Source organism: Bactrocera latifrons, unplaced genomic scaffold (genome assembly GCF_001853355.1).
Source record: "Bactrocera latifrons isolate USDA-ARS-PBARC rearing strain unplaced genomic scaffold, ASM185335v1 scaffold_8, whole genome shotgun sequence".
Lineage (NCBI taxonomy): Eukaryota > Metazoa > Arthropoda > Insecta > Diptera > Tephritidae > Bactrocera > Bactrocera latifrons.
In genome coordinates, this window is record NW_017537489.1 from 1,154,884 (window position 1) to 1,217,317 (window position 62,434).

Genomic DNA, 62,434 nt, shown 5'->3' on the forward strand with positions numbered 1-62,434 from the left:
AAAAAAAAAAATGCTATTGCTATTGGCAACAACCCATGCCTAGTGTCTTGAAATATCTCGTCAAATGAAAAAGTTTCCATGCAAGCACTTTCTTCCAATCGTTCAGTTATTATGGAACCTATAAGTTATTGCCGTCCGATATCTTTGTATGCTCTCTAGCAATAGGACACAGTTGCTTAGTAAGACATTGCACTCTATCAAGCCCTTTAAATCATTAGGTAAAAAATAAATGTCAAAAGCGAGCAGCCGGTGTCAAATAGAGATATCTACTCCACTTATTAAGAACCCAGGATTTCTTATAAAAAATTAATTTTCATTAAGATATTTTTTACCTTTCAAAGGAAGAACGAATTAAAATAAAAAGAAGTCGCATGGAGTCAAATGTGGGGAATATGGTGGGTGAGACAACAGCTTTTAGTCTAAACCATGTGGCCGTAGCGACGGCGTTGCTGTGAGCTGATGCCTTTTCATGTCGGAAAAGCAATTTTTATTGTACCATAGGAGAACGTTTTCACTGCAAATCGTTGTCAGCAAATTAGTTTGACATAATATAATACTGTCGCCATTTCACCTCCCTGTAAAAGGTCGATGCAGATCATACATTGTTATAGCTCAAAGCGCCTTCCGGCCGTTAGGACAGTATGATCTTCTCTGGAAAAGTTTCGCCGGTTATGTAGCGTCACAAACTCTTTCTCATACCCAATATTTCAGGCAGTATCTCCACATCGTGTGTGTTCCTTCGGTATTGTTTTAATACGAGATCATAACATTTATCACGATATCCTTTATGGCAGCAGTTTCAAGAATCAAACACTCCGATCTTATTGTTTTTTTTTTTCAAAATCCGCGAACACAATCTCTCAAGACATAACTACAATCCCGACTCGGTTGAAATTTACAGGGTACAGGGTTGCAAGTCTTTCTTGGGATGGTGGCACCATCATAGGGTGGGACTAATATTTATCGGACCCTCGTAAAATTTGGACAGATAGTAGAATGAGCTGTGTTTGATATTCGAAAAGAGTCATATAGATCCCTACCAAGTCCACGTATTGTGAATATAAGTATATCATACACAGTTATATCCCATTTCAGCAAATTACTTTCCTGCCAGAATTAAATACACACAATTATTTTCTTCACTTCTTTTAATACCCTTTGCAATTAGGCGGATCGATTGTTTTCACTGAAGTGAGTGCACATGCTGACACGCACACTCACAAGCCCCAACTTCCTTAAGTTTCTGTTAAAAACTAATTTCAAAGCAGCTACTATGATTTCTTAGATAAATATTTATGCAGCGCATCCAGTCTCACTCCAGACGGTCAGACAAAATTAGCTTGGTTCGGTCACTTGCTCGCTTGCCACTTCGTCGTGCCAGCCAGCACACGTACTTCAGTGTTTACACATCTTTCAAGTCGAACCGCTTAAAAGACTCATGCAAATAGCCACTGCTGGAGGTGTTCTGAGGGCTCTGACACTTGTTCAAATATTTGACAGCGTCGCCTCTGTTGAAGTGTACGCGTGACAGACAAAGGAACGCACTGTGTGGATCGTGCAGATCGAACGAATGCCGTTGACACGGTAGCGATCACACTGCTTTTGTTTTCTTTCCTTATTGTTATAATATTTTTAATTTTTTTTTTTTAGAATGTATTGCCGTCGATCCGCATTACTTATGTTTACTCAATTCAATAGATGGGTGGGCTCTGACCGACTGTTTGCACTTGTTTCCTCTATTTACATTTATTTTTAAAGGATTTGCTCTTCGTAAGTACTGCAAGGATTTGACGTTCGTTAATTGTTGTAGGTGATTCATCAGTTTATATAGATGATAGCTGATAAGTTAAGCAGCTGAGACATTGTATGTTGGGACCATTAGGACATTGGCGACAGTGACAACGAAATTTAACAGCAGAATTAATCATGCTGAAAATTTGTCTGACACCAAATTAATGAGTATTTACTCGCATTTTTTCTTCGAATGAAGTATCCTTTTAGATATTGATATGAAGCTAAGCCATCTTTAGGAAAATAATTTATCAAGTGTCAATGAGAATAAGAATTGGAAAATTGAGATTCTTGGGTTTAATTTTAAAAATAATTTATTCTGAAAAGATGTCAAAACACCTTGTAAACCACAACAATAATTTGAAACTGTGTCTGCTAAGTGGGATACTTTTGACCCAAATTGAATCGCAAGAGGTCTAGTGTATTCCTCGCCCTCAGTGAGGTGAGCCTTTCCCTACTTGTAAGGCGTCTGACTAGTCAGCTTAGCCGATCGTTTTCCAAGAGAAGAGGTTAAGAATCTTAGCGGATACAAATTGTCGAAGCTGTTTGGAAAAAGTCGAGGTATCATACGTATCCCATATCAACATTTTTTTCTTGATTGTCCAGCCTTTGCGAAATCGATGTTTAAACACTTGCGAAATCACTTTTTCAGAAATCCCGGTGAGCTGGTGCGAATAGAAAAATGACGCCAAAGAGGGTTTGAATTGGCTTCAAAATGCTTTGTTGTCTTATAAGATCTGATTACAGGAGTTCTATTTTCTATCTTTACAATTGTATGATCTTGAGGATCAGGTATTGAAATAACATAATCTAGTCTAAACTAGTTCGCTTCCGTATTCGTAAAGTCTTTGAACAAAAATTGGTGAACAAGTCTTTTATTATTTTTTCCCTTCAAAGTTCTAATTGATTGGCGACTGGCCATGCCCTGCAGCCCAGGTTTTGATTAGGTAACTGTTCACTAGAAAGGCGGTGTGAGCCGGAACGTTGTCGTGGTGCGATTTCCAATCGGCTGCGGTGTCTTGTCGCACCCGATTGAACCTTCGTTTGAGTCTCTTGAGGACTTCCACGTAAAACTCGACGTTGACGTCCAGAAGGCACAAATTCATGGTGGACGATGCCTTTGATATCAAAAAAACAATGAGCATCATTTTTACTTTGGATTTGTTCAGTCTTCCTATTGCATAAGGACTACATGTGGCTTAATGAAAAAGGTGATCCAGAGACGGAACGAGGAGTTGCCTTACTTTAGATAATAATAAAATTAAATGCAGTCCAACTCTTGCTAACGCAGATATATCAAATCGGTAGAGTTTTAAAGGTTTTTCGTGGAACCGCTTATTGATGCATGGGAAGCGAGAGAACTTAGAAAAACGAAGAGAGTAATTTTTGAGAGTAAATACCCCAAAACTTCATTAAACAAAACAAAAATTAACCTTACACCCTATATTCTTACATTTAATATATTCAAACGTCAGTGTCCTTCTTCAGAAAAAACAACAACATGCCATCAAATTGTAAACATCGCTTGAGCTACCATTCCAAAAGAACAAGCGACCGTCATTCCACATTAAACAACAAAGAAGAGCACAGAAAAGTCAACACCAAGAAAATCAAAGTGGTGTGGACCCTTAACGGCTATGGTTTATGAAATCTTTGCACTGATTGAAGCGATACTCCTACTGACCGACCAACCAAACACAATAATACACACACACACATAGGTATAGATATATTGACGTCCGAGCATCTTGTGACCACCAGAGAAGCTATTCAATACCGCTGGTTGTTGCTGTTGCTGCTACAGCAGTCAGTTTGTCAAACAAACAACAAGAACGTACAAACAAAGGCGAAAACGACAAAATCAACAAAATCAACATCACGAACACCGATTCCTGGAAATCTGAAGTCAAACGCAACCGCACGTGTTTGTATCAGTGTATGTGTACGTGAGTTTGACTTGCAGGAGCCTGCACAAAGAGACGAGAAGCGAATGAAATTGACTGCGATTGGAGCCTCGGCACGCAAATAAGCCGTCAACTATTCAAAACGCAAATAAAACATTTAACAGTAGTCCAGCGGCTAACGTGGTAGGCTTCTTAGTAGTTGTTAGGGTTGCCGAGAAATGCCTTTTGGTCGAATTCGTTACAAAGATAAGAGGCGTCGCTTATCAAGACCAAAATAGAAGAAATATAATATATAAGGATTTCACAGGACTTAGGACCTTTTTGTAAGGTTTCCCGAAGTCCAAAGTTGACTTTAATGTAGGTGAACTGGGTTGAGGTTTTCCGCCGTGACTGAATTTCGAATTTTTTGTAAACAGCTATCTAACCAAGGCCGGCATTCCAATGGTTCCGCAGCCGCCCTACAGCCCAGATGTAGCCCCCCGTACTTTCTTTGTTTCCTTGCCTGAAAAGGCCGATGAAAGGCGATTCAAGCAGCATGCACCTCGGCTCTCAAGTATATTCCAGATAAGGTTTTCTGTGATGCCTTCAATGCTTGGAAATTGCGCTGGCAGCGCTGCATCGACGCAGAAGGCTTATTTTGAAAGTTTTTAAAGAATTGTAACGATTGGTTCAAAATTTTCTTTTTAAATCGACTCAGTCCTATTACTTTTCGGACAAACCCTATAAAATTTAGGTTTCGTGATGAAAGAAGAGAGGCCAAAAATATCTTCTCTTCTTAACAAATAAAGAATCAGAGAATAACATTACATTGGAAGGCCGTACTCCGCTGTCTCTTTTGAGCGCTAGCTTGGACCTATGAACATTCCGTGAGCTTAGCAAGTATTGGTCCTCTGAACTACTTGCTCTTAAGTTCAAATTGTCGTAATGGTAGGTGTTTTGACTATACACCGTCCAATAGTCTCACGTGTGGGGTGGATGCATACATAGTGTTTGAAGCAAATTATCAAAACTGTACGGAAAAAGACGCGGTGGAATCATCTAAACACTGACTGAGATTGGAACGTCTCGGCGGACGCAGAATCGGCGAATGTTGTAAAGTGGTTGGCATTAATATTGGCCGCCATAACATATTTCTGCTAACTTCTAAACTCTTCTTCGATCTTGTATAATACATAGTGATACATATCTAGAATATCTGGGAAGCTCAAACTATCAGAGTTCTCAGCTGTCCAAATGGCATCCTACCTTAACTTTGGTGCTAGGATCATCCATATAATCTAACCTAACCTACTACAGGTTAATACCCCTGTGAAATTATCTTATCACGAAGTATCGATTTTGGTCCATGTTGGCAACTCATATTAAGTCCATACATACAAACATATCTAAATTAGTACAGCACGACACGACTGTGTGATCACGGTAATACACATGGCTTAATATCGGCTACAGCCACTGTTACTAAACACAAAAAATTCATTCAATGAAAGTACGAGTGGTTTGAAAAGTAGACTATGTTTGAAAAACGCATACGGGACGCAAATGCAAATTGTTGGTCGCATGTTTGTTTGATGAATAACAACAGTCACGCATGACATGTGCCGGCTCTGCGCGTAACCCAACGATAACGAATAGAAGTTGGCGCAATACGAGTTGAAACACCAAACCACATATATATCCACATATATGCCCAGTATGCATCAAAAGCGGGAACAAGCGTTTGGGGCACGCGCAGACATTTCCGTCGATCAACATCTCCAGTCGCCAGACGAACCAACAGACAAAGCACGCAAGCGCAGTGGTACGCCATCAGCAACATCAGTAAAAGTGTTCATATGCATGGTCCACCGTTTGTCGCTATGTTATACTTGCTACACACAACTGCTTACTTATTTATGTGCATGCATCAGTTCTCATTCATTGGCCCGCGCTAACTCCATTATTCGCACCTAAACGCGAACGCAGGTATTATTTGCCATTGGAAACTCGAAACCGACTCGCTCGAATGGAATGAAGCTGCCTTTATTTCTTTTGTTAAAAAAGTCACTATGTTGACGATGAAGTCGACCATTATGAAAAATTGCAATAGCAAAAAATGATGCTATATAAGCTCAGAACCCATTGGATTGGAAATGAAATTCCCGGCACAGACTCCCGCCTTTGTCTGCTTGACCAACCCCTTGTGGTCACGTAATTGCTCGATTAGCATTATACCGGTGATTTGCATAGCAAAACAGCTGTACGCATAGATGCATATGTAAATCAATGGTGATCAGTTGTTGTTCCTGCCTAAAATCATAGCTTACCCATTTGAAGGATGCTGGCGCTCTTTATCTGTACTGACAATGAATTTGTTGAATTTTTTGTGCAAAATTTGCGGGTTTTTGTCGTTAATTTTTTATGTTTTCATCATGATTAACTAATTGCCAATTAACCACCTGTGGTGCCTTTGTTGCATAACAAATCCATTAAACCGGTTAAGGCTTGTGGACTTGTGGCAGACACAGTTCCATGCCTCATTTATTTATCAACCGGATTTGTTGCAAATAACTGTGTCGCCTAATCGGATTCGGTGACCAGGTAACCATTCAATTATATAATGCAATTGATTGAAATTAAAGAGTTAGTAATTTTGCATGAGAAGAAGTTAATAGCTAATATGGCATATGTATGCCATTGCTAGGATTTTCAAATGAAAAACACAATTTCAACACTGGTGGCAACTTTTGGTGCCCATTTTCACCCTTCTGTGGCTCCAAATAGTGCATAACCTCCTTTGAATTAGAAATATTTGTGGGCATACTAAAGTATCAAGAGCACAATTTAGCACCAAAAAATGAACGAAAACCGTTTTTTTCGAAAAATGTGGGATGTATTACAAACTGGCCATAAACCTGTCCGAGTCATTTGCGCCACACTTTTGTTTTTTAATTGTATTCTTTCGTTATTTTCCGTTTTTATTTTATTATTTTTTTTTTTTGACCACATTCGATGACGTCTAACTTTCCATTTGCTAGTTTTTGCAAACAATATTTGGCAATTGGCCATTGCCGAGTGTCTGCCCATAATTGGCGCGTTGGGTGTTTGTTTATTCGTTCGTTCGCTCATCTGCATCACTTTTTGTTGGGCATTTTCTACTTTTTGCCGCTTTTAGTTGTGTATTTTTTCGTTTTCTAATTTATTTTTGTACTTTTGTTCTGCATTTTTTTAGTTTTGATTTTTTTGTTGTTCATATTTGTTTTTTTCCGCCGATTTACTTCAGTCACATAAGCATGACGAATCCATTTACGCGCATTGCCACAACGCCAACAACAGCAACAATCAGCGTATGCCGTCATAGCAGCCATAAAACAGTGGCCCCAACAGCAGTAGCGGCGCGGCTAATTCCGCCGAGTGAGTCTGTTCCGCTAAATTGTTCGCGTGGCCTATAAATAAGCACGAAGTAATGTATGTATGTATGTAGGTTCGAGAGGGTGTGTGAGAGGATGTGCTGAAATAAGTATGAATTTAACTAAAAATAAAAAAGGAAAAATTTTATAAAAATTCGAAAAGTGGAATTAAAACAGCAGTTAAAAACCACAACATTACAAGTATTGACAATTTCATGCGACTAATGAACATGGCAGACACGTGAAGCGATACAATGAAATGCCATATTCACTCTTCGATTTCCTTGTACACTTATGCCCTTCAAGACAGTAAGAAATAAGGTGTTTCTCACACAGTGTCGATCATTCGTTGAACCAATTCAAACTCGTCATCTTGAAACTTGTAAATTTCGAAACTTTTGTAGAACGCAACCATCTTCTTCTTTACTGAGACACCGCTTATGCGATTATAGCCAAGTTAATAACAGCGCGCCAGTCGTTTCTTCTTTTCGCTACGTGGCGCCAATTGCATATTCCAAGCGAAGCCAGGTCCTTCTCCACTTGGTCCTTCCTCTGCTTAACCGGCGGGTACTGTGTCGATTACTTTCAGAGCAGGAGTTTTTCTTCCATCCGTAGCCACTGTCTTATAATTCGCTGAACTATGTCAATGTCATCGTATATCTCGTACAGCTCATTATTCCATCGAATGCGATATTCGCCGTTGCCAGAGCACAGCCATCAGGTTCGTCAAAATCGGGAGAGACCTCTTCAAGCCGTTCGATATTAGACAAAGTTTTCGTCCGGGTGATTTCTTCTCGTAATGCTGGAAAATCGATACGAACTGCTAATCTAGACAGTCGCACTGCCAGCTCTAAAAGTAAAATGAGGTACGAAGATGATATTGGAATCGTAGACGTTAATAACAGAGCCGTTAACGCAACCATTTTCAGGATAGGAAAAGAAACGAAAAAAGTTTTTTTTTTATAGGAGGGCGAAGCATCTAAAGCTGGAGAGCGGAACTTTAATCCAACTCAAGACTCTCTGGCGGAACCACCAGATAACGTATTACTTCGTGGGACTGACAAGACATTTTACGTCTCCTCTATAGTACGGACGTTTGGTATTATGATGAACAAGGGCAAGACCAAAATTCCTCGCAGCTTTAAATTTGAAAAAGTATATCTCGGAACCAGCTTAAATTCCACCTGGTGATCAAGCGCAGAATAACTCTTGCCGGAGCATCGTTAGTTAGAGGATACCTCTCTCGATGAACAAAAATTACGCTCTATAAGTCTCTCATCATTTCTGTCCTATTATATGGCGCGGATGCTTGTCGAGATGAGAATACATCAGGAACAACTACAGAACTGTTTTCCGCAAAGCCTTTGGAGATGTCAGCGTCAACAATGGATATTGAAGAAGAGAAAGCACCTGGAGCGTTCTACAGAGATGTTCTCCGCAAGTTGGGATATACTAGTGTGGCCTCGCAAAGGATATAGGTAACCGGGGAAGTTTTCATCGCATACAATTTGACTTCCCTATTTTCTTTACAAACTTTGTAATACGCATCCTCATGTAGGGTATAAGCATAGACGACGGCAGCAAATTATTATGTGAAGCGATTTGCTCTCATGTTTTTTGTGTCAACGAAATGACGCGACTCAATTTGATGTGATATAATTCGATTCAACTCGTTTCGCGGAAACATGTTGTTTGTTTCGCACTGACGACATTAAATAATTGTCGAGGCGGTCTCGCAAAGCGGCGGCTTTTTGTTGAAAACGAAGAAATTAACGAAAGTATTTGTGCGTGATGCATATAAGCGCGACGGAGCGCTAAAATGGTTAAGGCGGCTTAAGGACGCGCATGAATACAATGCATTCGCTCTTTTATTTTTTATTTTTTTTTCAATTTCACTTAAGCATTGTGCTCAACAAAAACACAGACAGACAGAGAGCCTCAAGTGCAATTATATATTTTATTTTTGTGGAAGCCACTACAATGCCATGCCCAGCCGACAGTCGCACACAGCACAGCACATAAGTCACCGGGATGCGCGTGCGCACAACACTTGGACACAACCTGCTGCCGTCATCGAAGCGACACAGATACAGGTTCTTCTCCACCATTACCCCACTTTTGGGCTCACGCGCTGCCATCCATTGACGACACAGAGAAGCTTATCGTGCGTGCAGTATGTCAGGCGGGCAATTGATGCGGCAATTCGTGGAAAAACAGAAAATATGGTGAATCGCTGAATCGCTGAATCGCCAGCAGCTGTTACAGCAACAAGAGCAAGAGCGTGAACGAATCAGCTTCGGATTAAGATTAATATCGGCAGCCTCATGGCTGTTTTCGCTTTCTTATTACTTGGCCATTTACACGCATTAGCCGTGCGACGTGAGTACGCATGCGCGCCGGCTGGTGGCTGGTGTCTGCTGGCTGGTGAGTGCAGCCGACTCGCACCCGTGGCTCCAGCAACGGGCGCGCAAACAAGTTTGCCAATTTTGTTTTGCGATGCGAGTGTGATTCGTGCGCCGACAGTAAGAGCGGTTTGGGGAGTTTAGGTGCGGCGTTTACAACTGCCTTGGCAGCCCTGACGTTGGTTTACTTGTATAATTGCAACTAAGTGTATTGAGTTTTTCTTGCTAGACGCTTGATTTCGCTTGCTGCACACATATGTGTTTCGTTAAGTGGCTGAACACCTGCTCGACTGGTGGTTGTAGTTATTGTTGTGACACGAAATCGTGACTTATCGTCAGCGCATTCAAAGGATTTTTCTTAATTTTTAATTCCGGTGCGCGCTATTTGGAGGTCATCTGATGTTAGCTCCGGACAATCGGCCAGAATGTGCCCTCCAACTGTGCATCCTCCAAACGTTTCTCCATAAATTCTTACTGCCACTTTGGCATCCGTTGGCGATTTGCCATCGCAGCAACCTACAGTTGCACGCCTCAACAACTTAGTTCGCAGTGTTGCATGTGGTCTCTCTTGTTTTATTTTATTTGTTAATTTTCAAGTCCTCTTCACTATGTTATACGCGTAATACATACACAGTCGCCCATAATCGGTAGAGTTATATTTAATCTCTGCATCTTAAAAAAGTTATCTCCGCTTGTTGTTGATGGCAGCCGATTCGCGCCCTAATGATGCTTAATTTGTGACGAGCCCCACTGCGTTCCGAATTGCGGTTCCGCCCCAATTTGTTGCTTCTTTTCCTCTCTACACATCGACAGGCGATTATCGTCATAAATTCGCTGTCATTTTTAACACCTTCCTTCCCGCATGCAGCTTTGTAATCTTCACTACAATTCAATCTTATTAACAGCTCGGTTGAATTGGAACCTCACGCTTGCTGCTTAGCGGTAGTGTCTTCTTCTTTTTCTGTGTCCACACGTGTGTCTGTCACGTAACATTGTTCGTAAAAAAACCAATTACTCACTTTCGTATTTTCATTAAATCTTTTTTACATACATCTCCCCTTTCGCAATAATATGGATTATTTCACGTATTTTTAGCGGTTTAAGGTACATAAGTTATACTAAGTGTGTTCGATTTACATTTTTTCTGATTGGTTTGTTTCAGTCTTACTCTCTGAAAGCGTTTACATTTGAGACAATTAACAAAGGTTTCCAGTTAAGTTTTATAAAAAATATTATTATATCTCTCTCTTAGTATATCAGACTATGCGACTTATCCCGAAATAGTGTCCGATTCACTACTCCACATGCCAGATCATCGAGTAGCATACAAATGGATGAGAATTCTGAGATAAATTTGCGAAATTTTATAAACATTTATGTATAGAATTGCCTTTTTAGATTTATTGTCCGAATCCAAAATAAAAAACAAAAAAGTCCGAAAGCCTTTGTACAGTTTCGAACGACTAATACATGTTTTGTGGTAAAGTCCCCTCAAAATAGGCTGAACCAAAGTTCCACATTCTCAATTTTACAATATAAACAAAAATTATTAATAACTTTTCCTACCCAAAGTGGTCTATCGTGGTCTATCTTCGTCGATTATTATACTCTCAGCAGGTATTAATTATGCTGCCGAGTTTGTAACACCCAAAGAGAAACATCGGAGAATCACTGTGACGAGCTTAATCGATTTAAGTTTCTGCTTCTTTAACTCTATAGTAGTAACTAAAGGCGCCATTATTTCTGAACTACTTTTCGCCAAAGATTGGAGTAAGCACGTGTTCTGTGAACTTCACAGCTAACCCTCAGAGTTTTGCCATTTGTTTCCTGATCTTCAAACACAATACTCGTACCACTAACCCACACCAATTCGAGAAAACGCACGCATTCTCTTCCAAAATCCATTGACGTCATTGTGAAGTATTTTATTTGTCTTCTTTTGCCTATCGCACATTAAATTTTGCACGAACATGGATATTTTTAGTTGGCTATTTTCGTACCAATTGTTAGCTGTTGTTATTGTACGCGTACTGAGCTTTCCATATTTGTTTGGACGATGCGCCAATGCCCAATTGAAGAATTCCACAGCTGTGATATCACATACACATAAATACCCACACCTCAGAACCACCCGAGTGTGTAGTATCGTATACATGGTAGAAAGCGCTTTAGCTCGCCCAATCATGGTGCCGGCATGAATGAAGAGGACGGCTACGGCTCCCAGGAAGCGACGTATTTTTACTTGCTCACATGTGTGAACTTGTTATTTTCAAATACACTTGTTTGTTAGGTCACAAGAGCAAAAGCATTCCGCATCACCAACACCAACACCGGATCGCACGTCATCGGCGCGCAATTGAAGCCAAGTGGGGATTTGGTCATGATCCGCAAATATTGCATACAACGCCTCCGCACATAAACATTCAATGCTCGTCTTCTTTTTTTGTTGAATTTCTTTCATTTTTCATTCGCTTGCTGATGCCCGAATTCCTTCTGGTGGTATTGGTGGTGGATAAATGATTTTGTTTACTTCTTAGCTCAATGTAGAGCATTAAGGAATTTGAATTACAAATACTTAGATATACGCACTACTCAACTACTGTTAGGGAGGGACATTGATGCTAGATTGGAAATATACATGTAGCAGCCGTAAGTGAAATACAAATACAGTTTGTGCAAGAACTGAAGCTATTCGAGATTCCCAAGTGATATCTCTCCACTTGTTGGCTCTTCAAAAGTTCCAAGAAGATCCAACGTTTTCGAGTCAAATTTCGTTCAACCTGAGTCTCATTTCTGGCTCAATGGAAATGAAAATAAGCAAAATTGCCTCAGTTGGGATGAATAGCAACCTGAAGAGATTCAAAAGCTGCATTTTCATCCAGAAAAAAAAAAACGATTTGTGAAGTTTGAGGCCGGTGGATTCATCGGTCTGTACTTCTTCAAAAATGATGCCAGTGAGAACACAACCGTCAAAGGCGAGCATTATCACGTCATGACAATCAACTATTTTATACCTGAAATTGATGCTCCTGATCTGGGCGACATTTGGTTTCAACAAAACTTCCCGCACATCACACCAATCAATGGATTTATTGAGAGAACACTTCGGTGAGCAGATAATTTCAAGTTTTGGGTCAGTCGATTGGCCGCCAAGATCGTTTGATATCACATCTTTCGACTTTTTTCTTCGGGGATATATAAAATCTAAAATCTATGGGGACAATTCCGCTTCGATTCAGGCCTTGAAGCAAATCATCAAGTCATCATAAATTGGACTAAACGGATGGAGCATCTGACACGTAGCCGCGGTAAACACTATATTATTTTGTTCAATGCAATATTTGATTTAGTTGTATAGCAAGAAAAGACTTCTCCCAAAGATTAGAGATGCACTAATGTTATGCGCACACATTGTAATAAATTGCACACATACATATGTATATTTATAAATATTATATAATACATACATATATACCAGTATAATTAAGATGCGCCACCGCGAATTTGGCGATGACGCCTTGGCTTTTAATTTTATGGATTTTCAATATATCGTTTGTTTAGCTTTTCTTATTTTGCATAAACTTCTGTATGGAACTACGTGTTGTTGTTCCGCCTCCCACTGTCTGTATCTCCAAAATTGTTGTTGAGTGCCATTGATATGAGGTAACGTGAGGTGCGGTTGTTACGTATATCGAACATTTCGCATAAATAAATTTATTTACGAAAGATGCGATGTATTTTCGCCAAGTATAGTGTTTCGTGTGAAAATTTCCATTAGGGTGAGCTTTCGTTCTTATGTGATCTCAGGCTTCTATCAATGGGAAGGAGTTAACAATATAGAGTTTATGAATATTAAAAAAACAAGTTTTTTACTAATTCTTAATGAAAAGTTCGGTCTGGTGAGTACTTAGTTACAGTTACCAACAGATGGCGCCTTGTCGTAAGAAAAATTTACCATTGTGTAGCGTGTTCTTGCGTGAGATTACAATCAAAGTTTGGTCCGATGATTCGATTCTTATTTTGAAAGAAAATCGAATACCATGTCATCACCATGTCGATTTTTTTCTGAGTCTTCATCGTGGGTGTAAATCGTGACAAACGTAAGCAATTGAAGATTGTGTAGAAATTCACGCAAGTGAGGAAAGTTCTCTGAGTGCCATTCACGACTTCCGGTCTTTGACCAAGTAGCCAAAAAACATCCGCTTGAAGGCGAGCTAAGGTGAGATGGTTCGTTTGCTGGGTTTGGGATCGGCTACGTTAAAAACACTCCCAGTGAAAAGAAGAAAACATCTACTATGCCAATTTATTGGGCAATTTCCATGCCGAATCGCAATAAAATCTGCCCAATTTGGCGAATGAATGAATGAAGAGCCGCTCTTTAATGGCCACGCACCGGACACATTTCCGCCATTGTCACTGTCAAATTGTATAATTCGGAAACGAGCTGCTACGGCTTCCACGATGTTCTTCAGATTTTTCGATTTCTTTTGTATCCAAAACGTAAAAAAAAAATTAATAGCTCGAAAGAAAGTTGGGCTAGTTGAGGTTGTCACTCTTAAGCAACCCTACATTGCCAACCTCCACAGGGAAATTAATTTCTGATTAAGACTTTGCTCAGAAGTAACTCGCAGTTTATTTAGAATTGTTTAAGGTTACGTACATATGTATATTGCTTTCGGATCGTGAAGTCCGATATACGAGTCTTAAGTAACATAACTGTTTGAAAATGTTAATAGCTTTTATCGAGACGATACACGCGCTAAAGATTTAACTTTATAGTGATAAATATTAGTGGATGTATTGAAATTTTTAGTTCATGAAAAATAATTGGAATAAATGAGCTGAGAGACTTTACTGGATGAAAAGTAGGCTGTGAAGATTTAAGACTCAAGTATGTGAATATAATTCCAGGCAGGTTTTGCTCTCGAATCGTTTACAGGAACTATTATCTTGTAAGGAGATGATTATAAAACAATTAGACATGATTCAAAATTCTATGGGTAGTCGAAAAAGTCTTTTTGTATTTTGTAAATAAATGTCATTGAGAGATATACGACTCCAGTGCTACCAATCATATTGTGTCATACCATATAGTAATGGAGGAGGAAGTTGAAACAAAGTTACAGCTTTTCGAAAATGAGTGAAAATAATGAAAACTTTATATTAAAAAATACATTTGTAAACTTTATGGAGACGATTCTGTATCAGTTCAGCATAACAATTGTTCGCTCGCTTCCGTTCTGGAAATTTCGATTTACACTGATGAAAGCTTTACACTGATGGAATAAAGTCTTTAGCGGAAAAATGGCCGGCCAAAATTGTACATATGTAGTTGTTTAATTATTTATTATTATAAAAAAAGATAAGTTAAGATAAGTTTAAGCTTAAGTTAAGCTTTTTCGGCTTAATTTAATTTTAATTTTAACCGATCACCTAAAAGAAAAATATTTTCAGAAAGGGTTGTAATGTTTTTATATTTTTTTTACACGTGTATAGTATATCTAATGTTTATTATAAATGTAGGTATATTGAATAAATTATTATTTCCGAGAATTGCAATAAAGTCAACTGGGTTATCTTCGAACATGTGTTCTTTTATTTTGTTGTAATCAAAAAAAAACTCGCTAATATGAAACGCGTGCGAACCTCCGCACTGGAATAATTAACGTCAAGCAATAAACAAAAAAAACAACACACAGTTTTGCACACGCCATAAACAAAAACACCACAATACAAAAAATAATAAAGCAAAAACCAAAACAAAGCATGTATGGAAAAATGGGCGCAGATATCCACAGGTCGTGTGCTCTAAAAAAAAAATAAATGAGTGCAAAAAATTAGTGCAACTATGCCGTGCAACCGCAAAAGCTGACCTTCCACCAGGCTAAAATAACCAAAAAATCAGCGCACGCCAGCGGGAGCAGATCTCTGCAATGTAAAGTGCTAAAGAGACAAAAACCAAAAAAAATAAAATTCAAACAAAAAATCGCAAAAAGCAAACAAAAAATTGTAACGAAATTGGCATGCGAGCGGCAGCATTAGCATAAGCGCATGCAAAATATGCGAGGCGGTGAAAAAAAAAATACTTACATGTGTGTGTGCAAGCCTACAAAGCACCCGCATGAGGCTGCGCGACGCATTGCCGAGACCTTCCGAAATATAAGTGCTACAACTCTGCGGGGTGGGCAGCGTTAATTTGGTAATTGCGTCTGACCTCATTGCTGGCGGGTTATTCGAAAGAAAAAATGATAATGAAAAAATTGTTACACGCACACACACACAAACACATGTATTACATTGCTCTGCATGGCCTTGTTCTTTTTTTCCCGCTCTCATTCTTTTGGTCACTTCCTTGGAACGCCTCAAAACAACGCAATCTTTGTCTAAACGCTTCTTAGAGGCGTTACGTTGTATTGCGACGCGCCCGAAATTCATTTGACGGCATAAAGAGCGCTACAATTGCCTAGTGCTGAGAATGCCAACGAATTCGAGCGTGACCTGAATGTCCTGAATTTTTTAACTATATGTCGGTCGGTGGTCAATAAAAACGAAGTCAAACCAAACAGGTCAGCGACACACTCTACGAAAAACTGTGACTTAATGTATTGTTTTTATATTACTGTTTGGTTGTTGTTGTTGTCTTCGTGGTGTTGTGTGCTGCATGGTGATCGCACACGCATTGCATAATATGTGTAGCATTGAGCCGTTGTGTTGTTGAGCCTTCGGGAGTGACCTTTTTTTGTGCAGTTATTGGTCGCAGGAATTTATCACGTGCAACATAGAGACACACACATACATAATAGCTGGCCAACCGCGGGGCCAACAGCGTAAAAACAATGGCGCGCGTTCGTTCAACGCGGCAATAATCCAATAATGGCTGGAACAGAGCAAACCAGCAGAAAATGCTACACTTCCAACTATAGATACATATGTATGTACATACATATAGCTATGCATATACTGTAAGTATGTTTAGTGTGCTGAAAAGTTACGTAATATTACGTGTAACATTGAAGTGGAAAACGCGGTGAAATGTGTCCTTGTCAACGCCTTGCAGGTAGCTCCAGACAACAAATGATTTGTGTGGATTTTTTTCCACGTAACTTGTGACGTGCTGTTCGCTTGTGGCACAATACCGAATATTCCTACGATTGCACGCACTTACAATCATACATACGGTCATACAAAACATACGTACATTCCTAGGCTCCAGCGAATGTCGCGATAGAAATCTTGAAATCTAAGGAAGCCAAATGCGTTTATAAGATAGTCATCGCCTCTTTAATTAGAAGGAACAGTTTAGGAGACTTCTTTTCTTCAAAGGTTGTTATGCAATTTATGTGACTGTGTTTATTTTCACACATGTATGTACATATGTATAATAATTATATTTGTTTGTATGTACTACATGCTGAATATTTTATTCACTACCTGAATAAATTAATTCAAGAGACACACGCAACCGCCAAGAGTTTTTTCAGAAAAAAATGCTAATAGTATTAAATAACCTCAAATACAAACACATAAGTATACGTATAAATTTCTTCTTCTTCTTAATTGGCGTAGACACCGCTTACGAGGTTATCGCCAATTGAACATTTTAAGTATAGCTAGGTCTTTCTCTCCCTGGTCTTTCCAACGGAGTTGAGGTCTTCCTTTTCTTAACCAGTTTCTGATTTTCCAGGCCTAAAGCCACACTAATAAGGTCCAATCAGTTTATTCTCGGTGGGCTTTAATCTTTCACTCAATACACTCTATAGAACCTTATTTGCAGTATTGAGGAGGCTAATCCCACGGTAGTTGGCGCAGATTGTGAGGTCTTCCTTTTTGTGCATTGGGGAGAGCACACTTATTCTACAAAAAAGCTGATGATGATTTATATTAACCCTCAAATCACTTACGAAAAAATTTGAGTCTGGCAATACCTAGCAATAGTAGTTTCTAATTTTTACAGGTGAATAATACAATTGCTATCAAAGCATAAAAAACCTAACGGCTAACATATCCTGCCGTACGCACTTTGAGACCCTTTACAGTTCTCCAACAGGCGTTGCTTACATCCTCCGGTGGCAAAATTGTAGATTTTTTTACACGCACGTATAAAGATACACACATGCATACAGAGTAGTTGGCATATGAAAGAACTACAAACATCATTCAGTCACGCCTTTCGTACCTCGCCGCCAACGACATACAGGAAACGAATGTGTTTCCACTTTTTTGTTTTCGTCGCTACGAAATTTCCTGCTGTGCTCCAACACATTCAAAAACCCACAATCCTACGGTACTTGCACTTTTTTTGCTTCTGTGATTTTTTTTTCTTCAAACGTCCGTGTCGAGTTTCAACTTTGCCGCTCAGTTGTGCATGTCTTGAGTCCTTTTCACTTTGTTGCTCACTTCGGCAACAGATTTGTGTTGTGTTATCCTGCTGCGACACTTGTGGACTCGCGCTTCATGAGCTGAGTAGGCGTGTTGCTCATGCGTCGTAAGTTGTTTGTCGGCTGCTGTGCGCTTGGATGTTGCAAAAATTATCTGCTTTCGGAAATAGTTAATTAGACACATGTATGTTTGCTCGTATATGCATTCATATGTAAAAATTGCACATATTATTATGTGCGTGTATAATATTTGGATTTATAAGTATAGCGCCTCGGTCCCTCTCCTCTTTTGTCAGTTCGTTATGCCAGTTTATCGTATACCAGTCTTATGTTATAGAGAGGCATATTAGAATACATGTATTCTCATGGATCTTAGACTCTGTTCATCATGTCATTTGATTATACCAGTTTACTCTTTTTATACCAATTGTTTGTTCGTTTCGCCATAATCCACAGTATATAAGCTGATTCGAAGACAGCTAAAGTGCAGCTGTTTAGAACCGCATAACCCTACGTGGGATCCACATACATAAAAAAAAAGAAAAAAAACTAAATTCGATAGAATCAGAGCTATAATACCCTTTACTAAAGCAAAATATTTCATAAAAGAACTTTGATCTTGATCGATGAGCTCGTGGGTATATCTCAAATGTTATAGAGTTTTAAATGTGTTAGGGACTCTAAGCGTGTCTGACTCTGAAGTCTCCAACCAAAGTATTCTCCGCCCACGTACATTATAACCATTTGCTATTTCTGGGCCAGAGAAGTCCACCCACAGCTTGGTTTCGATTTAAATTGTTACAGCATTAGAAAATAAAGGTTACTTATTGGTATATTTTGACAAACATTAACAAACTTGGAAATCATTAGAGTTTCAGGACTTTTACTTCTGCTCTCTATTATTTTCTGAGAGAAATTTCCAGACGTTATCCAAAATGGGATATGAGAGTTCTCTCGTTAATAAATATATTTTAATTATATTTAGAATATTATTTATAACAGGTGATATATTACTATGTTATCGTCATGTACTAGCCTCTCTGAAGAAAAATTTAAGGTATCTGGGATCACATTCTTAAGGAAAAACTTCTCGAAAAACCCATAAACTACTCCTAAGCATTCAACTCCAAATCAAAAATTCAATCAGTTTCATTTGCTATAATCCGCACGAAATAGTTCATTACCTAGGCTTACTCCTCGAGGTCATAGATGACAAAATCTAATCAAATGGGTTGGAACACGCAATACAATAACACCAATAATTCTTGGAGATACAAGTAGTATCAAACCCATAACTCTGCATGTATCTGGGATCACATTCTCAAGGAAAAACTTCTCAAAAAACCCATAAACTACTCCTAAGCATTCAACTTCAAATCAAAAATTCAATGAGCTTCATTTGCTATAATCCGGACGAAATAGTTCGTTACCTAGGCTTACTCCTCGAGATCATAGATGACAAAATCTAATCAAATGGGTTGGAACACGCAATACAATAACACCAATAATTCTTGGAGATACAAGTAGTATCAACCCATAACTCTGCATGTACTACTCAGAAAGGTTAAATAGTTAACGGGAGATATAAAAAATTAGAGAGAATTGTGTGAGAAACTTTAGTTAAGGTACTATTATGTAAAATTTTGCGTGTTCACTTTCCCCAGGTTACACTCGTGTATATGCGTAATACATTGAATCGCGTAATGTATAAATCTTTGGACACTTATTCGCGCACTTACGTATAACAAATACACTTCGTATTGCCGGACGAGTTGCGGCGCATGCGCATTGTATTTTAAATGCTTTAATGACTTCCACCAACCGCCAGCAAATGTGACGGCGTGCATGTGCCTTTAAGTCCACAGTCGGCTTCTGCTCCATTGACTTCATTCGCGTCGGTTGCGTGTCGTACTCAATTTCGAAGATGATGGCTGGGTATTTGCTTTTTATGAACACATTTCTTGTAGCAAATAATGTTACTGAACTTTTATTTCATTCTTTCCTTTCTTTGCTAAGATTTATTATTGTTTTTGTTCGTACCGGTGGTATTATGGGTAGGTCGCAGGCGCGTGTCCGACGTTTCGTGTAGGCCGATGCAGAAGCTGGCGAATGTTAAGTTTAATGTTTAACGTTTATGATAAAATAAAAACTTTTGGCGGCATCGACGAGAACACTTGAGTACAAGCGTCTTCATGATTTTTATTGTGCATGGCTCGAACATGTGCATAAGTAATAATTTTTGCGGTCTTCGTATGTATGTGTATACAGTTTATACTTGTACATATAAGATGGAGACGAAAGGTTAGAGTTCAAAATATAAACCAGATTTTTCACAGCCCCTAGTAAACCATGTCGAATTTTCGCGGCTCCATATGGTTAGGTTAGATGGCTGATAAAAGATCGCGCGTGGACCACTATACATATGTATGTAGTTCTTTGTGAGGCCATAGAAAAGATGAACTCCTGCGCTTAGTAGCCAATACAAATTTGTATAGGCGTTTAATTTCCATTACCCCCAGCTCAGTGGGATGTCTGAGTTGTTTCCACCTCATCTCCTTCCATACAGTATCTGCTGATTTTGTCTGGTAAGATTCTCAGCCTTACTGCGTGGACGTCAATAGGTCAATGGCCGGTTAAAAGTCTAGGGAGAGGCTAGCTTTACTACGGACAAAGATGTGATTGATCATGTATCAATGGTGACCCAACTCTGACCGAGCTTCCGTGAAGCCCAGCTATTTAGCAGTAGACCCAAGAGGATACGAGAGCACCCATTCCACCGATATCGATTTTAGGGTGACTTTTCTTGCTAGCTCATCAGCTTTACAATTTCCTGCGACTTCGCTTTGGCCTGGCACACATACCAGTCTTGATAGCAAGTGTACTCGTATATGAAATTGTAAAACTTCAATTGACAGCTTGAAATCCACAGAACACCCGCGCTCATCAGCACCTATAAGTTCTGGTATATAAGCTGAAGCAAATTCCTGGAATATCAAAATACCAAGTGTTTTCCTATTTGAGCTGAAAATGAAAATTTTTCGCACGATCTCTTTGGCCTGGCCTAAAGCTGTCGTCAAACGAAAAACTCTATCTTAACTGTATAACAGCCAAAGTGTCATGTTATTGCTATACTTCAAACCCACGATTTTCCGACGAACATTTACATTTTTTTGCTACATACAAGCAACTTGTTTTAACTTTTTTAATTCTAAATTTGTCCCACTGTGTGCAAATTTAAAACCGCAAGATGGCGCAATAGCCTAGTTGGTTGTTGTCTCTGCTGATCTTGAGTGATTTGATATGGATATGGTATTTGTTATATGCGAAACAATTTTTTACATTAGCTATAGGAGTAGTATTCAAAAGGTTAAGCGAATTTGATTTTTTTTTTAACAAATTTGTATTAAGCAATAAAACATTTAAATTGTACATATATCTGAAAAGAAAAATCCTCCTGAAATAAAATAAAATTAAGTTACAGCTTTTTCCGTCTTTAAACGTTTTTATACCCTGAAAAGGATGTAAAAAGTTTGCCACAAAGTTTATAACACTCAGAAAGAAAGATCAGGCTCAAATGGATATGGGAATTAACAGCGCGACAAGCTGAGTCGATTTTCAGTCTATCTCACTGTATATACTGGAACAATACCCTCCGTTTTTGAGATATCGCTCTGAAATTTTGCAGAGGTCCTTTTCTTCTCTAGAAACTTGTCATATGACGAAATTGTCGATATCGACACTATAGCATATAGCTACCATACAAACTAAGCAATCAGATTCAAGCTGAAGATCTCTTTATACCCTTCTGTGCTATTGAAAAGCGCCTGTGAATAGTATTTTGGATTCTCTTTCTTCCATGAAGAGTATTACGGCATCTCGATGACAACCTATCTGAACCCTACCACCGGGATTAGATAACCGTTACATTAACAACGACAACAGCATTATGGCTTCAGCGTATTTTATTTTAATTATAATTTTTCATTTTTTAAAGGTTAAAAATAATCGAATGATAATAATAAATATGCTGATTTATTTACCAATCTCTCTAAACTAAATTTGACATCTTATGGAAGATCATATTTTATAGATAAACAAAAGGCATGTACTACATTTGGTGATACAACAATTTCTTTAAGTTTTCTTTATGCGGCAATATTGTTCTTCCTTTACCTTTTTGCTTCTTGATTTAACAAGGCAAATATAATCAAGAAAGACGTGGTTGATAATTTCTTGTTATACTCTATTTTTAGTACTTTTGTTGCAAACCCTTTTTTCTACTAACCAAAAGTAGACCTTCAGAGTCCTAATTAACGGTTGCCATTAATCAAAATGACGCGAGCATTATCTCACCTTCGTCTTGGCACTATGGTTAGCATAATTATGGGTTAGGCAAACACCATCCTGTCATGTACATTGCTACACCCATACACACATCTACATCATATCCTGCAAAAATGCAGACAACTCAAATAAAGCAAACAAATACTTACAAATACAAGCAAATATTTATCTTTTTAGTTTAGACGAGCACGCTCGAGATAGGTGGCAAGATGGCAACAGTTGGCAACATTTGGCGTTTGCGCAAGACAGTGATTATCCAATAACAACAATCACATGCTTGCCTTATAATTTTGGTAACACGTAACATATGCATGTGTTATCTACGAGTGTATATTTACATACATATATATATGTATGAAATGATCTGTCCATCAAGATTTGCCAAATTTGGCAAGAAAACAAACACTTTAATGCTCATCACCTTGGCAACTTTTTCCGCTTATTGCCTGTGGAAAATCTCTAAAATAGTGGATAGTTATTGTGGTAGATCTTTTTTACTTTTGAATATAAAGCTATATGTACAAGTATATTTGAAAGCTCTTTCGGACCTATTTGGAGGGATTTTAAGACTGAAATTCGGTGTTTAGAGTGTGCCAGGACAAAATGATTCTAATTCATAAATAAATGTAATCGAACCAGAGCGAATTCGTCTTCATTAATCATACGCATGAATCCTATGATTTTTTTCAGGCGTCCCCACCCGAACATAAATAACCGATTTCATATAATATAAAGTCATTAAAACTCCCTATTTAGAAGAGTAGGAACTCAGTCGAGAGAAACACTCATTTAGACTTATTACAATATATAACTTTTGACCGCTAAAGACACTTCGTGGAATATAAAGGCATGTACTTCTATAAAAAACCTTTGAAACGCGGACATATTACTTGAGATGCTAGAAAAAACTTGAGTCTTTATTTTTTTAAGTGATTTTAAGATTTGTTCCTAGATTTTAAGGATAATTTTTTTTCATTAACGGGTTACAAAAAATAAAAAAAAAAGTTCATTGACTTATTATATTCTGCAACACCTCTAGAATATTGTCATAAATTTTCAAGTTGATTTGAGTAATAGTTTCGAAGATACAACCTTGAGAACTTGTGTGGTCGGTGCTAGCTGGGCTAAGTCCGCTGTCTTTAATTTTTGAGTTGAGTTTTGAGGTCGGTTGCCAAGATTTGTCGAGAGCTCTTCAATTGATCTTATTTAAATTTTACACAGGTCTTTGAGATATAATTCTTTAATACTTGGGCAATTTTTTTTCGATTACAACTTTTTGAAAACAAATTGTCGTGAAACTTTTAATTGTTGAAATGATTTGTAAAAATGTCTGCCAAAATCCAATTTTCAGTTTTTTTTCCTTCGTCCAAGTTCTAAGTTAAGATTTTTACAACAACACGTATTTTTATCACTTTAGATGATCCTGTAAGGTTGGCGGAAAGATATTACTTTTCGATACTTTTCCTATAAATTTGCACTAGCCATAAATACAAAGAAGGGTTTAGTTATCGCGATATGAGAAGAGAAGGGTATGCTCTGGAGCTCCGTAAGGTTTTTTGAAGATTCTTATGCATCAACTTCGGAACGAATCTGTTACTAAACCATTATTACCTGTTTTTGTCTATGGTAAATAATTTTGATGTTAAAAAATGCGTCTTAAGAAAAGCTTAAGAAAATCCATCGTTCTACAAGAGAGAGGCGTTATGAAACTATATTAAAAATGTAATTAATAAAATTTAAACAAAATGCTGGGTATTTAGGAAGAAAGCTGATCTTTGTAAGAAACTCCTACATTGACGATGTCAGTAGTTTTTTTCTTTCATACATGTCTCAAAATTGTTTAAAGAACGAGTATTTTCTTCGATAGTAAGATCATATATTCCCAATACAACCAGAAGAAAAAGAAGGTGCTTTGCAACCAATAAATATCCATAAAGATTTTATATGTCGTGTACGATCGTGCGAACATCGTAATCGTTTTAGGTTATATTTTATATATTCAGTAACATATGTACATATATGTATATCAAGTTTTACATAATCGTACATCATTATAATATGAAATGAGACATGAGACCTTGTATTTAAAATGCCGCTTCTTTACGAGCAAAATTTTACTAAAAACAATATATCCTATAAATAGCAGCCTTATCAAACTATTTTATTTTAGATTTGTATTATTTATTTGTCAGATTCGTCATTAAAGTTTAGCGAAAAGATTACACCTAATGGTTTTGGCACTGTTTAACTTGACAAATTATTTTGAGTAAAATTGCAAAACCAGCACCTAAAATACTAGGCTCATAAAATCTCTCCATTATACACGCTTTCTACTCTCTATCATTTAATATTTATACATTAAAACGAGTTAATTATTTTTTGTTTTTAAACATTTTTCCAAGGTACCTATTGAAAATTTCTATTATCACATTCAAGACACTTAGTTGGCGAAAATTTAGGATAGCTCAGCTACTTATTCCTCATGGACCTCTTTCATACATTTTTAGATCTATTTTATATGTTTGTAGATCATGAATTTGGTTCAGCTTCCTCAAACCTGCTTAGCTCCTTAATTCCTATACATTATAGCTAACAATTAGGTCACAGCGCATTTACAAAGCGTACTACGTTAATTCGACATTGGTGTCATTCATTCCTCTTTAGAATGATGATGCAATATCGTGTCCAACATTCCCCTATTAACTAGTCCAACATATCCTTTAATGTTTTCGGCGTATACACATTGATGACTGAATCCCAACCACAGTCCGCGAGCTGATGAGGCACGCCTGCATTCCAATCCAAACCGTAAACGAATTCCGTGTGATTTACATTCACCTCCATAGCATCCAAAGACTGATTGAAATCCCAAATCCTGTAAAATTAATTTCGTAAATACTCTGAATCTCCCCTAACATTTTAAGAAATATAGTTAGGAAGATCGAATACCTCGTTGTGAAATCGTAATTTGCCGTTGCTACCACCGTTGCTGTGGTCGGGGAAAAGGCCACCCGTCGCACTGCAAACTCCCCGGAGTAGAGTTGAAAGATGTGATGCCGCATGTTGCGCAAATCCCAAGCACGCACCAAACCATCCGAACCACCAGTCATCAAAATGTTCCGATCAAAATTGCTCCAGTCACAGGCGAGTACTTCACCGTTGTGCGCTGCTTCGATGCTCATCAAGGGTTTACCTGAAAATTCAAGAGCAGAATTCCATAAGTTTAAGTTACCATCTGTACTTACGCTAGCGAAGAGATTAGCAATTAGCGGTGAGAACTTGGCGCAATAGATGAGGTCACTGTGTCCCGTGTAGGTGGCGATTGAATTCTGACGATGGCAATCCCACAATTTCATGGTACCATCCCAACTGGCCGACAGTAGTTGATGACAATTCCACTGTTCACCCCAGTTGATGCTGTAAACCTCATTTTTGTGTTCCTGCAAACAAATCAGCGGTTGCTTCAGCGACTTCATTGTTGTCTCTGTTGCCGCTATGTCATTATCAAGGCCACCCCAAATTTGTAGAGAGCCATCGCCAGAAGCCGTTGCCGCTATGTTATCTGCATATGGACACCAAGCCTATAAAAGAAAATAAAACAATGTGAGTCCACTTCATGGAGATAAATGTTCAATTGTTTTTAGATTTTTACCACATCGAAAAGTCCATCAGTCCACTCCATGCGTCCGAGTTCCGTCAAGCCCTTACCACCTGCTGCAGGTAGCTCCAGGAGAAACAACGTACCACCACCTGCCAAACCGTATAGTTGACTTGTAGCCAATAGTAAATGATTTGGCTGGAATGGTGAGAAGCGTACGCTGTAGCCATGACGATCTGGAGTCGAACACGACTGCATAGCTCAATAGCGTTGTGTGCTGGATGGATTTAAAATCTGCAATCAATAAAGAAGTTAGAGCTGATATAGTATATGAGTCGTATAATCCTAATGTATTTAATTGGTTCTGTAGAAAAATTATTAAATATCTTTCATTATTCCGAATCGCAATCATTATGCGGAACACATATCTTTGTCCGTGTGTGCGTTCATTAAGGAAATTGTATTTAATAAATGCACCTTTGATGATCAGCTCAGACAATCACCAGTGATATGAGGGTGCATGTCCTTACTGTTTGCCTAAAAGTATACTACAAGATTTTCGTAAAAGCAATACTAGCCGCAGATAAAGACAGATGAAACCGGAAATCGAACAAACTGTTAGAAAAAGTTCGTTAAGTTTTTTAATTAGGCGTTTCTCGTCAATTTCTAGAGGAGGTGTCGAACGGTTTTTCTACCCAGAAAAGTAGATGTTATAAATATACCAGTTATGCTTATTATGTTCACACACATGAGTTATATAAAAGAATATGCCTCTATGTATACCCAGTAAGCGAGAAAATGAGGGTTTTAAGATGTCAACAAATTCAAACATTTTATGCGTCTGTCATATGCATCAATAGTTTAGTCAAATACGCTATAAGGAAAATTATTTCTAAGAAATATTAATTATTATTATTAAGTTATGCGTTCTCCAAGTAGTTCAAAATTTTAGAAATTTTTTTCAAGACCTTCTGTGTATTTGAGGTATCTTATTTCCTGTTAACTGAAAAGACAACGGGCAAAACCAGAATAGTTTCGGTAGTTATTTCTTCTTATAGCAAGAAGTTGGTTATAGATCTGTCTTCGTAAGGCCCCGGTAGGAACGATTACTTATGAATGAGGAACTTAATTCCTCTAATCTAGTCTCGTAAACTTATCTCTACGTCTCCTCAAATTACACATTTTCAAATACTCGATATATTTTCCCAAGAGAATAATTCTTATTTTTTACCCATTCAAACAGGATTAAATCGCCGAAATAACAGTCGTTAACCCGGGTCTATTCTGGATGTTTTGAAAATTGTTCGTATACTCTCGATTTTCGTTTTTGTAAGCTTTTTAGTTTCCAGAGGAGGTTCCAAAACTTTGGTTTATTGGTCAATAAAATAACGTGGGCGCCGTAAGCTATTGATTATTTCGATAAGTTATTGTTCTTTTATTCTACTATGGCTTCAGAATAAGTGGGCGCAAGTGAATATATCGAGCAAAAGCAATGGAAAGTGGAAGCAACATTGGAATTCGCAGGAAAAGTTAAATGTAGAACGCAAAACAAAATTATGTATGTGCAACTAAAAGCAAACGCAGAAGTCGCATGTTTCCGATTTGTATGGGAAAATGATGAAACCTCGCTGATTATATCAAACAAAGTGCTTTAAAAAGGTATTTATGTATGGAAGGGTGTTTGCGGTAACCATTATGCCCAATGTAGATCTAGTAATATTCATTTTCACTGTCCCTAAGCGACAACCGATAACCGCCGCGTTTTTAGCCCGAAACGTAGGCAATGTAATATAAAATATCGGTATCTTATGATGAGTTCACATAGAGTTGACCGTATTTTCTTCACTTCCTTATTAATATAAACGGTGGGACCGATCGGTTTAACAAAACTTTTTAAGTACCTCTGAAGTGTAAATTTTTTGATTACAAACGAGTTTTTCTGGATCCCCATCGCCTCAGCCGGCGGAAGCAGAGGAAGACCTTCACTCAGTTGAAAATACCAGGTGGATATACTTTAAAGTGGATAGGACCCTTTAAGATCATGTTGTGAATATATTCTGGATTAAAACTCCCTAAGGTAATAATTTCGTCTATCTTGGAACCAGCGTAAACACCACCAACAATGTCAGCCTAGAAATCCAACGCAGGATAACTCTTGCCAACAGGTGCTACTTCGGACTGAGTAGGCAATTGAGAAGCGAAGTCCTCTCTCAACAAACAAAACCAAACTCTATAAGTCACTCATAATTCCCGTCCTGCTACATGGTGCAGAGGCTTGGACGATGTCAACAACGGATGAGTCGACATTGCGAGTTTTCGAGAGAAAAGTTCTGCGAAAGATTTATGGTTCTTTGCGCGTTGGCCACCGCGTATATCGCATTCGATGGAACGATGAGCTGTACGAGATATACGACGACATTGACATAGATCAGCGAATTAAAAGACAGCGGCTACGCTGGCTAGGTCATGTTGTCCGGATGGACGAAAACACTCCAGCTCTGAAGGTATTCGACGCAGTACCCGCCGGGGGAAGCAGAGGAAGAGGAAGACCCCCAGTCCGTTGGAAGGACCAAGTGGAGAAGGACCTGGCTTCACTTGGAATATCTAATTGGCGCCACGTAGCGAAAAGAAGAAACGACTGGCGCGCTATTGTTAACTCGGCTATAATCGCGTTAGCGGTGACTACGCCAATCGAGAAGAAGAAGAAGAAGAAGGTAGTTCTTTGCATTTGCTTTTTCTAAGCTAAATGTGACCAATTCTTAAAATAACTTTGATATGGTATGATATTGTAATATATATTGCTCTTTTTTTTAGAGTCTCTGGGGAAATATACCAAATATCATGATAATACACACAACAGTGAGCAGTTAAAGAAGAGTAACGGATCGGAAAATATTCCAACAAATTTAGAGTAAAATGGAGATAATATTGTACAATTTCAACTAATATCGCTTAAAGAAGGCATAATCATTAAAAATTGTTATGGAAATATATACCGGAGAAAACTATCGCACAATAAACATAAAGGTTATCTAATGAGTTATGTACATATAATCCACTCTAAATCCACGTAATACTAATTCGCATTAGCCAACGGCACGGTCCACTGACCAAACTAACCTTTCAGGTTAGATAAGACGAGAGTGCAACCCACACATTTACGCTAACCTTGCTTGAGGTCGCAAAAAACTTAAATGTCACACAAAATGCAGCTGTATTTACTTTGCCACTACTTACATGGGCTAAAGAAAGGAAAAGCGCGTCAAATACAACTGACTTATATACACGAAACATACAGTTAGGCGCACCACCGTTTTCAAACGCAATCCCGCAGTTGATATTCAAACAACGGCTTCTCAGGGCCAGCCGCTGGAATGTACGCGTAGCCGTAATTAAAAGGCAGCGCATAACTACGTAGATGTAATGAGCAAATCCACTTAGTACAAAAGCAGGTAACCAACAACAGCCCCCCTACTGAAATATTGGGGATGAAAGGCAAAGGTATATAAGCAGGTACATGCGGTCACAGTGGTTGCATTTCCCTTCAGACGCGCGCGAACATTACAAGAACCCCAAACCAAATAAATCATACAGTACTAGAAATAAAAACTTAATTGACCAACCGTGAAAACGCAAGGATAACGGAATTTCTTTTGAATTGAACTACTAATAGTTGTGAATTGAGAATTTCAAAAAATGGTTGTATCTGTGAAAGTATTCAAGAAGGCCACACCCAATGGCAAGGTGACCTTCTATTTGGGACGTCGCGATTTCATTGACCACTTGGACTACTGTGATCCTGTGGACGGTGTTGTGGTCGTGGATCCGGATTATTTGAAAAATCGTCGTGTTTACGGACAACTGGTCACCACCTATCGCTATGGCCGCGAAGAGGATGAGGTCATGGGTGTCAAATTCTCCAAGGAGCTCATATTATGCCGCGAACAAATCGTACCGATGACCAATAGCAACATGGAAATGACACCGATGCAGGAGAAGCTCGTACGCAAACTAGGCAGCAATGCACATCCATTCACCTTCCACTTCCCACCCAATTCACCCAGCTCCGTAACACTCCAACAGGAAGGCGATGATATGGGCAAACCGCTTGGCATTGAATACAACATTCGTGCCTATGTTGCCGATTCAGAAGATGATCGTCAACACAAACGCAGCATGGTCAGTTTGGTGATCAAGAAGCTGCAGTATGCACCGCCAACACGCGGTCAGCGTTTGCCCAGCTCGTTGGTGAGCAAAGGTTTCACGTTCTCCAATGGCAAAATCAGCTTGGAAGTTACGCTGGATCGTGAGATTTACTATCATGGCGAGAAAGTAGCTGCCACCGTGCAGATCAGCAATAATTCGAAGAAATCGGTTAAGAATATTAAATGTTTCATAGTGCAACACACAGAGATCACCATGGTGAATGCGCAGTTTAGCAAACATGTGGCACAGTTGGAGACTAAGGAGGGCTGCCCGATCACGCCGGGGGCGAATCTGTCGAAGACATTCTATTTGATTCCATTGGCAGCGAATAATAAGGATCGGCATGGTGAGTAATTACATTGTTGATGATCGAATAGTGGTGAGTGAGTGAAAATTCGCTGAGGATGTCAAACACTAAAGCTTTATTATTTGTTGGAAGCTTGCGGTTTATAATTAAAAAAACGTCGGTTGTATTTTAGCGCAATATTAAAAATTTTAGCCACATAGTAATTTTTAAGGGAAAATCCGTTATACAGTTTGGCAGTGATACAAATTTTAACTAAATTGTCTCCTCATTCGGAAGCTTTCAGTAAAACAGTGAAATATATTGCCTACATTTTGAGGCAATATTAAATTTTTTAGTCAAGTCACAAACCTCAAATTCAGAAATTATTCACCAATTTTTTTTTTTTTTGTAAGATTGAAACATAATTGCTTTTCAATGATTTATTGAAACTTTTCAAAGGTATTGCACTCGATGGCCATTTGAAGGACGAGGATGTGAACTTGGCCTCCTCAACTCTGGTACAGGAGGGTAAATCTACCGGCGATGCCTGTGGTATTGTGATTTCATATTCGGTGCGTATTAAGCTGAACTGCGGTACATTGGGAGGAGAAATGCAGACGGATGTGCCCTTCAAGCTGCTGCAGCCCGCACCGGGTAAGTCAGACAACAAAACAAAAACGATAGCAATAGCACTATTTAAAAACACGTACACCCACTTCAGGTTCCGTCGAGAAGAAGCGCTCGAATGCCATGAAGAAAATGAAGTCGATCGAACAGCATCGCGGTGTAAAGGGCTACTACCAGGATGACGATGACAATATCGTATTCGAGGACTTTGCCAAAATGCGCATGAATAATGTTAATATGGATGATTAGGCGTTGTAGCAAGTAATAAAATGTCGCACGTGTATGTGGCAAATGCCACGCAGGTTTCGGTTACCCTCACACGAGTTTGCCACGAGGGCGTATGTGATATTTCTACTATACGTAATTGCAATTGGAAAGTATATTAACTGTGAACGTAATTTGTTGCAACAAAAACAATAACAACAGCAGTCATTTCGACATCGCATCTCATCAGCAGCGGGGCTTAAACTAAATAACTTAATAATATTTAAATTATTGTTATTACAAATTTTTGTGTTATTGTTTTTGTTTTAATTTTTATGTATTTGTGTGTGTTTGCGCAGCAATAATCCAAATAGTTTACACACACAAATATCTATATGGTGCAATTACATATTTATGCACTAATCTTAAGCAATAAAAAAATTAATAAAATGAATTGTGAAATTTGAAAAAAAAAAAATTCTTTTAGCGAGCACTTACTTGTTAGAGCACACAACACTTGGGTTTTTAGTAGTTAGAACTACTGTTTATTATTATTATTTTTTAATTGTTATTTATAAAACTTAAATGTTTGAAAAATAATTTTTAAATATGTCAAAAATGTATTTTTAGATTTTCTTAGTTTTTAAATTTGTCAAAAATGAATTTTAAATATTTCAAAAATAATTTTTAAATATTTCAAAAATATTTTCAAATATTTCAAAAATAATTTAAAATATTTCAAAAATAATTGAAAACTTTAGAAAAATATTTTTAATGCGTATTTGAAGCCTTTCGATGACCGTGTAGACTATTTTGTAGCTCCGTTCAGCGTTCTGCAAGTTTCAAATGCGACTGTTGCATATGACGCAAGGTCAGCAGCGAAGCCAACTAACTGCGATGTGACACACTGTCATATATGTGTGTGTATGTTTATGTGCATGCATATATGTATGTAGCTACTATGTAAATAATGGTTGGGCAGAGGGTTGCTTAAGGGTTGAAGTGCAAACGAATTTTCTATTTATTAATGAAAGTTAGAAGTATAAACATATACTATACATACATATATGTATCTAAACGAAATTACATTCTTCTACATCTACATGTACATAACTTCTACACACTTCTTCGTCTACAAAACTTAACAATAGCTTGCCACCCTTATGACCCACTTCCACAACTCTTCGCACTTCTTTCAATACAAACACACTTAATGCCGACATAACCTTAACCAATCAGCACTCAGTAGCGTGTCAACAACCCTTTCGCTTGTAGGCATTTCATTGGCCTTTGAGAAGTTGCTGCCGAAAGCACACGAAGCCCGCATATTGATACGAAACTAACCCGTTGGCCTAACGGTCATAATTCCCTTGAATTTGTAAGTGCTTATGTTTGTATCTATGTATGTACTTGCCTGCAATATCCTTGCAATATTCATTCATTTTATGGTAGCCATAATTGTTGGTCTTTGAAAATCATTGAAAAAATCTCGTACGTTACTTATGCAAATCAGCTCTGCTCGAATTCTTATTTGTTTTTTTGCTTTTCCGAAACACAAACCAGTTCCTTGCCAAAAATTCGCAGCTGTTTTGGAGTTCGCAAAATATCCACTCCACACCCAGTTGGCAAGGTCATGCTTTGTATAGTTATAGTTAAGGTTTAATTGTGAAAGGTGTTGTTGGTGATGTTGGCAGTGCCTACTCGGGAAGCTTTGAATTTTCTGTTTAAAAGTGTTGAGTATTTTTAGAGTGTTAAATCACGATTTTTGATTGTAATTTTATTGAAGGTCAGTGGACGTGCTCTAGAAATATGTACATAAATATTTGTGTATACGAAAGAACATACTATATATAAAGTACATCATACAAACATATATGTTATTCAGTTAAACCAAAAGTTTAGCCTTTCTGCAACATAGACTTCGTGAATAGTAAAGATTTGTTGCTGACAAGAAGATATTAACTTCAGTTTACTTGGCATATGTACATATGTATGTGAAAGTCAAATGTCCTGAGTATTGCGAACCACTCAAACTAATTTCATGTTTATATAATTTCTTAACGTCAAAATACAAATATTATCAAATAATAATAATTATTAAATAGAAATTCCATTTCGAGATTTCCTACTTTTTATGGAAAAAACTCAAACTTCAAATATAATGGAGAAAGTATATTATCATTCGAAAGAACATTCTTTGGCATTTATTTTTGGAGATATCGATGACTCGTTCGAGCATTTCGATTGGTAACTGGCGAGTGACATCCGCAATGTTTTGCTCCAAGGTGTGAATCGAAGCGGAATTATGCGCTTACACTCTAGACTTTACATATCCCCACAGAAAAAAGTTTGACGGTGTGATATCATATGATATTGGTGGCCAATCGACCGGCCTAAAACGAGAAATTATCTGCTCACCGAAGTGTTCTCTCAATTAATCCATTGATTGATGCGACGTGTGAGACGTGGCTCCGTTTTGTTGAAGCCAATTGTCGCCGAGATCACGAGCTTCCATTTCAAACATCATTTTGCTGTTTACATACCCATTGAACCAGAAATAGACCTGATCGCTAAAAAAAATTTTACTCTGAAACGTATTGGAACTTTTCAAGAGCCCATAGAGCGAAGCGATGTCATTTGGGAAGGTCGAGCGGCTTCAGTTCTTGTACAGTCTGTATTTCGTACACTTTTTCTTTTCCTTCACGGTCTACGTGTACACTCTCAGCTATTTTCTTCACAACGTGTAGTCTATTCAGTAAAATATTATCCAATAATGAATGATTTAAGATAGGTGAAAATTAAAGTGTTTTTTTTTTAACTATTCATTTTTTTCAATCCCCTCATGAAATTTCTTTGGAAATACTCTAAAAAAATTCCTCGAAAATTTGAGCCCTTATCGTAAACATTAAGGACTGCACCAAGGCATGTAAAAATTTTCCATTGAGAATACACGACAATCGTGATTTCTTATCTTGAAATTTCTATATCTCGCTATTATTAATACTTCTTGAGATATTCGGATTTTTAAGTAAGACTTTATAGAATTTTCATAGATGGTATATAATAAAAAATCTATGAAAATTCCATACGTTCTTACAAAATTTGGATTTGGACTTCTGAAATTTTCATGTTAGTCAAGTGGAAAAATTTTGAGATTTTAATAAGCTCTATTCATATGAAGAGAGCACCCCTTTAAATTGTCTCTCGTTCTTCATCTTGGCTTTAATCGGTCAGTTTGAACACGTTATAGTGGGCGATTTAAAGAACTCGATTTTGACAAGCCAGTTTGTATGGCAGCTCTATGCTGAAGTGGTTCGGTCTCGGCAGTTCCAACAAATGAGCAGTTACAGACTTGACTTGGAGAAAAGGACGTGTGCGAAGGTTCAGATAGATATATCAAAAACTTAGGGACTGGTGCGCCTATATACAGACAGACCTGCATGGCTAAACCGACTCTCACTCTTCAGGCTTGTCATTTATGGTATATGTATACTTTATCGTTTATTCGACAACTATGATCATCATCTCCTTAATGTGAACTGGTCCACCTATTAATAGGAATATAATCTAAACAACTCTGCTAATATATGATAATATAATGTAGTCATATTTACAAGAGTACAGACTACTAAAAAGGAGTTCGAAAATATATACATTTGTAATAATATCTTTCTATTTATGCATTAATTTTCACTCACTCCTCAATCTAAAGCAGTGCAGTTATTATAATCGTATCTTGTCTATTGCACAATCATCGTAACTTTTGATTGGAATCTGTCGTCAATGACTTGCTCTTTTCCATTTTATTTTTCAAATTCAAAGACGTCGAATACGTCATCAGTCATTTCACACTCCGCTGAATTGTGTCAAGAAAGCTGTCTGTATGTACATACATTATGGTAGAGAAATGGCAGAAATCGGGTTAGATGTTAGTGGTGCGCTGTGCCACGGTTAAATGGTCCTCTATGGCATTCAGAAAACTTCCGCTTCAAAGGGTTTGATTACACAGCACGGCAGTGGCTATAAATGTGACTGTCAACCAGATTTCAGCATTGTAAGCTTTCATACGCCGTCAATGGTTAAAGACTTTCAAATTGGGAACGAAGAAATTGCGCAGATACAAATAGTTAAAACCTAGAAAGTGAAAAGTGTTTAACTTTAAACATGTTGTATATTATAATTTTAACCTTACAATTGTTGAATGACCATTGTGGCGCTCAATACTCGCACGCACGTCGCGATCCACGCATCCGTCTTTCGGGTACTAACAACACCAATGACCAGTTGCATCTCAACGATCAAATCGCAACACTCAATGCAACGACATTGTACGGTCAGTTGCCGACATATGGTTACAGTCAACCAAAATACGCGACATCAGTGCGGGCCACACCGCCTGAAGTGGCCAAATATCGTAATCTCGGTAATTACTTCCAAGTTATTCCGCCGAATACTCAACTAACAATGTTCGAACCGCCCGTCGCCACCGCCAAGCGAGAACTCAAGCAGCATTCGGAGTATTTAACGCCGTTTTCATTTACTCACCGTGTATTGCACTTGGGGAACGAACATAAACAGGACTTGCGCCCGCGACGCTACACGAATTCGAGCTACAATGCTGAACTTTCACAAAATGATTTAAAAGAAACAAATACCCTCCGCGCTGTCTCAACCGCTAGAAGCACACAGCGAGTACCGCAAGAGAGTGTGCGTAATTCGCAGGAGCAAAGAGAGCAACCTAAAATAATTAAGCAGACACAATCTTTTCAGTAAGTGTTCACTGTTAATTAAAGATTTTGACATAAATTTAAAGTTTCGAACTATATAGTAGATTAAAAGTTATTTAAAGCGATAGAGTCTTAGTTTATACTTTGCCTAAATCTTAAATAATTGAAAGAAATGGCCGTAATGTACTTAGTTACTGAAAAGCTTTATTTCAAACTTTTAACAAGCAAACCACAGAATCGGTAGGCAATTGTGAAAACATAAAAGTCATATCAGTAATCAAAACCCTATACCTTCGTATTATTATTCCAGTTCCCATGTGAAAACCCTAATGATAATTAAATTTTTATACAATATACCAGGCGTTACAGTCGCAAGAAAAATTTCCTCGAGGACGACCGTCAAAAATTGTGTTAATTGGTTTCAATGGGGTCGTATGTCAGATTTTGATGAATCCCACCCATTTATCGAAATAAACCGTTATCATGAAAGATAGTCTCACAAGAAAATTATCGTGAATGCTTGACTATAGGCTTCTGCCTCCATATTCGCCAGACATAGAGATGGCAAATATCCAAAAATAAAAACAACTTAAAGGGCGGTCGTTTTACAAGATGGATGATAATCGCTGCAAGTACTTAAGGTTATTCCTAAATTCGAGTTTGAGAAACGTTTCAGCGATTGGAAGAAGCGCTGGCCTATGTGCAATATTGAATGGTAAATATTTTAAAGTCGACAACATTATTGTAGACGAATGTTGTGTTAGCAGTGTGATTAAGTGCGCCCAACCAAGATTCAATACGTTTTTAAAGAAAACACACAGCAACTTCAAATTTAATGGGAAGTGTTTATTATCATTTGAAAGAACATTCTATGGAATTTATTTTTTTAAGATTATCTCTCTATATTATCTGGCAAATGATACGCGTCATGTTTTGTTCCAAGACCTGAATCGAAGCGAGATTGTGTGCACAGACAATAGACATTATACATATATCCCCATAAGAAAAAGTGTGATTTCACATGATCTTGGCGGCCAATCGACTGGCCTAAAATTAGAAATTATCTGCTCACCGAAGAGTTCTCTCAATAAATCTATTGAATAGATGCGACGTGTGGGAAATGGCGTCGTCTGGTTGAAACCACATGTTGACGACATCACGAGCTTCAATTTCAGGCAACAAAAAGTCGGTTATCATGGCGCGATAACAGTCGCAATGGACGGTTTCGTTGTCACTGACCTCATTTTAAAAGAAAAAGGGAAAGATGATTCCACCGACCCACAAGCCACACCAAGCTGATGTTTTTTCTGGATGAAATGGCAGCTCTGGAATCTCTTCAGGTTGCTCTTCGTCCTAAATGAGGCAATTTTGCTTGTTAAATATTCAGTGAGTCAGAAATAGGCCCCACCACTTAACAAAATTTGGCTCGAAAACGTCGGGTCTTTTTGGAACTTTTCAAGACCCCATAGAGCGAAGCAATGTCGCTTGGGCAGGTCGAAAATGCTTCAAATCGTTGATACATTAGTTCGAGTTGCCAATAATTAATGCTGGGTCTCAAGTTGAGTGATGGTGTTATGAACAGAAGACTGATTAAGTTGAGCAAAGCGCGTGAAACACATTCTTTTCAGAACGTTAATTTTATTAAATTCGTTTCAAAACAAAATACTTTAGTAAAAAAATATTTATTGCTATGCTTTTAACCGCAGTTATTATTTTTATCGTCTCTTAGTGATATATACATGCGATTTAAGAATCCACAACAACAGAGTTTTGGGCATGTTGAATTCCAACCACAAAAACGCTTTGAGAAACGTTTCGAGTCGCTAAACAACAACAACAATGGCAATCGTCATCGCGGTGAGGTGAGTACGAGTGCTTCACTTTTGGGCTGAATCGCTTAAATAATCACAACCTTATATGCAGTATGCAAACACATTTCAAGCGTGACTTGAGCAAATGCAAATTTTCTCTACGCATGCGCACAAAGCGCAACCAAGCACTTAACGTGAATTTTGAATGAAATTTAACATATTTCATTGCAGATCGTATGGGCTGATGCGACGGGCGGTTACGGTGAGCATCATTGGGATTTGACGCAAGGAAAATTACGTTGAGGCGCCACCGAAACGTGACTTTACGCAATTCTTAAGTATTTATGCTAATACAATTAGAAGGTAACATTCAGAAAAGATTCCATTTGATATGCAAATATGATTTAATGAACATTAGTATATCAAAATATGTGTGTATATATTAATAAAAAGAGAGAGTGAGAGAAATGGAAACAGAAACTGCAATACAATGCAAAAACAAAAATAAAAAATTATCTTTAATAATTGCATGCTTCATTTGCATTAGAATGTTGGATAGCTGGGCGCCTCTGAAAGAAGCGCTTACAACCAAAAATGCAGCCGATTTCGATAGTAGGGGTAAGGAGTGCAGTTAAAGGTGAAGCTGTAAATTACTACTGCTACTGAGTTTCTATTTATTTACAGTTTATTTCTCACGCCAAAAGTGGTCAGTCAAGTTTTGCGATGATAAAAGGTCAATTCGGCTGGATAGATAGGCGATCGTTCGGTCGGTTGGTCTGTGGGTCTGTTGGTACGACGGTCTGTCGCGGCGCGCCAAGTAAACGTGGTAACTAGGACACTCGCCGAAAGGAAAACCAGTTCCGCATAGAAGATGATTATAAATCTTCTAAGGTGATGCGGCATTAATTTTGTTACGAGGACGACGGTCATACATACATATGTAGCAGTGCAATGGCTATGCAAATGAGGCCAAGCTAAAGCTAGACTAGACACAAGCAGCGCTAATCTTAAGGGTTGCACACGCTGCTAAACTATCCTTACAAGAGTAGGTTACCTGTGCGCAAATTATTGTAACTTCTGTAAAAATAGATGTTGTAATGTCTTGGACGCTTTGGTTTTTGTGTCCTTGTAACAGGGATGTTTGCCTTTTTGTGTGTCGCCGCTGTCCGCGTAGCATTTGCATAAAACAAAAACAACAATACAGGTATATGTGTCTGTATAGTTATGACACTTTCGTCCAGCTGTGTGCGCTTGCTGCTTGCCGAACTTAATCCTACCACAGGCCATTGTCCGACTAAATTATTCAAAACAAATTTTCCGCTTGATTGCCACTTTGACATTTGTCCATCGAATCAATAATATTTCGTTGCTGATTTCTACGCTTCACTCATATTACTAAACATATGCGCGCATGCCCCTCTGCTTCGTCGCCATGTCCTTATCCCCTAACGCTGTCTAGAAGTTCATTCGCTCACCTTCTCGGCTTCATTAACGTCATTAATGCTCGCTGTATGTGTGCCTTTGCTTTGCTGCTACCAAAGTAGCCTTTGGCCAGAACCGGTTTCTAGCTTCTGGCGTAACTTTTGTGGGAAGTGACCCTCGCGCCGTAGCATATTGATAAGACAGTGCAATGGAAACCCTTTTCTTAGTGTTTTACGTGTGAGACATTATGTACATATGTATCTCTGATGGCACACATATGTGTCCTTTCACAGCGCCAGCGTCAGCTCGAAAGGACATTCTAGCGCGTTTTATGTGTACATTTCATTTGATCACTGTTATTGTTGTTGATTATTCTCCTGGCGCTTGGACTTAATTTATGCGTTGAGAAATTTCGTCTGATTGTCTTGTCTGCTCTTGCCTTGCCTTACCATGCCGTGTCTGGTCCGAACCGGTTTGACCGGTCCAGCTTGAGTTGGTGACCATGTTTAACATGCCGGTATATTATGTGCCTTGTGCATAGAAGATCGCGGTTTCGGGTGAACGCTTGATTTGACAGTAAGTATGTATGTTGGTAAACGCGTTTGTTGACATCAAACAGTCATGCATATGACTAAACATAGTGTGAGAACTTTTCCGCGATCTTTGTATTTTGATACTCACGCATCTCCCCCGGATCTGCGCTGCTCGAAGGTCAAAGACTTACCTAATTGACCGATTTATCAACATACCTACATGTTTCTTCTTTACATTTTGTGTTTGATTAACTTGCAGAAAGTTGATAGTTGCGAATGACAATTTGAAGCGACTCTGTTTATCCATTGTAAATGAAACTTTAACATTGAAACTAAGCCACTTTGCTAAAAATGCTATTGGATATGGTTAAACACAAAAACTCTAGCTAGAGGTGTACAGGAGCTTAGAATCTCAGACACTTAAGGAAGTATTCCACTTGTACTAAGTGTTGAATTTCCAAAAATATAGTCTTAAAGAATATTTTCGGAAGTTGTCTCAAACCCATAAATTCATTTAAACCTGCTTTCTATATGGCTAACTCGTTCGAGCTAAGAAGTATTCAGAAAAACTAATATCATCTTCTTCTTTTTTATAGATTCTATCACACTTTAATTGGTTTTTATTACATCCAAAGCGGAGTCTTTTACAATTTTCACAAGTCGACTCCAGTTTGAAGCCTCAAAATCAGATTCTTGTTAACTTTTACTAATAGGAAAGTCCTAGGCTTTACTTTTTTCAGCTTCCTCCAGCAGACTTCGTTTCGAATAACATTCCAACTGCTCATTGGGAGTGGATACTTAGTTTTCTTTCCGCCCCTTCTCAGACTCCGAAGCTAACATATTGTGCAATTTTTTATTATGTTGACAGAGGGTCGAAATTGACAAAAGCTTCAATACGAAACTACTGATATGTATGATACATATATGAAAATTGTAATACTACTACAACTTCCCCAACAAGCTTTAGTTAGCACCAAGACTCCTCCGAACGATGTGGATTTTTCAAGCGCTATAGAAAACCTGTAAGAAAGCCTGACGAGATCTTATGACTAAGTTCTGGAAAATACTCAAATTACAGAACATTTAAATGAAAATAACTTCAGATATTTGATATTATTAAATTGTCACACATTTGCTCTAAGTTGAATGTTTCAATTCTAAGTTCGAAGTTGTAGTTGTTCCGTCTTAATATTGTGGTCAATATTAATTAGGATAGCAATTTAAGGCAATAAATCCAACTGAATGCATAATTCAACAGTATCACACTGTCGGTGAACAGAGATCACATTCTATTTATGAGTTTGGAGGCCACCTAGAGGCAAAGTGCTTCTCCTAGCAGAGGTGTATTTTTAAATGAAAGGATATATTATATATCCAAGCAAGCAGTATCAATTCGGCAGCTTTCTCTAGAACTGATTAGAACTTAAAAAAGTAAAGAAGGTAAAATAACGGAAGTCGTTGAATCCAACCGATATGTAAGAACTATTTCGATTGCCCAGAAGCCAAACAATACACATAAGGCTGAATACAAAAAGAAGTATGGGTGCCACACGAGTTTACGAACGAATAACTTTGTGATCGAATTTCCATCTGCGAATCGCTGTTGAATTCCAACAAAATTAATCCTTTTCTAAAGCGTTCGGTTAATGCTGATAAATGGTGGATCATTATTGATGGTCTATTGTGCCCTCTCCTAAATCACAAAGCCTCATCTAGCCCCAATATACTGATAAAGGCCAATATGCTGCTGGGTGCTAACAAAGCGATGTGATCCATATTTGAAAACATAGATCGCAGAGTCTTTAACCTACTTCTGCAGACTGCTGTGCGGTATATTAGCAGGTGTTCTAGTTTTTCAGCTCCCTGGCGTAGAACCGGCAATTAAAACAAGAAGCTAGGCCCATGTTGTGTAAGTGCTTCTTCAGCTTGCTGTGGCCAGTGTAAAATGCGATTGCGAGAGGTTGATTGCATATTTAAACCGATCACCAGATGAAGTGGTGTCAGCTCAAGCATGGATCACTTATGACAACATCTACAAGTTCTTCCATGACCGTGACATTACCAAATTACCTTCACATGGAAATGGGATCATTCTAAGTTTCTAAATAAATAAATCGCAGATAAAAGTTGAACCCACCACTTTTCATATAACATTCCCGATCACTCCATGTTTTTTCATTTAATTTATTTCGATTAAAAAATTCTATATGCACTTAAATTAAAATTTCATACAATCCATATAATGTTTCGAACAAAGGATGATTTAAATAAAGTGTAACCTATGATGAAAATGAAAATAAGTGTTATTATGCACACACCGCACACAACGCGCGAACATCGCATACGGTTCTAGAGCACAATATAGTAAGTCAAGTGGACTACCAAAATTCGACTCTATCCGTGAGCTAAGCTCAACTTACACAACGGCACGCTTAAACACATCTACTGCTGGTATTGCTGATGGTACTGTGGCTGTTGCTGATGATATTGCTGCGAAGGTTTCAGCGCATAATCCTGCGATTTGTGAGTTTGACGCACCAATGGTTGAGGAGCAGGGGTGGGTATCTTCACAACAATATCGGTGGGCTCACGAATAACTTCGGCTTTGAAACCTTCCTTGGGATCAGCTGTGTATTTAACGGTACGTATGAAACCATCCGAATCGACCACTGAATAGCTGCCTTTGATCACCGAACCGTCGCGTATTTCCTTGCGGTTTTGATAGTTGGTGAATTCATCGTCTTTAACGTCGAAACCGAATTGGTAAGAAGAGTTTTGCTATAAGACGAAAAGAAAAGATAAAAACGTTATCATTAAATTTTCACATAAATTACAAGCACCGAAATAATGGATAAATAAATATAGACCATATTGCGATATGTTAATTTCTGCTTAATGACCCAAAAAACGCACCGTCGGCTGTCGCCTAATGGGCGCATGCGCTTGCAATAATTAATGTGTAGGCAGTGAAGTCTGCACGAGCTGTGCGTGCACCATTTCAAAAGTGTCCCAGTCTGGTGGAATTGAGTAATCAGCGCGTACCCACCCAACGTTGGATTGCATCATTAGACACACAAAGCGCATGCACCATAACGAGACACTCTCACACGCACATATCGTTTTGTATTGCATTTGCATTGCGCGCTTAACTGGGCTAACGGTAACAACGTGGGCCTGCAGCATTCACCGACAACGACACCGTCACTGCGGGCACTAGCTGCATTGCTCGCCATACCGGCTGGATGGTCGAGTGTAAGATTGGCTGGCAAGCAGGCGGCCGCCACCCGCCACCCCCCGCTCTGTGCACACGGCTGGGTGCTATGAATTACCCGTGCGCACATTTAGACAGTGCGATGTGTGGCGCGAATACATACAAATATTGCGTGCGATTTCAAAAGCCCCAGTCTCATTTCATATGTACGTTCACTAGTGAAAGTGTTGTAACGGTAACAAAATCGAGATGCCGCGCACATACTCCGGCCGCCGGCAGTGCATTATAATTTTCAGCAACACTACGAATATTCGTACGAGTTGCGCAAGTAGATTGGTATTTATTGCAAGAGTCATGAGGTGACGCTGCCACAGCTGCATACCAATCATCTGCGCATGCGCGCTTAATATTTCTTTTCTGCTGGCAAGCGCAAGCATACTTTGTCTATCTTTTACACTAATAATCCAGTTAGTTACAATATTTGATCGAGATTTGATTATAATTACTGGTATGTTAATTGCTAGAGGAAGCTATACAGACTCCGGAATGTTTAACAAGTTTTACGAGCAGCATTTTCGCTTAGAAATACACACAATATTTGATCAGTCAGATCCGAATTTTTTCTATAACTTTGTAAATATTGCTTCGACTAAGACTCATCACTATCGTATTAGAATTTACTGGGGCTTTAGGCATTCTAATCACGATTACTTTTTCAACCAAACCGTTCTCTTCATTGTATTTTTTAAAGCGCCGGGAAGAGGTCTTGTCCACGGGTTTTAGAAGAATTAAGAAGAACAAAGGTAAAATCACATGTGATGGATTATTGGTTTTGCATTTTGGTTTATTGGATGTCAAACTCGTTCCACGACGGGTTTCGATGAGTTACTCTCAAGTGACCCGACAATGGCTACCATGGAGGATGACGTGATGGAAGTTCCGTTTCTACAACAGTCGGATCAACGTAAACGACGGATCCGACCTTTTATCCGCTCAAGAATTTTGGACTAGAGGCAGACAATCACAGGTCTTTACTATTCGACACTAAATTGCTGAAAAATGGTTCCAAACGAGCTACTACCGCATCCACCATATTCATCAAATTTAGCACCGTACGACTTGGAGTTCTCTTTGCTTCCAAATAAGAATAATTGACTCGCCGGGCAGATTTTTGAGCCATTTGAGGCGTTTACCGTCGATACAAAGACTGACTTTGCAGATCCCTAGAAAACGTATTTTTCAGATGGGTTTAATTAGTTGAGGCAACGCAACAAATACTTTGAGCTTAAAGCAGTGTGTATAAAATTCGACCTTTTTACAATTTTTTTGTTTTTATTTTGCAGGTTAAATACTTATTGAACCACCCTCATAGTCACACATTGAAGTCACCCGTCTGTAGCCGTCACCAACGAAGCGGTTAAATATCAACTAGTTTACCACAAGTTTCCACTTTAAATATAATATTTTTTATTTTTACAAAAAACGTAAAATGTTTACTAAATTGTTTTGAGGCGTCTTGAGTTGGCATTGAGTAGTAGTTAATTACGTACAAGTTTTATTACAAACAAAAAAATAAGCGGCATGCATTCGCGCGTTTATACGCCAGCAACTGTCGGTGCTTTACATAGAGTGCGCATAAATCTTGGCCTGTGTTGCAAGTTCGCGATGCCACAACAGTGCACACCCACAATCTGTGATTGCGGCAGAACAAGCATGAAAATACAATGCCAGCGCCGGGTTCAGAACGCCCCGCAGTCAATTACAACGGAGGGAGCTATAAATAAACCAAGAAAGGTCAAATTGCCGCGTTGGAACGCCAACGCTATTTCCATACATTTGTATATGCATATGTATACACCTATACATAGGCATACAAACACAGATATGGAGATAATGCATATAATAATGAAAAGATCTGGCCCATTGCATTAACTGATACGGTGCTTTATTGGACCAAAATTGGGTTAAGGTAGTTGTTAAGCCGCTCTCGCACAATACACGCTCATGCTTAATGCATCAGCGCCTAACAAGTATCAACTATTGACAATAATACGTTTGACTTTTTATATGTATACCCTGAATAGGGTATAACAGGGTTTGTATCACCCAACTGAGTTGATTTACTCCAACAGTTTTTGAGATATCAATTTGAAATTTGACATACGAGTTTTCTTTCCAAGTAGTTACTCATTTGTCCAAACCGCCGATATTGGATCACTATAGGATAGGGCGCTATCATATACACTAAGTCTATAACATATAGATGCAAACTGACCGACCAAAATCAAGCTGAAGATCTTTCATATGCTTTCAGAAAATTAACTATGTAGGGTATTATAGCATCGTTGCCGCCTTAGTTAACTTTTTTCTTTTTCTTTTTTATTAATTTTTAACACTTTTTGGTCTTTTCCTTTCTACACCGACTTGGGTTTGGCCGGAGAATGACATGAGTGCCCACTACATACATATATACACACGCCTTTTAATAGTAAAAATAACTTCAACAGACCAACCGACCAATACAACAACAAGAGCAAGAAAAATACGACTGCATTACAGCTGGAATTCAAAGGAACGGAACTTTGAATATTTGGCGTGCTGGATTTAGAATGTCTAGCGCTTGGAGTTGTGCAAAGCAGCACCAATGTTGTCAGGCAAGTTTCGATTTCAACCCAAAAATAATTGAATTTAAAGCACGTTGGCAAAAATGAAGCACAAAACAATAAAAAAAACAAAAAAAAAAAATAAAACAAAACGTAAATGAATGAAATCATTTACTGTCATACACCACATGACAACAAAAATTGTTGTTAACGAGTAAAAGGAGGCTAATTGTGATTTACCATTGTAGGCGATATCAGAATGCACATATTATATACAAACACATATGTGCATACATACAAAGTGCTCCACCAGACATCAAGTATACAAACATAGATATGTCTACGAAACTATTAAGGCGTTGAGGGCAACGACTGTTCAAAATTCTAACTTATTATGTTTTAATTATAGCTCCAACGATACTGTTGCAATCGTCAAAAGTCGTAAAGAAAATTAACGAGAGTATTAATTAAGTAGCATAATAGTAAAGAATTAAAAACAAAAACATGATTGATTTGGGTTAATTATGAGCTGTTGATTGCCATGCCGGTAGCGATTTCAGTTTACGAATGTTCTAGTTGCATATGTCCGCATTTTTAAGCAATCCAGGTTATTTATTTTTTGATGTTTAATACGTAAGTTATTTATTTATGAAACTTTTATTTATTTCTTTTTTTTTGTTTCATTACAACCATTTTTCATACTGAACATCTGATTTGATCTGGTGATCTGTAAAATACATAATTTTGTGATATTTTTCTAACCGGTTTATATGTTTCAAGAGGAGGTAAACGAAATCATAATATTTTTTAAAAGGATTAGGTTAGGTTAGGTAAGATGGCTGATCGAAGTTCGCATGTGTACTGCTATATATGTAGTCCAACTGTGATGCTTTATAAAATGTGTTAATGTGTTCTTACGTGAATGCCTGTCTATGAAGACTAAACTCCACGGTGCTTTCTATTGCAAGAAGCACATAGATCAATACAATGCGTTGATCAGCGCCCCAAAGCATAAATGCATTTTGCACTTAATTTTTGGTTCCAATTGGTTCGGGTGGATAGGGAAACCTAGTCACCTTGGTCGGGTTCGAGGCTCATCTAAAACCTCTGCCGTACTTTGGGTCCGGCACCCGGCCGCAGTGCGACTCCACATTGGACAAAATGCCCTTCCTGCATTTAGCTTTAAACCACAGCCACCAATGCTTTATAAAAGAGCACTTCTGTGTTCGAACTTATAAATTAGCAAAACGATTAATAACCAATAGAAATATGCACATGCGTTTAATTTCCACTCCCACCAGTTCAGTGGGATGACTGAAGGTATGTGCTCCCAAGTGTTTAAGTGTTGACCTCCCAAACGGGGAGCATTCAAGAAGCAAATGTTGAGTTGTTTCCACCTTATCTTCTTCCATACAGCTTATGCAAATGGAGTCTGGTAAGATTTTCAACCTTACAGCATGGACGTCAATAGAATAATGGCCTTACTGAGGACAAAGATCGATCTTGGGTCAAAAGACTTTTGCGACATCGCATGTATCGATCTTGTCCAGCGCTGGTCAAGTTTCCTTCAAGCTCAGCTATCTAGTAATATAATACAAGAGGATACGGCAACACCGACACGCTCCCATTCTTTCCTTTCCTTACTAGCTCATCAGCTTCGCAGTTTCCCGCGATTCCGCTATGGGTCGGCACCCATACCAGTCTTATCACAAAGACACTCGACGCTATTGATAGCACGGTTAAGCACTCCTCGACTAACACTGAACGCGTTGTAAGTGAGCTCAGGGCTAGTATCGCCGCTCTGCTATCAGAGCGAATGGTCACTTCTCTGAAGGAGGCTGCACCCTGGAGCTACAGATCTATTGCTACCTTAATGCCTACAACATTGGATTGGAAGACACTACAATAGTCAAGAAGTCTGAAGCTGGAGTTGATGAGAGAGCTCTTGACAGTGAACCAAGCATTGACCCATTCATAAAGAAGCTTCCTGCCACTCCCTTCCAACGACTTCTTTCCACCCACAGTTCCCTTCTCGGTATATGGGCAGAGAAGGAACCGCCAGAGTTCAGTTTGGCGACCCCATGATCTAAGTGATCCGGCATGAAATCAATGTGTGTGAGAATTTCCGAGTGCTCAGTTACGTGTTCTTTTATGAACCCAGATTCTGAGTCTGATAGCCACTTTCACAGTCAAAGACTTTCCTATGATTTCTACGATCACTATGTGCAAGATAACGTTAAGTGCCATTGGAGTGGACTTTAGTGCTAATGAGCACCGCCCGGTGAACGCTCTCGAGTTTCTTTGCAAGTGTGGTATTTTCTAGAGTCCTCCACCACAAAAAGAGACCATCGAACATAATGGGTTGAGGAATTATCAATTTAGGAGGATCAATGTTTAAATTTTATTGGTAACAATTTATAAATCTTTAGAAATATCTCTGATATATTACTGAGTTTTATATTTTTGTTTTAAATTTTTTTTACAAATTCCATTTTTCATCAGATTAGACTACCTGAGTCAAAGTTTTCACTCTTCCTATCTACTGAAGATCTCCTTCAAATGTTTACTGCAATTCTGGTTCCCTCCCTAAACGAGATGTTTTGCTAATGTTGGAAAATATTATTGACTGAATTACAACTTTTACTTTTATAAAAATTTTTAAACATACACACACACATATACATGCGTATGTAAATCAATATGTGAGTAATTATAAGTGCTGATTTCCGCATTGGAAACTGAATAATGTGTGTTGCACAAAACAAAGATATCAAACAAACAAGAAAACCGCAAAACCAACCAACCAACCAAGTTGCAACAAGAGTAGGCGCAACGGCCAATTCCATTGTTCATATGTATTTCTCAGCAGCTTCATGCCACCGTACAAGTCAAACGAGTCGTATCAATGCAATAGCTAGTTGCATGCCAACTTGAAGTTTGGCGAAATGAGTTAATGACCTTAAACGCTATGCTTTTAAGCAGATGAACGCGTCACACGCAAATGGATGGATGCACATACATGTATGTATGTGTTTGTATGAATTTTGATGGGATGCCTCATAAATATAAGCAGCTTTTTTCAAACTCATTGCCAACGATCGTCATAACAACAATTACACATGCGAGCAGCTCGGCTATTAGGAAAAAATAAATATCAGTCGGTGCCGCCCACCACCCGCAGCTTGTGATTAGTTAATGCATGTGCACACACATACACAAAATTGAAAAGTAATTAATTCGCCGTTAACGGGCGAGCTACTCGTTTGGGCATTTGCGCATAACGACCAATGGCCAATGCTACTGCACAGTTAACTTCATGTGAACGCATGCAGCAGTCGCATGTGCTCAATCCGATGCGCCAGCGTAATGATTATGTACAAATGTCTAACAATGCAGGGAAAATACAATTTATTATTTGGTCGATGGCCGTCAATTTCAAAAAGCCATTTGAGTGTTTGAAGTGAAGTTTTTGAAAAAAAGTTTTGGAAAAGTATTTAAAACGTCATTTTGTTCTATTTGAAAACTAAATTTCAAAATGGGGTAACAAACAAAAACGAAAATTAGTCAAAGTCCGCCTTATGATTAATTAAAAGCGAAGTTGCTTTTAAAGCGTTTGAAACAATTTATTGTGCCATAGGACTCGGAAGTCTTTTTCACGTTAGAATTGTATTCAGCGATTTGATATTTACGGTTTAAAAGCGTTGTTTACTATTTCTGCGCAAAGGTTTTCTCTTTGTTTTTTAGGGTTTAGGGTTTCAACCCACTGTGATTTGATAGAAAAATTATCGACTCTAGTCTAAATTGATTTCTATAGTTCTAATGTTTACTATATTTTTAAAATATGAAAATAAACAATTAATTAAGGAAGAGATGTAGCATTATATAATCAAACCCCGAATATGCCAAAAGGTGATGCTGATTTTAGCGAGGATTCTCTGCAAATATCTTCCAAAGGAACATTCTATACTCTCTCTACTCAGCAAAGTGTAACTTCAGCCACATATTTTTTAAAATTTCAGCGTAAAAATGGCTAGAGCCTGATATTTCCAAAAAATAACTATAGATAGCTTTATGTTTTTTTTTTTTCAATCAGATCATAAAGTCTCTACATATCATAAAGCTTACTAGTAAAAGAACAAAGCAAACGACTTCAACATAATTTAATAAAAATCATTTAGATTAGATAGCTGATTAACATTTTTCAGCTTTAACCAAAAAAAAAAAAAATATTTTTAAACTTTAAAATAATCTTTGCGGAAATATCTGAAAAACTTCAATTTTAACAAAATTAAAAAAAAAAAAAATTGTTTGAAATATAAAATCTGTATAGAAAAGTCATAAATTCTACAAACCAGTATTAAAAAAAATTCAAATTTGAAATGCAAAATCTTAAAAGATATCTCAATCAAAAATCACCTTGCGACTTGTTAAACTCCAGCACACTTTAAATACTTTAAGTGTCAGAAAAAGCGATTAAAATGCTGCAATTTAAATGCTCATTGCAGCAATTGGTGTGTGATGAATTGGAATTACAGCAATTATTTATGCATACATATGTTGTTGTTATTGCATTTGTCATTGCTATTGCCGGTGCTTAAAGACACTTGAAGGTATTGCGCTATTCATATTATGTAACTACACCTTTACTCAATATAAGCTGCTCTATGTACATATGGATATGTAAGTATTGTGTATATAATAAGTACATATGTATTTGCATGTATACATAAAGTCTGTTCAAATGGCTTAAGCAAATTTTTTCAGTTTTTAATTTTGCTTTTAAAGTTTAAGTGGCAATTTCGTCGAACATTTTACTTACATCATCGTATTCCTCCTCCTCGGGTTGTTGTTGTGGACGTTGTGCCTGCAATTTAGCCTTCTGTGGCTGGTACTGAGGCTGCGAGTGACGTGGTGGACTAACGGCTTGTGGCTGTGGACGATACTGCTGCGGCTGGTATTGCACCTAAAAGGCAGACAATAAGATACATATATGAGTGATTAAGTAAAGGGAGACTCGGGTTAAGCATTTTATTTTAAAATTTAAGTTTTAGTTGTATTTTTTCTTTTTTGGCACGAAGTGTATGTATATAAAATATAACCCTGACGATCTGAGTCGATATAACCATATCTGGTCTGTATTTCCGCGAAAAAGTCCATCAGTTTTTGAGATATCGGTCTGAAATTGAATACCGGCATATGACTGCCATACAAATAGTACTTTCAAAATCAAGTTCTTTTACGGAAATCTGTTTCGTCGAACATTTGTCCTTATAAAATTTGGTTAAGATTATATCCAAGATAACACTACAATCTAAATATAAATTGTTGAGATTAGATTTATAGCACATAACTGTCATAGAAACTGACCTATCCAAATCGAGTCCTTGTATGAAAAAGTTTTTTATTTGACAAGATATCTTCACCAAATTTTGAATTTATTATTTTTCAAAGTAACGCTACAATCTCCGAATATATTGTTCATGATCGGACCAGCACATCATATAGCTGCCATACAAGCTGATCGATCAAAATCAAGTTCTTGTACAAAATCTTTGTGTTTGTGAAAGGTAAGCTATAGTAGAGCTTAAGAACTACTGAAGTTAATTTTTTTCTCGTTTTTTTAAATTTTAATTTATTTAAACTCAATTTAAATTAGCTTAATATTATTTTATTTTATTTTTTTATTTTTTTTTATTTTATTTTATTTTATATTATTACATTTTTTATTTAATTTAATTTATTTTCTTTCTTAATTTCTTTTAATTTTTTATAAATTTGTTATTCAATTTTATTTTATGTAAAAATTTTCAACGTGTCCTCACCTGTTGCGGCTGATATTCGCGCACCGAAGGCGCTACATAACCGCCGCCTTGATGTTGTTGCTGTTGTTGTGCCTGTATCTGTTCGCGCACGGTATCCTTCAGGCGATACTGGACCTGTTGTCCTTGTCCCGCATACTGTTGTGTTTGCTCGGAATTTTGTTCGTAAATTGGCGTAGCATCGCCGCTTTGTTGTTGATGTTGTTGCTGTTGCAATTGCTGATAGTATTGACGCAGGTAAGCGGGATCAACATTCTGTTGTTGCGCTCGCACTAACACAATCACACCCAAAAGCGCGAGTAAACGCAGTGTAGAACTCATTTTAATTTTGGAAATTTAATTTGATTTTTGAACTGAACGTTTCGCGCTCCGCTTTTACTTCGAATGCACACACTGCCACAACAACAATAATAACAGCAATTATAATGATAGCACAGAAAAACTCAAACTTTAGTTGTTATATTTGCACACCCAACCGCTACTCGTTCGTCCTCGTAGGTACCAAAAAAGTATCTGCAACCCGCCGAGCGTCCAAAGCGTCTTTTATATGCGCCCAACAAGCCACGGCAACTTGTCTACTCTTTTTCTGCTTATTTGTTTGCTAGCTTTTTAGCTATTTGTTGCTTGCTTCTTTTTTGGATTTGGGTTTTCGTTTGTTGCATTTGTTGCTGCTACAGGCTGCTGAGGAACGCGTGTAGTTGTCGTTAACGATATCTTCGGTATTAGCATTGCGCACAACCGGCTCCGGCCCACAACACCGTCGTACAATACCATTCGTTTCGGTTAGTTGCGCGCTCGTTTGGTTTTCACTTTCGTTGGGAGCGAGACCGACGCTAACGCAAACGCCAATGGTGTACCCCAACGCATGTGACGTCATTGGTGTAAGATCACTTTCGATTGGCTTGGACCGCAATATCTTGGCACTCTCTCCGCATACTTACACACACATTTATGTGTGCATGTTCGTAGAGTTGTTGGTGTGAGCCACGCTTTGCTGCAAACTGGCTCTTGCGCTCCACTTACATACTTATGCGCAGACGCGCGCTCGCACCTACAACATTTTAGCTCATTCGAGCGTCAACTCGCTCCATTTGCGGTAATTGTGTGGTTGTCGTGGTTTTCTTGCCGATTTTGTAATAGATATTGGATTTGAACTGCATTTTCTGCGCCGCAATTGAGTTTATGCTGTGATGCTCTTTCCACATGCAACATTTTGGCGTCAGCTTAAGTAAGCGTGCGACCGCGAAATCCGAATTGCGGACAATGTTGCTACGTAAAAGGCGCATTTCTATTGCTGCGTCGACATTTTCAAGCGTCGTTCGTTGCCAATGATTTACCGCTACAGCTTTTCATTTCCGAATTCATTATATCATTTTTCATATATTTACCAGCATTTCCATATTTCTGCTCTTATTGTCTGCTGCTTGATTGTTGCAAGCCGTGGAAGTTTGTAATAAACCTAAAAGCTGCATCACATTACATTTTGTTTTATTGTTTGGTTTTTCAGCATTCCAGTTTACTGACAAACCAGAGCAACGTGTTTGTCTATCCTTCAAGTCAGCTGTTTTACTTTCAATTGTCTTTTCTATTAATAGTGGTAAGGTATATAGTTAGGCGGCGGCTTATACTGCTATGATATCGTATACCACCAGTAACTCTAAATCGCTCAATTTAGTAATGTAGAGATTGTATACCGCTCTATTATTTAAGCTTTGTCGCCACACAGGATATGAACGGATTTTTCTTGCAGATCAGGGTTTCACTAGGCCAAACTAGTAACCGAATACATAAAGCTAGAAATTCGACCAAACCAACCATTGTGGTGCAGTTGGAGATTATTCGAGATAACAAAGGTTTTAACTGGTTTAAAATTGCCTACGAGTTGGCCTTCGCTTTTCGATAATATCTGAAGACTTCTAAGCCATCGATTTCGGCAGAAGCAACTGTAAGCCTGCGTTCACACATGGACTTTTTTGTCGTCAAAGTAGTATTTTGTAGGCAAAGGGGTTAGAAGGAAGGACAAACGGACCGTGCTGAACTTGAATTGTATAACCTATTTTTTGGATACAATATTTTATAACATTTCTACTTCTTCTTTATTGGCGTAGACACCGCTTACGAGGTTATAGCCGAGCCTATTACAGCGTATAAGTCATTCTTACTTTTCGCTGTTTGAAGCCAATTGGAGATACCAAGTGTGGCCAGTTCATTCTCCACCTGGTCGTTCCAACGGAGTAGAGGTCTTCCTCTCCCCTCCTTCTCCGCGGATATGGCACCGATTACTTTCAGAGCTGGAGTTTTTTCATCCATTCAGATGACATGACCTAGCCAGCATAGCCGCTGTTTCTTAATTCGCTGAACTATGTCAATATCGTCGTATATCTCGTATATCTCGTATATCTCGTACAGCTCATCGTTCCATCGCCTGCGGTATTCTCCTTTGCCAATGCGCAAAAGTTCATAAATCTTTCGCAGAACCTTTCTCTAGAAAACTCGTAACGCCGGCTCATCAGATATTGCCATCGTCCATACCTCTGCACCATATAGCAGGACGGTGATGATGAGTGACTTGTAGAATTTGGTCTTCGTTCGTCGAGAGAGGACTTTACTCCTCAATTGCTACCCAGTATAAGGTAGCACCTCTTGACAAAAGTTATTTTGCGTTGTATTTTGGAGCTGATGTTGTTGCTGGTATTAATGCGGGCTCCAAGATAGACAAATATATATCTCCGACTTCGAAGTTATGACTGTCAACAGTGACGTGGGAGCCAAGCCGTGAGTGCAACATTTTGCATTTTTTGTCCTCAGCATTAAAATCTTCGATAACCCAACCAAAAGTAATGCTATAGCTCTCCAAGGAGAAAACTTCTGTAATTCAAGTTTGTGCTATATGAGATCTTATTGGTTTCTGTGGTCGATAGTACACGCTCCTGCTGTGATTTTTGAGTACGAAGAGATCTTCGCTCGAACGACGATAGGTAATCGAGAGCAGCTCTGTTTAACTTTGTCACCAATATTTGTAGAAATATCAAAATAGAAAAATGGAAAATGAAAACTTATATTTATCTACAAGGTTTGATTGATAATACAATAACTTTTTGAATGACCACAAGAAGCGAAAAGTCGTTTTAATTTTTTAGCTCGGCATCTTTGAAGTGAGATTTGTTTAACATTTTCTCTTCCAATAAATGGAACAAGAAGTTTCCTTGAAATTTCGAGTTTCCAATTTAATCACAACTCCGAAATCATTGAAAATGTTGCAGAAGTATTTGGGTTACAAAAAGCATTCTGTGAAGGTCGTGAAGTCGTCGAAAAGTTGTCTCATGTTAGTCGTCCATCCACCTCTGTTAAGGGGTTACATGGGTTTTCTAAGGTAAAAAACAGCATTTTTTAAACAAATTTATTCTTATGTAAAAAATTAAATATTTTATTAAAATTTTTTATGGTTTCAAACTTACACTATTTACAAAATTCTGAAATTTTTGGAAAAAATATTTAAAACTCAGCCATTGCGACGCCGTTTCCAGTGATCCCTCAGAAAAAGATGAGCCCGCGTTAGCAGGATAACTCCTTACAGGATCATCTAAAGTGAAAACTGAAAATTCCAGTGAAAATTTCGAGACATTTTGTTTCCAAATAGTTGTAATCGAAAAAATACTCCCAAGTTCAAGTCTTGAGAATTATTTCCCAAAGACCTGTGTAAAATTTCATTAAGATCGATTGAGTAATTCTCGAGAAATCTTGCCAACTGACTTCAAAAACACACTTTCCAGAAAAACACGTTTAAAGACGGCGCACTTAACCCAGCTAAAACAATCGATTTTTTGAAACCCGTAAGCCCTTGTAACCCCTTAAATATTTTCTCGTTGAATGAACAATACTAAACTCTAAAGTTAGGATTGATTGATTTCAAGAAAATAAAAAATTAGTTAATAAAAAAATAAATTAATATACAATACATTTTTTGCAGAAGCAATTGTGTAACTCAAACCACAGTGCGAAATTGAAAACTTCTCTAACTTATCAAAATGCTGTCGTATTTGTGTTGGTTGAAAAACTAATCTTGCAAGCGTTTTCAGTATTTTTTTCATGCCTCATCTTATTAAATTCATACGCCATTCAGCAACGCTTATTTCTTTTTTTCCGCAAGTCATTGCTGATTTAAATGCCAAATGATGAATAGGCATACCGAGGGACTGGTGACTCCGCCAATTTGGTTAGTGCAATCGCTCTTCGTCATGAAAGATATTGAGAGCAAGGGCGTCAATAAAATACAAATTAAAAAGTACTTTATTCAGTATTATGCACTTTTAACTAAGTAGACGTAGATTGCCTCTTCGTGTCCACATATGCATGTATATACATACAGATGTAAGATGTGTAAATACTTTTAAATTAGATACAAAAATGGTTATATGTGTATCTCAAAGCTGCTTGCAACAGTGCAAATAAAGACAACAAGTACTTACACGACACTAATATGCAAGAGATTTATTGAAGTGCACAATGACTTTTGGTGACTATCATTGCATCCTAAAAACCGCATTAAACCACTAAGCAATACGAATTCAAGCAATGAATCCACCATCTACAGAAAGTGGTTGATGGGTCTGTGTTAATATGTTTGCCTTTTTTTTGTTTTTTTTTTTTTTTTTTGACTATAAACACCCCTATAGGAAAATTTGCTTTGCCTGCCAGGTGTGTGTTCTTTTTGTATTTTAAAAAGATTAGACGCCTTTCTTTTACCTCTTTCATTAACTTAAACGTCCCGTACTGATTTATTTGCCATATTAAAAATAATATAACAGCTATCCAAACCAAGAAAAAACGTTAACTTTGACTGCACGAAAGATATTATACCCTTTACAGGTATATTTAATATATCACATAAGGGTATGAATTGATTTTGATCGGTTAATCTGCTTGGCATATATATGCTATATTGGTCCGTTATCGACATTTTACCGACCAAAACGATGCATCTTGAAGAGAAAAGGTCATATGCAAATTTCAGATCTCGAAAACTGAGACATCAGTTTACATATACATATACATATGTATAGACAGATAAACAGAAAGACGGACATGACCAAACCGACTCATTAGCAAGAAACATATATACATACTTTATAGGGACTTCGATGTTTCCTTCCAGGTGTTACAAACTTTGTGTCAAACTTGAAAAATCTGAAATCAGATCCTTTATTTGAAATATATTCAGTATTGAGTCAGTCAAGTTGCGATCTAAATGGGCACAGAACACAGTTACAACAAAGGTTAAGGTTGCATTGTAGTCTCTTTTACCAAAATTTTATTCCAAAAATGAATATCATCAATTTTCTAGACGAAGATTCCAAATATCTTACAGCTTTACATACAGGAATATTGATAATAATCAAAAGTTACAACCCTATTCTCAAGCTCCTATAACAGCAGGTAAAATCAGCCTAGAAGTTCTACCTAAATTTTTTTGAAACTTGAAGAATTGAGATTAATTGCTTTCTAGCAAGTAGAGAAGTACATTCTGATTAAATTAAAAATTGCTAATCTATCTCTCCTTTATTACTATCAGAGCCAATAAACGGTCAAACGCTTCGATAGCCATCATGTCAAATATTCGTTTCCAGCTGGTCAGGCGAGATATTTTGTGCGTACAATCAACGAAAACTGATTCAGTAAACGAGTTTCTCCAACTGCAGAATTCCCCGATTCATTAAAAAACAAAAGCAACTTTTGTTTCAGTCATATTTAAACTTCAGTTGCCAAATGTTGAAAAACTGAGAATATATAGCACTATTTTTTGAACAAACCTTTCAGAATGCATTCAGAAAACCGTATAATTGGATATAATTTAGTAAAAAAAAAACTAAAACTATATATTAAGTATAGCAAAAAAAAATTGGATATGTTTTGTATGGAGTTATCAAACTGTATTGTGACCATAATTAACAAAACCAAAAATAATATCTTTGAAATAACTCCTACATATTTTTTTTTTATTTCATAGTACAAAAAATTTGGAAGTATGAAGGGGTACACCTATGTTTATACCCTGAACAGAGTAATATGCAGGGTGTGTTCCAATATAAACATGACTTAAAAAATCAATTTATTTATTTAAAATAGTTTCCCTCTGGTTCAATAGAGCTTTTTGCACGGTCCAAAAGCATGTCGAACGATTGTTTTAGCGCGTTGGCCGGTATGGCCACCAGTATGCCGGTGCAAACCTCTTAAATGGCCTCTGGTTCTGCATAACGCTTTCCTTTCATGGGCAAATGCATTTTTCCGAAAATGAAGAAGTCGCACGGTGCCATATCAGGTGAATATAGCGATTAATGGTTAAAATGTGATTTTTGGTCAAATAATCGGTCACAAGCGTCGATCAATGAGATGGATTCTGAGCAATTTTTGGTCGTCAGTCAATTTGTGCGGAACAAACCGTCAACACACTTTTCGTAAGCCCAAATATTCGGTAAAAATGCGATAAATCGATGTTTTGCAGATGTTTAATTCCATTTCCATGAATTTCAATGCTGATTTCGGCTGATTTTTGATTAATTTACGCACAGTTTCGATAGAGTTTCCGGTGATCACGGATTTCGAAAACGTTGTATAGTAAGCTTGCCACGATGTTTGTAACACCCAAAAGAAAAGGTCGGAGACCCTGTAAAATATATATAAGTGTAAACAATTAGCGTGTTAAGCTGAGTCGATTTAACCATGTCCGTGCGTCTGTATACAAACGACCTGACCCCTCAATCTTTGTGACATCTTTCTGATATTTTGCACCTGTTCTTTTGTTACCAAGGAGCTGCTGATGATATAGCTGTCATACACCCTAAAAGACCAGAGATAATTAAGTGCTTATATGGAAAGTTTTTTCAAATTGAGGAGATATCTTCAAGAAATTTGGCATGCGTCATTGTCTAAGGCAGTGTTGCAAACTCCGACCAAATTGTTGAAATCCAAATATTATAGCATATAGCTGCCATACAAACTAACCGATCAAAGTTATTGTAAGGAATAATTTGTATATGTGAAGGGTATTACACCTCCTACCGAAGTTAACGATTTTTTTGTTGTTATAAATGTAGGTATGTACCTCTACCATTACGTATGAAAAAATGTTTGTGATTGATCTTAACATTCACATTTCACTTCACAATTTGACTCACGCACAAAAATGTTCAACTTCACGTACACAATAACTTTATATACATATGTTTATATGCATATGTTTGTATATAATTGCCTTAATAGAGATACCGGTAATTATGTACTTAAGCACAGCAAATCAATGTTTACGAATATCGATGTATATAAGGGTTACATTTCTTCTTTTATTTACTGTCTTTTCCATTGGCGCGTGTTTAGATTAAGGAATTGTTCGAAAGATATCGGAGATTGCGTGGCGACTGTAATGACAATTGAAATTGAAGCGCGACACATTTTGACCGTATACGTATTTAAATACTGGAACGATTATGTACTCAAACCTTTATCTAAACAGTTGCATAATATTATAAATAATATGTAACAAGTTGTAGTGCACAGGTAAGCTTATTATTACATATACCTTGAGAATCGAACAATGGAGCCCTGCCTTTTGATAACTATTTGGGTAGAGATTACTGTTGTAAAAGCCAAAAAATGCGATAAGGTAAAGATATGAATCAAAATAATAATAATTTGGAGCTTTCTGCATATTTAACCAAGCATCTCCTTCTTGAAAACTGGAACATCTGATAATATTCGGTAAATAAAACATCAGAGAAGTTTTGGCCCGCCTGTGACCCACTTGACGACTTTGATCCTATGCATAACCATGAAGAAGCTCAAGCAGCAGTAGACATCTCAAATATCATTTGGATCAAAATCTGATGAAATGTTGGTCATGAAAAGGCTATCGTTGTGATCGATCCAGCGCCTGCTCACTTTGAACAAAAGGGGTAACCGTGAAACCACTTCACAGCGGTATTTGAGCCTGTTTAAATGTAATCCGAAGAACTTCTTGTGTCATTTCATAACCGTCGACGAATTATGAGTCCACTGGTACACAACAAGGAAAGGGCAAATAAATGGATAATGGACGAGCCTGCTCAGAAGAACTTGAATATTGTTCTATAGATCGTAAAAGTAATGGTAGCCGTTTTCAGCGATTCAAAAAGCGTTGTACGTGCAACTTTTTCTTCTTCACGAAGTAGTCTTATAGACTTGGTCTTTGTTCATCGAGAGGAGACTTTACTGCTCAATCAATTGTCTACTCGGTCTGAAGTAGCGCCTGTTGGCAAAAGTTATTCTGCATTGAATTTCGAGGCTGACGTTGTTGTGAGTTCCAAGATAAAAGATATTATCTACGACTTCGAAGTTGTGAATTTCAACAGAATCGTGGGAGACAAGTCGCGAGTGCGACGACTGTTTGCTTGATGACAGGAGATATTTCGTCTTGTTCTCGTTCATAACCAGACCCATACGCTTCGCTTCCTTATTCAGTCTTCAGAAAGCAAAACTAATGGCGCGGATGTTGAGGCTAATCGGCGTACATACGTCAGCTCGGAGGAAGGAGTCATATGCAAATATTCTAGCAAGAGACAACAGCTGTCTGAGCGTCATTCACTTCACAAGTATCCTCTGGGTAGCCGAAAACACTTGTTTGAAAGCGAATCATCCTTACCAGCGTTGTGCCACTAAAAACACCCCCATTGAAAAGTTCAAAACTTTGCAAAGCTCAAGAAAAAATGTTTTTCCGAAAAAATTAAGCTAAAATATCGTTGCGCCAATTTTTTCCACAATAACCGGTTAAGGATCTCTATTATGAGCTTGTTGAAATCAATCCATATACTGAGCTGCATCATATTCCTTTGTGCCGTATTTAATACCCACTGCTCTTGGCTCTAAATATGTCCATATTTAACTGTAATACATAAATTTCCAACAACTCTAGCGATCGACAGCAACAGGCGAGTTAATTAGCTCACCAGCGTTGTTTATATTCATAGAAATGTGCATGTATGCATGTATACGTGAACTTTTTCCACAATGCATTACAGCGCCTGAGGGAGTGTATGGCGGCCAAACTGCTGTTATCTAATAAGCTCCGTGATTTATTGGCGTGTGTTGCCTGTCTATCCGTCTGTCGGTTTGTTCGTCTCAAGTATCTACTTTTAATTTGAGTTTCCCTAACCCCTACTATTTATAATTATTTTACTTAACTTGAAATTTCGCTTTCATGCCACTTATTTTGGTTAGCTGTTTTTCACCTCTTTCGGCTGGCTCATGCTGTGCTCAAATTAAATTTCACAGAGCTTTTTCCATGCATGCGAATCGAACGACTATTGTTTACAGTTTGGCTTGAATAATCAGCACTTTTTTAAACTTTTCCCTTTGTATATATGTAGGTATGTCTGTACTTTCTGGGCTAATTTACGTATGTAAATGCAAAATGTGGAGGTTTAAGTGTTTTGCTCGTAAAACTCAACATCGTAAAAAATGTAATATATGTATCCGTGTGGTTTATATGAAAGTCATTTACTAATTTATTTTACTTTTCTTTGTAGTTGATTTGGCTAAATTACACACCTGCAAGTGTACTATATTTCGGTGTAAACCTGTCAGGGAAATCAAATGACTCTATAAATTTACGTTATGGCAAAGAAGAAATAAGTTTTGTTTATGCTTCGAACAGTCCCTGTAGACATCAGGTGGTATCGGTGCACTAATATAACATTTATTACTGGAGTCTCTGTTTTATGCTACTCACTTATGCCATAAGTTAGAGTTATAGATATTCTCAAAATTATATCGTAAGGAATTTTGCCTTGAACTTTTCGTAGCTGCAGCAGTTGGCATTAGAGAGATAGCAGAAGATCTTAGCATCTCTTAGGCATCGACTCAACACTTTATATTAATATTTTGGGTATGAAGCGTGCCTATGCTAAACTCGTACCAAAAGACTTGAATTTTGTGCAAAAACCACGTATGGTAGAGGCCGCAAAAGAAATGCTTGGCAACTTAGCAGAAAACCCTACGTTTAAATAAAGACCATCACGGCCCAAGCTTATTTCTTCTTCCCGTTCTTTATTTTTATAAAGATAATACAATATAAAACATTTCAATTAAATATTTTTTAATATGACCTTGAGTTCACACCTGTGTTTATACCAAGATCTACCTTGAAAAATATATATGATTGGCTCAACGTAACCTCACGAAAAGCAGTAGTTAAATCACAAGATCTTGATGGCTAATTGAGAGCTCTATGTTTCGGCCACCATAAATTGATCCCGATAAGTAAATTGTTTATGGCTTGTTACACCGAGCCCTTTGGCACATATTATGATTTAGTTATATTGATGCCGCGAATAATTTGCCATCTTCAGTTGAAAAAGTTTGGACCAATAATTCTTTTAGTAATGCAGAACACCGACTCCTTTTTTATCTAAATATCCTTCAAATAGTGTGCAATATGTATTCCACCAATGTCCACTGCCTTAACTGTTTTTGGTATTCGGCTATATCGTAATGAAGCAACATTTTTCTTCTACGGTTAGGAAAGGACCCTAAGGCGGCATCCCCGCAACCAAGGGACCTCAAAGTTGTGATTTCATTCATGTGAGAGCAATCTCAACTCCTCAAATATTCAGTAATATACTTTTTATACCTTTTCACAGCATAATTCCATTAAAATACTGTTCAACGTTTTTAAAGCATTAATATCCCGCTCCTCATGTCTATATAAATCTATATATAAATTTTTTTTCGACAACATGGTTTTCATAAGTATCTATTTAATCGATCTTCTCCTCAAAGCGCGACTAATGCTATTCCAAAATTGTTGAATCTACGAATTTGTAATCCCTTCAGAACAGCTGATAAGTTTTATGAGACGGTGAGGTTTTTGAAAAAACTTTGTTTTGTCGGGACGGTCGAGTTAGAACACGTTACACAAAATATCCACCAAAAATCATTCAAGCGGACTCACGGGAGATGTCGAGCTCTCTTGCTAACTCTCTAACACTTCCCTGACAATTTTCAGACACAATATGCTTCACTTTTTTAATATTTTCATCAGCTAAAGAAGTCGAAGGTCGTCCAGAACGTGGCATGACTCGAACGTCTTTGAAGGCTTTGTACAACTCGTAAGCACACGAAATTTGGTTAGAAATAGAAAGTTCGATAT

The 62,434-nt window shown here is 37.8% G+C and overlaps 4 protein-coding genes across 5 annotated transcripts; 2 read left to right on the forward strand and 2 right to left on the reverse strand.

Annotated features, from left to right (window-relative positions):
* Positions 1–24,289: 24,289 nt before the first annotated feature.
* On the reverse strand, positions 24,290–31,705 carry LOC108976814 (peroxisomal targeting signal 2 receptor). Of its 2 annotated transcripts, none has more exons than XM_018946173.1 (4): positions 31,628–31,705; positions 25,861–26,100; positions 25,158–25,789; positions 24,290–25,083 (listed from the first exon to the last, which is right to left on the reverse strand). In XM_018946173.1, exons 2-4 carry the CDS (start codon positions 26,062–26,064, stop codon positions 24,912–24,914), a joined length of 1,008 nt encoding a protein of 335 aa, XP_018801718.1. In that variant the 5' UTR covers positions 26,065–26,100; positions 31,628–31,705; the 3' UTR covers positions 24,290–24,911. The 2 variants fall into 2 exon arrangements, with proteins under 2 accessions (XP_018801718.1, XP_018801717.1); XM_018946172.1 differs by lacking the exon at positions 31,628–31,705 and adding an exon at positions 26,284–26,371.
* LOC108976812 (phosrestin-1) lies at positions 29,332–31,339 on the forward strand. Its single transcript, XM_018946171.1, has 3 exons — positions 29,332–30,358; positions 30,758–30,952; positions 31,020–31,339. Exons 1-3 carry the CDS (start codon positions 29,503–29,505, stop codon positions 31,172–31,174), a joined length of 1,206 nt encoding a protein of 401 aa, XP_018801716.1. The 5' UTR covers positions 29,332–29,502; the 3' UTR covers positions 31,175–31,339.
* A 3,588-nt stretch (positions 31,706–35,293) lies between the features above and the next one.
* LOC108976744 lies at positions 35,294–37,988 on the forward strand. The gene is made up of 3 exons (XM_018946016.1): positions 35,294–35,898; positions 37,586–37,718; positions 37,899–37,988. Exons 1-3 carry the CDS (start codon positions 35,294–35,296, stop codon positions 37,968–37,970), a joined length of 810 nt encoding a protein of 269 aa, XP_018801561.1. The 3' UTR covers positions 37,971–37,988.
* A 3,798-nt stretch (positions 37,989–41,786) lies between these two features.
* LOC108976714 (cuticle protein 19.8) lies at positions 41,787–51,788 on the reverse strand. Its single transcript, XM_018945976.1, has 3 exons — positions 51,259–51,788; positions 50,256–50,399; positions 41,787–42,400 (listed from the first exon to the last, which is right to left on the reverse strand). Exons 1-3 carry the CDS (start codon positions 51,574–51,576, stop codon positions 42,065–42,067), a joined length of 798 nt encoding a protein of 265 aa, XP_018801521.1. The 5' UTR covers positions 51,577–51,788; the 3' UTR covers positions 41,787–42,064.
* Positions 51,789–62,434: the final 10,646 nt, after the last annotated feature.

Excerpts from the sequence above, each read along its gene's own strand:
- LOC108976714 (XM_018945976.1), bottom strand. The coding sequence starts at position 51,576 with ATGAGTTCTACACTGCGTTTACTCGCGCTTTTGGGTGTGATTGTGTTA. Across the intron at positions 50,400-51,258 it reads GCGAATATCAGCCGCAACAG|GTGCAATACCAGCCGCAGCA; the intron begins GTGAGGACACGT and ends TCTGCCTTTTAG. Across the intron at positions 42,401-50,255 it reads AGGAGGAGGAATACGATGAT|CAAAACTCTTCTTACCAATT; the intron begins GTAAGTAAAATG and ends TTCGTCTTATAG.
- LOC108976814 (XM_018946173.1), bottom strand. The coding sequence starts at position 26,064 with ATGCAGTCGTGTTCGACTCCAGATCGTCATGGCTACAGCGTACGCTTC. Across the intron at positions 25,790-25,860 it reads CTGATGGACTTTTCGATGTG|GCTTGGTGTCCATATGCAGA; the intron begins GTAAAAATCTAA and ends TTTCTTTTATAG. Across the intron at positions 25,084-25,157 it reads AATTACGATTTCACAACGAG|GATTTGGGATTTCAATCAGT; the intron begins GTATTCGATCTT and ends TTAATTTTACAG.
- LOC108976744 (XM_018946016.1), top strand. The coding sequence starts at position 35,294 with ATGTTGTATATTATAATTTTAACCTTACAATTGTTGAATGACCATTGT. Across the intron at positions 35,899-37,585 it reads AAGCAGACACAATCTTTTCA|TGATATATACATGCGATTTA; the intron begins GTAAGTGTTCAC and ends ATCGTCTCTTAG. Across the intron at positions 37,719-37,898 it reads GCAATCGTCATCGCGGTGAG|ATCGTATGGGCTGATGCGAC; the intron begins GTGAGTACGAGT and ends ATTTCATTGCAG.
- LOC108976812 (XM_018946171.1), top strand. The coding sequence starts at position 29,503 with ATGGTTGTATCTGTGAAAGTATTCAAGAAGGCCACACCCAATGGCAAG. Across the intron at positions 30,359-30,757 it reads GAATAATAAGGATCGGCATG|GTATTGCACTCGATGGCCAT; the intron begins GTGAGTAATTAC and ends AACTTTTCAAAG. Across the intron at positions 30,953-31,019 it reads GCTGCTGCAGCCCGCACCGG|GTTCCGTCGAGAAGAAGCGC; the intron begins GTAAGTCAGACA and ends CACCCACTTCAG.